Source organism: Callithrix jacchus, chromosome X, assembly GCF_049354715.1.
Source record: "Callithrix jacchus isolate 240 chromosome X, calJac240_pri, whole genome shotgun sequence".
Classification (NCBI taxonomy): Eukaryota; Metazoa; Chordata; class Mammalia; order Primates; family Cebidae; genus Callithrix; species Callithrix jacchus.
The window spans coordinates 112,752,759-112,824,847 of NC_133524.1; the positions used below are offsets into that span (position 1 = coordinate 112,752,759).

General features: G+C 37.4%; 1 protein-coding gene and 1 pseudogene across 1 annotated transcript; one reads left to right on the forward strand and one right to left on the reverse strand.

The window, feature by feature from the left end:
* The first annotated feature begins 12,002 nt into the window (after positions 1-12,002).
* Positions 12,003-40,768, forward strand: LOC100410201 (sodium- and chloride-dependent neutral and basic amino acid transporter B(0+)-like; annotated as a pseudogene).
* A 2,340-nt stretch (positions 40,769-43,108) lies between these two features.
* LOC100406216 (kita-kyushu lung cancer antigen 1 homolog) lies at positions 43,109-44,725 on the reverse strand. The gene is made up of 2 exons (XM_002763187.5): positions 44,523-44,725; positions 43,109-43,448 (listed from the first exon to the last, which is right to left on the reverse strand). Exons 1-2 carry the CDS (start codon positions 44,598-44,600, stop codon positions 43,164-43,166), a joined length of 363 nt encoding a protein of 120 aa, XP_002763233.1. The 5' UTR covers positions 44,601-44,725; the 3' UTR covers positions 43,109-43,163.
* Positions 44,726-72,089: the final 27,364 nt, after the last annotated feature.

Consider the following 72,089-nt stretch of genomic DNA (forward strand, 5'->3'; position numbering starts at 1 on the left):
TTACATACATATAATTTTTTCAGTGTGTTCTGAGGGCTATCCATTTGGCTCCATGACCTACACTACGTCTTTAATTTCTGGTCCCTTTTTGCACTATTCACTTGCCTTCTTTGTCCATCCACTGCATCATGCCATAAAAGCCATCAGCCAGTTGTAGAAATGTTACTTAGAGAGAAGTAGTATTTCCCCACAAACATTTTTCTGAAAACTTTCTAATGTTTTTCTGCCACATCTTTTATGCAATATGACCTTTGGCTCATTAATCAAAGTTTACATGCCTTCTTAGAGATTTATCTGCTGACTATTGGTCTCAAAAAATTAAAAATAAGATTATTTTGAGGGTAGATATTAAGAGAGCTGGGAGAAACTATCCGAGATCAGTTTATGGATTCTTCTTCTCAATAAGGAGAGAGTGAAAAATTTGATGGTTAATTATTCAAATTGACATGTGTGTGCAGGTGGGTGTAACTGTCTATACTTTTCTCAATTTATATTAAGTGTAGATGACAGTCACAAACACCTATTAACTGAATAATTAATCTTTACTTAATAATAAAAAAGTTCTTATCACAGTTCAGACAAGAATGAATCTGGGGTCACAATTCAATTGTTTAAAATAAAAATTTAATGCATACAGAAGTTTGTTGCAGAAATAAATTTCCCGTAATGTGGTGTTATTATGTAAAGGCTTCCTTCCTGTTCCCTCCAATTAACTGAAGGTGGCATCCTTTCTATAAACTAATTTTATGGAACCCTCACAGAAAGGTATGTCCATCTTGCCAACATACACATACATAATACTACAAAAGTTAAACCACCACTGAAAACCACTTCTCCTCACAGAATATATTAAGCAAGAGAATTCAAAATTATTTATGCTCATCTCAAAGATGACAACAAAAAGAAAAATAGGAATCAAGTCTCATCATACAGCTGCATAGCCAGACCTTTAACAAGAATCAGAAGAACATATAAATAAAAGAGATCATGTCTTAAATGTTAACTTTTGTACTTTATCAAAGAATGAACTAAAGTGCTTCAAAACTCCTGCATGCTAATAGCACCTGTGAACCAAAACAAGCTGCCAGATCATAAAGCATGTTGCTTCAAAATAGCTGCATCTAAAAGGAAGTTTTTAAGGAGAAATTATTCTGTAATTACTATTACAATCTCCTGTTTAAAATGACCCTTTTCAGAGGTTCCATATCTCCCATGACAGTTCTGGGCAAAGAATAACTTCCAGCATTTCAAAACTGTCTCAGAAATGCCAAGTAGCTGATGTGTTCCTGGCATTGCTCAAGTTAAGAATTTTATAATCCATTAAAAAAATCAAAACAAACTTAAACTTTATCTACCCTTGAAACCAACCCTAGACATTACATGTGTTTCGTCTACTTTGGCCCACACAGGAACAAAATGTCAGAGGTGAGGTTTTCGTGTAAAGAGTAGACATTATGAAGTTGTGCTTCATTGAGGCATACTTGAAAAGCAACCAAAATTGTGACTCAGAATACCAAAAGTTTGAAACTAAATTGTTTGATAATAACACAAAGTGATTTAAGAATGTTCAATGACAAGTCTTGTACAACTTAATCACAATAATTCCCCATTTATTGCAAGATAGTGCAGTTTTATATTCACCATTCCCGTGCATAATTTATAGGTCCTAGGAAACTGGGATTCACAGGCTCATTCTGATTTTGCCTGCCTTTATAGTGAGAAAAAAAATCCCCTATTTTGCTTCCATTTTATTTCCTGTATTCACAATTATGCATTTAGACCAGTGTTGAAAAATTATATCCCAGGGAAAAACCTGGCCCACCACCTGTTTATGTAAATAAAGTTTTATTGGAACATATCCACACTCATTCATTTATCCATTCTCTATAAGTGCTTTTGTACCACAACCACAGGGCTTGATATGTGTGACAGAGATCAGCTGGTCTATAAAGCTGAAAATATTTTCCTTTACACCAGAAGTTTGTTGACCCCACAATAGAATGTAATATCCATGCCACTCCAAGAAGATAAGTTTCATGGTAACATGCGCTATGTCTATCTTATTTGTCGCTGTATTCCCTTCCCCTTGAACAATGTCTGGAACATAATTGTGTGACATGGTAAAAGCCCCATAAAACTGCATACATCAACCATACCTCCGCTTTCTGTTGAAACTGCTCTCTATAACCCAAATGTGAATACGTAATTAAGGACTATAATTTCCACCCTACCCAGATAATGTGTAAACAAATGCTAACTTGACTTTTTTTTTCTTTTTTTTAATTGCATTTTAGGTTTTGGGGTACATGTGCAGAACATGCAAGATAGTTGCATAGGTACACACGTGGCAGTGTGATTTGCTGCCTTCCTCCCCTTCACCCGCATCTGGCATTTCTCCCCATGCTATCCCTCCCCAGCTCCCTCCCCCGGTCCCTCTCCTATTCCGCCCAATAGACCCCAGTGTGTAGTGCTCCCCTCCCTGTGTCCATGTGTTCTCATTGTTCATCACCCGCTATGAGTGAGAACATGCAGTATTTCACTTTCTGTTCTTGTGTCAGTTTGCTGAGAATGATGTTGACTTTGACTTTTGTGAACCACGTAAGTAACAATCAAAATGTCAAAAAGTCCCCTGGCCCTTGGAGAGTTCAGAGCCCCTTACCCTCATCTTCGCCCAGGAATCCACTGGAATGTATGGAGCCCCTCACCCACATCTTTGCCCAGGAGATGATTTACAGAATCCACTGGCTCTCAGAACGTCTGAAGCCCCTCACCCCCACCCCTGCCCCTCACCCTCACTCCTGAGGTGGTTTTATGGGTATAAAAGATCTTGACACCCTCCTTTAGGGGCCACAGGTTGGAGAGACATGAGTCCTCTGTGGCCGCTGGCAATAAAGACCCTGCAATTTGGCATACTTTTGTCTTGGTGTTGACTTTCTATGCTTGGGCTGGTACAACAATTGAAGCTCAGTAAAGATCAGTTGATTAACGATTGAATAAATATCACTTTGATCACATTCAAGCAGGCAGCCTTTCCATACTCAGACACAAAAAAGACTAGCCAAGGAGAATGGAAGGTAATCAGAGATGGAGAAGCAGCCAATGACTTAACATCTATATCACACTGTTTTCATTGACCATACAGAGGGAAAGCTCCTTAAAGTTTTGTTTTGTTTTGTTTTTCTACACAGTGCCTAGCATAGAAAAAGCAGAAGTCAGTAATACACATGCTGTTGTTGTTATGATAATCAAAACAGTGATAGCAATTATCTAATTTGGTCACTGCTCTGTAAAAATCCTTTTTGAACACAAACACCAACTTTACCCCCTTCTATTCTTGAGGTACACAACAAATAGGTGATATCTCCTAACTTAGTTCTTCAAAGGATAAATGCTGATGAAATAGAGGATTTTTAAAAGTCAGAAATTAATGATATTCAGAGATAGTGATAAAGAAGACATGAACATCAAATTTTCTAACTTTTGCTAGAATAGTTTCAACAGAAATGTGAACTTGTATACCTAACTGTAGAAGATTAAAAGAAAATGGATATAACCCAAACCAGAAAAACATTAAAAGAACTATACACCAATATATTTTATAAATATAGACATAAAATTCTAAACAAATGCCAGGAAAAAAAATCCAGCAATATGCAAAAAGAAATATGTAGCACAACCACATGGGATTTATCCCAAAAATACAAGGGTGATTCAACATACATAAGGAAATCAATGCGATATATCATATTAATAGCATTAAGGACAAAAGTCCCATTATCTTATCAATAGATGCAGAAAAAGCATCTGACAAATTTCAGCATCATTTTGCCATGAAACAATCAACAAATAAGTAATAGGTTAAAATGTCTTTAACCTAATAAAGAGCAAGTATGCGAACCTAGAACTAATGTCATACTTAATGGTAAAAACAATGAAAGCTTTCTCACTAAGGTCAGGAACAAGACTAAGCTGCTTGCTCTCTCCATTTCTCTTCAATATTGTAGTAAGGTTCTAGCCAGAATATGTAACGAAAAATATATGTCATCAAATTATAAAGAAGCAAAATAGATCTCCTCACAGATGACACAACCTTATGAACACAGAAACTCTTAAGGATTCCACAAAAACTATTATAAACAAATTGAGCACATTTTCATGATATAAGACTAATATACACAAATATATTTCTATACACTAGCAATGAACAATATAAAAATCAAGTTATGAAAACAATTCCATTTAATAATATAAAAATAATGAAATATGTCGAAAATAATTTAATCAAGGAGGTATAAGACTTAATACCCTGAAGATTACAAAAACATTTAAATATATTAAAGATGCATGCAAATATAAAAGCAACCCATGCTATGGACTAGAAAACCAATATCGTTAAAATGGCAATACTCTCAAAATTGATCTACATATTTACTACAAATTTTGTCAAAATCTCGGTTCCTTTTTTTGTAGAAATGAGAAGCTGATCTTAAAGTTCATATGGAAATAGAAGGTACCTAGACTACCCAAAACAATTTCAAAAAAAAAGAAGCAAGTTGGAGGACTAACACTTCCTAATATCAAAACATAAGCTCCTGTAATCAAGATTGTGTGGTAGTGACATACAGATAGCCAAATATGTTAAAGAAATATAATTGAAAGTGTAGAAATAAACCCACACATTTATGGACAATTGCTTTCTGATAAGAATGCCAAAAAATTCAATGAAAAAAGAATAGTCTTTTTGACTGTAAGTAAGAAAGTCAGTAGAGGAGAAAAGGGCACAGGACTCATGTTTCGCTTTGTTGATATCCAAATTGAAGCCTATGTAAGTCAAAATCAGACTCAAGGGTATTTCACTCATTCAAATCTGTGTTTTAAAATCAGTTCTATCTGAGGATGAAAACAGTTTTAAGAACACATATGCTTATTAGGAGCCAAGTTGGCTGACTATATGCAGCCAAGAAGAATTTCTGCCACCAAGAGACAAGACCATCAAGAGGACCAGCGAATTCTGAGAAGATCTTTGGAAGAAAGTCATTGAGAGTGAATGGAAGAAGGATGCAGACTCTGGGCTGAAGAAGCTGGGAACCATGGGGTTGCTGAACACAAGAACTCTTTCCTGGTCCTGAGTGGCTCTGGGGAAAAGGTGAGTTAAATAGGCATGGAGTGTCCTACTAGCATCATAAACCTACAACGTCCTAGCTGCAAGAGACCACATAACTACCCAACACATTCAAGCTGTCAGGGATTGCTGCTTGGAGAGTTGGAAGGGATGATACTAGAGCCTACACAGAGTCCACAGGGTTTGACACAGGAACAGCTTCAGTGGAACACAGCTAGGGACACCCACCACCCAAGGCTTGCCACGTTTCTCTATGTGGCTTTGGCCTTTATTGACTGCCAGACCTGGACAGACAGAAGAAGAGCCAGTCTGATCTCAGCACCTCCCTGTCTTCTAGTCTCTCCTGGACTTCCTGCCTGGCCCCAGCTGCTTGCAGTGCAACCTCAGAAGCGTCACTGGATAGCTTGCCAGCAATCACTGTCATAGCTCTTTCACTGGCAGACCCTGCCTACAGAGCAGAGAGTTTGTTCAGACGAGCCCCCACCAGTATGCACTTGCCCATAGCCTTTGCCTACCAGCTTGTAATATCAACTGGCCCACAGAAACCCCCAGTGGTTTGCCAGAACACGTGTGCGTACCATCTCCACCTCCACCTCGACAGCTGCAGGCATGCACAGCTCAGGGCACATCCCCTTATCCTCTCCTTTTCCAGCCCAGGTGGAAAAAAAAGTGGCTATTGCTGGGACCCCACAAGGCTGACAGGTGGGTGCTTCTCATGCACCATGCCAATGAAACTTTTTCCCCTGGCCATGGAATTCAACTCAGTCTGAACCAGAGGAGGAAGACAAGGATTAAAGGGACCCACTCACATTGAGAAAGGGGTTCTTTCCCTCAGACCTCCCCATATTGTTCCTTAAATTCTTTTTTCTTTTTTCCCCCTTTTCTGAGTGGGCTCCCCTTCCCCTGCACTCTGTTTTTGATAGGGAAGTTAATGGAGGAACGATTACTGCTAGCTGATAACTGCAAATTTGGCAGGGTCCATTTGAGACAAACAGCCCCAGAAATACCTTTTCAGTTCCAAACTTAACTCTAAGTTGCTGGCTGAGGCCCTGGAAAGGAAAACAAGGTCTGAGGGATCCAAAGATGAACAACAGGCACAATGTAAATGAGCAGGACCAATTCCTGCCCACTGAACCACCCCCACCCCATGGAAGGAGGCCATGCTCCATGGCATAAATGGGCCCAAGAAATTCGATGGTTGTTGACAGCAGAGGAAAATAGAGGGATAGGTGAGGGAGGTTAATTCCTATTCTCCAGGTGTTCCCTTCTACATGGGTGCATAGAACATTGATACCTATGGCCAGCATCTGCAAAGTTCACGGGGACTCAGGGATACAAAAATGGAAGAGAAAGGGAGGTCAATCACTTTCTCTCTCCATCACACCCTGAGTTTTTACTAAAAGAAGGGAAATGAAATACATCTCTATTTTCTCTTTCAGAATGGGCAACCAGCTCTCTTCACCACCCCCAGCTTATACACCACTGGATTGTATCCTGCTTTGAGACTCAGAATCTGGAGGAAAAATGCCTCCTAGCCCTCTGCACAAAAGTTTAGCAAAATTTTGAAAGACTGGGTTTGCTGTAGGAAGTGGTTATTCATTTTAAGACTGTCCATTATTTGGAACTTTTCTGTAGATGTGAGGACAGATGGTCTGAGGCACCATATTGCTGCAGAACTTTTCCTTAGTTCAACCAAAGATGGGGTCCTTGCCACAGGGCCATGAAAATTTAGGCTCACAGACAATTTGAAGGGTAAGGCAGGGTGTTATAGGGTGAAAAGGGGGAAAAAATGGATTATCTGCAAAGCCAGAGTCCCTGCTTGTGCACTTCCTGCCTTGCAGTTTGAACCCTAGGTTTTACACAGAAAGAGGAGGGACCGGGATCCTCCATGCTGCAAACTGCACAACCTTCTGTGGCTCCACGCCAGTGAGCCCTCCTCTCAGTTGCAGGTCTGCTGGAGTTTTGCCAGGCAGCCCTTCTCACCTGTCTCATTTCCCCCTCTAAATAAGTACATCTAACTGACATTAGAATAAAAAAAAATATGGATATGGTTGAAGACCAGTCTTAACTGCTTCCTGCTGATGGGGGCACTGTTTTGGGAGAAGCAGCAGTCAGAGCTCCCTCAGAGGTATATCTAAGGGTTCCTGGCAGAAATGGTCATCATCCAATACTCTGATTGTTTTGACCCTTTGGAATTTGATGGCCTGAAGTCAAGAAGAGACAAACTAGATTACTAGAAAACATGCATCTAAATGAAACAAGGGGAAGGGTAAGGGCAGCTGAGAAATCCTAAGGCCTTTTTCCAGTTCACACAGGGAGAGGGAGGCCAAAAGTCCTACTGGTAAGAAAAACTTTATCCTTTTGCCAGCATGTTGGACTTCTGGGTTCCCTTCCCCTGAGCTCAATCCTAAGCCAACCAGTTTAAGGATTGGAAAATTCACTCCAGTTTAAAAGATGCATGGGTAGTGTACCATAGTAAAGAGACACAATTATCTATCTGTGAAGAGAGAATCAGGGAGAAAAAATAATAATAATGCTGCTTTTTTTCGAAGGAGTCCTAGAGGTTCAGAATGTATTCAAAAGGTGTACAAACTGAAGATTAATGATTACCCCTCTAGAAAGAGGGGAGCAGGCATCTCTGGTTCTCTTTTCTTCTGAGCAGATACACTAGGTATGTGAGAGAAAGAAGAAAGAGCATCTTCTTTCCCTCTTTCATCCTTGCATCCCTGAGTCCTGGTAACCTTGGCAGGTGCTGCCATGAATGCCAAAGTGGCTTGCACACATGGAGCAAGGGAGCCTAGGGGGTGGGAATCATCCACTCTTACCAATGTATGCCCTATTGAGGGACTGTGTTAAGGGGAAAACCTGTCTTCCTGAGTCCACAAGGGGCATGGTTTCAAAGGCAAGAACTTCCCAGTGCCATGCCTCCATCCACCTCCCCATCTGGGAACCTAGAGTTCTTTCTCTAACTTTCCTGTGTGTGGGGTAGGTAGAAATTCCAGGGAAGCTTCCTTTATTCAGAATGCCCACCGAAAGCCCTGAAAGGAGGGGCTCCATTGTGGGCCCAAGCAACCAATCTAGAATCAGTCAAAGATCAATGAATCTAGAGGAAGTTTAAAATAACTCCTCTCATTGGACAAGAACATGAATGGGGTGGGAATAACTTCAAAGTTAAAACCCCACTGCACATTACCTGTGCAGATTTCTTTCTCTGGGATCCCCTCCCACAACAACTTGGAAGCTGTCTTTCTCTCTCTACCTGTGTGGATATCCCCTGTGGATTCCCCTCTTACGGCAGTGTAGGAACTTTCTCGTTTTCTCTCTTTCACTCTCTCTCCGCCTAATAAATAGCTTTCTGCTAAACTCTTTGGGTCTGATATTTACTTAAATAATAAGCTCATCATGCCGCCAGGGCCCTTTCCCCCATTATTGGAGCAAAGAGAGGCCAAGAAACTCTGACACATCAAATTGGGGAGGAGCTGAGCCCCGTCCCATCCTGCGACCCTGTTACACTATCTCCCCTGCTATCAGTAGCCTTGAATTCCCTAAAACTCACTATGCCATGGATATTAGCATGGCCTTTATCCATGACATGGGAAGCTTGAGCTTGGCTTGATCAGCAGGATTTAGCCATGTTAACCTGCACTGTGCCTTTTTACCTCTGTTATCATCTGCCTCTGAATCCCTTAAAGGTTTCTTTGCTAGGGATTTGACTCAAAACTTGAAATTGAGTTTGGGAAAAAAATGTGTCTGGGGGGAGTTTGCATAGACTCCTTATCATAAGCCAAATACTCAGGTAAAGCTGTGGAACTGAGTCCTCCTCCAGCAAGAAAAAGAAAAGGATGTCTTGTGACACACCCAGATAGCTAGTAGGTATAGTTATGCTTACTAGGATTTGGGTGCATGGTGCCTGGCTTTGAATGGCTCCCAGGTTTGGTTGGCTCCCTTGGTCTTACCTTCCCAAAACAAAACCTCTGAGTGATGGGCATCCTATCACCTGGCAGGTTTTGCAGGATTAAATTGCTCAGAACTAGAATATTGACCCAGAGTTTTGTATTACCCATCCCTTTCATTATTTATGAGTTGAGCTGGATATTGCCAATTGTTTCTCAGGAACAAGCAGGGTTAGTCTAAAAATGTAGGCAAAAACTTAAAAACAACTAATAAGCTTAGAATTTAATGACAAATGTATGATAAGTTTTAAAACATAATTTCTCTCTCCAGTTCTCATTAAAAAAAAATCATTGTAGACTGAACAATTTGCAAAGTAGACTTTAGTTTTATACTTGGCCTAATTATTTGCATAAAGTACAGCAAGAATAACTCTTTCTACAAAGACCTTTTGCATTGGCTTCGATGGGAGTCTGTTCCACAAGGAACCTCAGATAAGGCTTTTAAAAGCCAGTCATGGGTTTGTATCCTCAAATACCTGTGAGTTAGGTGATCCTCTCTTCTTAATGTCCAAAGATATACTTGGAGCTCTTGGGCCTGTTAGAAAGTGACATTCTTTACTGATCACAGGTCAGGAAACCTTTATAGGAACTGTGTAAATGAGGGTATAAGACCAGTCTCTCATGGAGCTTTTACTGGCTCTGCAAGTTGAGATTTACTCCTTAAAGAGAAGCATACACTTCCAGTCAAAGCCTTGGTGAAATACCCAATTTTTCTTATTGCATCCTGTTGCAAAACAAAAAGTGATTCTTATTTTGCTGATGCAAACGACTATATGGCCATAAGAATACTTACAGATAGTTTCAAGTTCTAGAGGAACCAGGCAGAAAGAAAAAAACATGATCTAACTTTTGATGACAGGAGTATACTCAATTATTAAGGGTTGTAAATAGTTCAAAATAAGTTTTCTTGACTCTGAAAAGCAAAACATGTATCAGCAATATTCTAAGCAAAAGTCAAAAAGTCTGTTTCAGCTTTCTCAGTTCAGTTTACTTAGTTAACTCTTGTTTTACATGATATTCATGAACATATCAGCTCTTCATGGGTCCTGTACAATTTCCTTTATTCCAATGTCATAATCTCAAAAGTTATCAGAAGCTTATATTTGAAAGCACCTGATAAAGTTTTATAGCTTATTTTCAAGCACCTTTTGAAAAGGATTAGAACAAGACAACAATTGCCCGTGAATAGCAAAATGTCCAGGATAGTTACAGTTGCTATCACAATTGACAAAGTTTGGTTATTTCAGTGGTTTACAATGACCTAATATAACAACCTTATTATGATTGATGGTATATACTTAGACATTAGAATTTTAGAAATCCCATACAATTTTGGAACATATGATAGCATTACTCACAAAAATACAACCTGAAGAAGATTGAACATCATTTTGGCCACCCCATGTACCTATGTCAAATAATCCTGTTTATTTTGTTTTTCTGGAAACTCCAGGGGCCCTCTAAAGTATCCAAAAAGTCAGGCATCAGGAAAGACCATTTTGAAACTGAAGTTTGATTTTGGGAAACCTATTAAATATTTTTAAAGCACTTGATATTATAAAATAGAATTCCAGATTACCATACATTATTTATTTTGCCAAACTATGACTCAGAAATTTTAAGAAGCAAAAATCTTTTGTAACCCTTTACACATTTTGCCAGATCCGCACCTTAAGAATACCTGCTTGTGGTTCTATTTCAATGCTCAATTTACAGAAAAATCATATAATATCTTTTTGAATTTAGTCAGTATGTTCACATAGAGAACCCCTTTGTGAGATTAATTTCCACAATCCTTTCACCACTTGTTTGAGCCTTCAGATTTTCCTAACTGAAAACAATTCTTTAACCCTAGTCAAAAATTTACATATCCATGACTTCCTATAACCTTTTACTAAAACACACATTTTATTGTTCTTACACACCTTGCATATATATTTATTTTCACTAGTTTCGATTACATGCTATAATGGTAACTCTTTTAACTTTTTAAGTAATTTTTAACTTTAAGGTAAAATCTGGTAAGTTGCTTTAATTGTGTGCTAAGTGCAGGCAAGGTGTTGCTTTCCAGTATAATTAAGGGTGTGGTTAGTTCCATATGTCCTCAGGCCTTACCCATTGTGAAGCAGGCAAGTCAAATATTTCTTAAAACCCATAAATCAGTTTGTAACCTGAAAACAGTTAGCAAACTTTGCATCTGACTTGAATAATTTAGTTTAACTATTTACATTTTAATGACACCTGCTGTTTACCAATAATCTTCAAGGCTGTTTTTACTTCTCAAAGATTAAAGAGACCTGAACTAAAAGATAGCACAGCTTTTAGCTTCCCTTAAAGAAATATTTGATCCAAGTGCTTGTCTTTCTTTAGGCCAAATTAATTAGATCTCTTTTTACAGACACTACAAACAACACACATACCAACAGGCAGAAGAAAAACCAGTCCCCAAAAGATCCTTTTTCACAACCAAAACTTGACAGAGATATAAACAGTGATAGCTGGGGGGCCTGACCTAGTAAAATGTCTTCTAAAAAGAAAACAAACAAAAAAACCCTAGCTTAAAACTTAACTGCTGATGGAGTGGAAAAGGAGAGGGAAAAATAAACAGTTTTAAAACGCCAAGGAAAGAACCTCTTACTCTTGTGCATCTGGTTCTTCCACCTGGAGAAAGCTTAATTACTGTCTGATGGAGGTAAGCCCTTTGGCTAGGGAAGGGGAAGGTGCCTGGCAGGAATGGCAGTGGAGGGCCCTTGGGCCATGTGTTCCAGCCCTGGCAGGGGTGGGGGAGTGGCAAGGGGAGAAAAGTGCTGCAGTTCGCTGGTCCATCCAGAAAAAGGAAAGAAAAGACCATGAAGACCAAGGCTGACATTCCCAATCCCCAGGAGCAATGGGGATGCTCAGAAGTCCCAGGATGAGAAGGCTTAGAAATGACAGTGAAAGGTTTTGAGTCCTCATTTCACTCACCGCTTCTTGAGCCCCTACGGAGAGCCAGCTCTGCTGTAGAGACCCCTACCCAGGCAGCGCTGAAGGCAGACACCCAGAGAAAACAGCAAACTGGGTCTATGGCGGGGAGCTGGGTGGGGGCGGGCAACAAACAGCCTTCGGAGCTGACAGTATTCCGGGCTGAAGGGTCCCGAGTAGACGCTGACCCATGCATTTATTCTCTCTGAACAGGTGATCATTATTAACAAACAGATGTTCGGTATGTTCTCATAACACAAACTATGCCAAGTAGGCAGCTGGTGCCTGCTTACCACTGATCCCAGACAAACCAAAAAGTATTCTCCACGAGGGAGCCACGGGGGCAGGGTTTGATATCTTAAAAATTGTTTTGACTGGTGTATGGTGTATGATGTTTATTCATTGTCCTGCCACTTTGGCATGCCCCAAGTAGTTTTCTATGGGGGGCGGGGTGGCATGGCTAGGTTTTCCTAGCCATCGTTCTTCCTAGAAAACAATATATTTTATCATACACTCAGCATTTCTCAATATTCATAAACTTAACATTTCTCAACGTCAGTATTCATAAACTTAACATTTCCTCAACAAGTCCCCATGTTTCGTGCCAAAAATGTTGCAAGACTATTTCTTAGATCAGCTTACGACATGTTCACTGCCACACAGCTGCAAATGGTGCAATCTTCTGTGGCTTTACCCCAGTGTGCACTCCTCCTATTGCAAAGGCCAGATGGAGTTTTTACCAGGAAGCCCTTCCTACCTGTCTTTCTATATCTTCCAAGGCAATCCACACCTTTGCTGACAGTGTAGGTTTGATCCAGCCCTCCTGTTTGCCATCTCAGAGAAGGCTGCAAGGGGCAAGCCCAGGGAATTAAAGATAAGAGTCCCAGATTCACCCCCAGCAGAGGCACCAGCTCCTTCCAACCCTGCTCCTCTGAGTCCATCCTGACCTCCCTATCCAGCTTCAGCCTCTCATTTTTCCCCTCCAAGAAATCCTCATTCTAAACCAGCCCCAGTCTCACTCTTGCCCTTGCAACAGGTGCCCCGTGAATTTGGGCCAAGTAAAGTCCAGGTCCCCTTCTCCCTATAAGACTTAAAGGGGATTTTGGAAAATTTTCAGATGACCCTGATAGATATATAGAGGCTTTCCAGAATTTTACCAAAATATTTGAATCAGACCCTGACAGACACTGAGTAGCAGGCCACTCTGCAAGCAGCAGAGTGATTTGGGGATGAGCTTTGTATCCCATATAGCGTCAGGAAAAGGAGTGAACATTATCCAACTGGAAGAGAGGAAGTACCAGCAAATGACCCCAAATTGAATCCCAGTGATGAAATGAGAAACTGGAAGAGGAGACACTTTCAGGTGTGCATAATGGAGGGCTTATGTAGAACTAGGATGAGCCTCTCAATTATACTGAGTTGTCCATGATTGACCAAGGATTTAATAAAAATCCCACTGCCTTTCTGGAAAGGCTAAGAGAGGCCTTGGTAAACACACCTCTCTGTCTCCTGACTCAATGGAGAGACAGCTAATGCCAAAGGATAAATTTATTACTCAGGCATCTCCTGACACCAGGAGAAAGCTAAAACACCCTAGGACCAGATAATACTTCAGAGAGCCTCCTGAAAGTAGCCACCTCATTTTTTCTTATAATAGAAATAAGGAGGCCAAGAAGAGAGAGAGGAAAGACAGGAAAGAGATAGAGGCCTTAATGGCCACCAGGAATGCCCACAAAACCCAGAATTCCCAGGTTACATCTGCCAACTGCTAAAGATATGGCAAGAAAAGTTCTCTCACTTCTTAAGTTTAGCCACTCCTATACAAGGTCTAATTTCTTTCACCAGGGTGAAACAGCTCAAGGTATAAGGTGGTTGTTAGTGTATTTTACTTCTTGTCTGTAATCACTGGTACTAAATTCTTTTCTTGTATAATATGCATATTTAACCCATACATATTTAACCTTATGAAACTTCTTTTTTTTTCTTTCTCACCTAGAAGCCATCTAACTCCAGTCAGGCAACTGGAGCCTGAGACAATGGTTCCCCTTTGCCAGTAACACTTACATAGACCTCTGGAAAGAATATGACTGCTGTTCTCCCAAAAACAATGTGCACTGGCAGCAGTAAGTAGCTGATAGCGGTTCTCATCCATATTCTAAGGGCAGTTAGATGTACCTCTTCACAAGGTGAAAATGATATGGGAGAGTGGCAGGGAAGTACTGGTAGAGAAGGGCAGGGTCCTTGGTGAGGACTCCACCCCGGAGACTGTCTAAAGACCTAAGTGAAGATAGCACTTCTGTTTTCATGCTCAAATGTTGCATTTTCAAAGACCACTTTGGCCCACCACATTCCCCTCCAACCTGTGTGCATATAATTCTGAGACCCTAGCTGGCACATACACAAGTGGCTGGACATTGAGAGGATCAGGGGAACAGAAGAGCACACTGACAAACATCAGCAGATGCCAGCAGGCCAGCAATGGTGGGACAATGTTGAATTCAGTTGGGGGCAGTTGGAGGTTGACTCCAGAGGAAAACCACCTTCCCACTCCATCCCCCTTCTTGCTCCGCATCCAAGAGGTACTTCCTCCACTCAAAACTTTGCACTCATTCTCAGGGCCCACATATAATATGGTTTTTCTAGCACATTAGGGCAAGAACACAGAATACTGAAAGTCCTCAGTACTTACAGTAAGGCAGAGGGTCTAATTAAGCTAATTAACACAAGCTGCCTGCGGATGGCAAAATTGCAAGAGCACACTATAATACATACTCACTGAGGCTTCAGATGCTGTAAACACCAAACCCTAGACACTGCTATGGGGTTGGATCTCAAAAATGATCCCCATGACCTGCTCATCTGTATGCTCCCCTTAGGGTTTCAGCAGTGGGGCACCAAAGAAGTGAGCCATACCCGTCACATGCCCTGTGAGGGTAGTAAGAAAATTTTTCCTGTTATACAATGACTAGAAAATTGTAAAGCCACAGGTGAAACCCAAGTCTATCTGGCACCATAGCTAGAGCTTTTTCTTCCTTACCACCTGAAATTCTACAAAGTTAAGTTGAAATAGGTTGGTTCTTTTTTTTTTTTGTTGAGACAAGGTCTCACTAGGTCACCAATAACCGACTGCAGTGACATGATCTTGGATCACTAAAACTTCTGCCTCCCTGGAGGCACCCTCCCACCTCTGCCTCTTAAGATGCTGGGACTACAGGCATGCACCACCATGCCTGGCTGATATTTGTATTTTTAGTAGAGACAGGGTTTCACCATGTTGGCCAGGCTGGTCTCAAACTCCTGACCTCAAGTGATCTGGCTCTCTTGGCCTCCCAAAGGGCTGAGATTACAGGCATGAGCCTTAGCATGCAGCCCAGAGGTATTATTTCTTATGATTAATCATTTTCATTTTCCCTCTAATGTCTTATATTGTGTTTGATTCTATATCTAGCTATTAATCTTCTGCCAAAAACCATTAGTACCCCAGGAATATTCTGAAAATAAACCAATAAGTAATTGCAGAGCACATTAGCAGTCTAGATACAGCCAAAAAATGACCCTACACACCTATAGAATATATATGATGCTAAAGCTTCTATTATAAGGCAAATCAACTTACACCCAGTTTTTCCAACATGGATGGAGCTGGAGTTTGTTATCCTTCATGTATAAACAAAGGAGTAGAAAACCAAATACCACATGTTCTCACATAAAAGAGGGAGCCAAACAGTGGTACACATGGACACAAAGAAGGAAACAGTAGACACCGGGGCCTACTTGAGGGTGGAGTTTGGGAGGAGGGTGTAAGGGTAGCAGAGAGAAAGGAGAAAAGTCCCAAAGTCAGGCAAGCATGTTTTATTAACCTGCCGGGCTGCCCTAAAATAGTCAGAAGAGGCATCCCCGAACTTATGAAATGAGGGGTTTTTACGGGGTGAGAGGTGCATAAGGGAGGTTCAGGACTGAGACAATCTATCAGTTTCTAATAGGCACAGAGATAGTTTGTTAATGTGTGACAGACTTACAATACATCATCCTGTGACTTATATGGTAGCAGTTTTTTTTTTTAAGCTGGGATTTTACAGGTATGTGTCAAACAGAAATTTACAAGTATGGATAACAAACATTTGTTTTTCCTGTCCTCCCCCAAGCTGCCCGGATGGCTGTAATCAGGCCTTGCTTAATTGTAGCACGTCTGACAGCCTTGATGTGGTGCCTAGGTGGGAGTTCAGAAATGCAGCTACAGAGCAATCAGAGTGAGGGGAAGGGGTCAGCTTGGGTGGAGGGGGATTTCTGAAGCAGCTTGTCCCTAACAGAGGGTGAGGATTGAAAAACTACCTATTGGGTACTGTGTTCATTATCTGAGTGATGAAATAATCTGTATACCAAATTCCAATGACACACAATTTACCCATGTAACAAACTTGCACATGTAACCCCCTGAAACTTAAATAAATGTTGGAAGAAAAAAAATAAAGAATTTGGAAAGGCAAAAAAATGGTTATATAAGTGAGAGTATAAATTAATAAACTGATAGAACTCTATTGAGCCCTTTCTATGTCCAAATAGCAGTTTCTGGTATTTCCGGTACTGGGTGAGGTAGAATTTGAAAAGCATTTTAAAATTATAAATTTACTGAAATTTTAAACTCAAAATGCTTACACTCAAGTTGTTGAGATAGTAACTCTTCAATGCTATAACTTTTAGAGGAGGGGCTATGCTTATGCTAATTACCTTCCTCAATTGTTTTCTCTTCCTATCAACACATTACTTATTCTAACCAACTTATTTATTCTAAACAGCATCTAATATGTGTAAGGCTGGTTGCCTCGCCGGGAGTCAAATGGACACATCCATCCCTCTCCGTGCCTGACAACTATGTCATCACTCAAGCTCCTTATCTGGCCTTGCAGCATGGCTTCCCCGCACTCGCCTCTGCATATCATACCTAAGGCCACACTCAACATTAAACTATGCATCCCCCAGCCCACTGTTGAAAAACCTACAAAAGAATTTTTTAAAAGAAGCCCCAACCAAAACCTTGCCTGGTAGCAGTCTGCCCTGTACACCCCCAGAAAGCCCACTTACCCAAGGTCCCGCCCGCCTACCGATGACAGTTAGCTGCAGGCACTCCTGCCTCTCAATAGCCAATGAAATTGCCTTCACTGTTTCCCCTATAGCCAATCAAGGCCCACTTACCCAAAGTCCCGCCCACCTACCAATGACAGCTAGTTCCAGGCACTACCTGCCTCTCAACAGCCAATGAAATTGCCTTCACTGGTTCCCCTATAGCCAATCAAGGCCCACTTACCCGAAGTTCTGCCCACCTACCAGTGACAGCTAGCTTTAGGCACTTCCTGCCTCTCAACAGCCAATGAAATTGCCTTCACCTTGTTGCCCCTATAGCCAATCAAGGCCCACTTACCCAAAGTCCCGCCCACCTACCAATGACAGCTAGTTCCAGGCACTTCCTGCCTCTCAACAGCCAATGAAATTGCCTTCACTGGTTCCCCTATAGCCAATCAAGGCCCACTTACCCGAAGTTCTGCCCACCTACCAGTGACAGCTAGCTTTAGGCACTTCCTGCCTCTCAACAGCCAATGAAATTGCCTTCACCTTGTTTCCCCTATAGCCAATCAAGGCCCACTTACCCAAAGTCCCGCCCACCTACCAATGACAGCTAGTTCCAGGCACTTCCTGCCTCTCAACAGCCAATGAAATTGCCTTCACTGGTTCCCCTATAGCCAATCAAGGCCCACTTACCCAAAGTTCTGCCCACCTACCAGTGACAGCTAGCTTTAGGCACTTCCTGCCTCTCAACAGCCAATGAAATTGCCTTCACCTTGTTGCCCCTATAGCCAATCAAGGCCCACTTACCCAAAGTCCCGCCCACCTACCAATGACAGCTAGTTCCAGGCACTTCCTGCCTCTCAACAGCCAATGAAATTGCCTTCACTGGTTCCCCTATAGCCAATCAAGGCCCACTTACCCGAAGTTCTGCCCACCTACCAGTGACAGCTAGCTTTAGGCACTTCCTGCCTCTCAACAGCCAATGAAATTGCCTTCACCTTGTTTCCCCTATAGCCAATCAAGGCCCACTTACCCAAAGTCCCGCCCACCTACCAATGACAGCTAGTTCCAGGCACTTCCTGCCTCTCAACAGCCAATGAAATTGCCTTCACTGGTTCCCCTATAGCCAATCAAGGCCCACTTACCCAAAGTTCTGCCCACCTACCAGTGACAGCTAGCTTTAGGCACTTCCTGCCTCTCAACAGCCAATGAAATTGCCTTCACCTTGTTGCCCCTATAGCCCATCAAGGCCCACTTACCCAAAGTCCCACCCACCTACCAATGACAGCTAGCTCCAGGCACTTCCTGCCTCTCAAGAGCCAATGAAACTGCCTTCCCTTTGTTTCCGCAATAGCCAATCAATTGCCTTCCCTCCCCATAAAACCCCACACCCTAAACAGCGGGGTGACTTCTTTGGCCCCTTCCTGGACCACAGAACCTCCCCAGGAGCTGAATAAATTAGCTTCTCATTTTCTTATACTTATCTCAGTTTCCTCATTTTACCTTGGCAATAAACCTTACAATATGAAGAATAAATTCAGCCTTGAACTATGGCAAGAGAAAATTACATCTTTTTCTGTGCCAGTTGTTACACATTTGTCCTATTATTTTATACTTATCTACTTAATTATCCCCAAATCTGTAAAGACTACGAAGGCATAAACTCAGTGTTAGTGTCATCATTGGATACTTACACAATGCAAAAAAGCAGCTGATCAGTAACTAAGTGCTAAATAAATATATGAATATAATTTTAATCACTTTCTTATTTTAATTATATTTTTTGTGTGCATATGCTAATGAGAAAATAATTTTGTATTATTCTTAAAGGAGAAGCCTATGTTTTACATATCTCTGTACCCCTTACATGCTTTTACAGTAATTTTCACATAGTAGATTCTTAACGTATTTTTCCCAATCTTTAAAATATATTTTTAAAATTGATTTATTTTACTTTAGGTGCATACTATAATACTATATCTGGCATTTCTCCCCATGTTATCCCTCCCCACCCTCCTATCCCTCCCTATCCCCCATCATCTCTTCCCTACCCCCGACAACTGTCCCCTCTGTGTGATGCTCTTCTCCCTGAGTCCATGTTCTCTCGTTCAACACCCACCTATGAGTGAGAACATATGGTGCTTGGCTTTCTGTTCTTGGGTCAGTTTGCTGAGAATGATGGTTTCCAGATTCATCCAAGTCCCTGCAAAGGACACAAACTCATTTCTAATGGCTGCATAGTATTCCATGGTGTATATGTAGCACATTTTCTTTGTCCAGTCTATCATTGATGGGCATTTGGGTTGGTTCTAACTCTTTGCTATTGTACACAGGGCTGCAATGAACATACATGTGCATGTGTCTTTATAGTAGAACAATTTATAGTTCTTTGGATATATACCCAATAGTGGGATTGCTGGGTCAAATGGAATTTCTATTTCCAGATCCTTGAGAAATCATCACACTGTTTTCCACAATGGTTGAACTAATTTACATTCCCACCAACTGTGTGAGAGTGTTCCTATTTCTCCACATTCTCTCCAGCATCTGTTATCTCCCGATTTTTTTTTTTTTTTTTTGAGACAGAGTTTCGCTCTTGTTACCCAGGCTGGAGTGCAATGACACAATCGCAGCTCACCGCAACCTCCACCTCCTGGGTTTAGGCAATTCTCCTGCCTCAGCCTCCCGAGTAGCTGGGATTACAGGCTCGCGTCACCATGCCCAGCTAATTTTTTGTATTTTTAGTAGAGATGGAGTTTCACCATTTGACCGGGATGATCTTGATCTCTTTACCTCGGAATCCAGCCGCCTCAGCCTCCCAAAGTGCTGGGATTACAGGTGGGAGCCACCGCGCCCGGCCTTTTTTTTTTCTTTTTCTTTTTCTTTTTTGTTTATTGAGACAGAGTTTCGCTCTTGTTACCCAGGCTGGAGTGCAATGGTGCGATCTCAGCTCACTGCAACCTCCGCCTCCTGGGTTCAGGCAATTCTCCTGCCTCAGCCTCCTGAGTAGCTGGGATTACAGGCATGTGCCAACATACCCAGCTACTTTTTTGTATTTTTAGTAGAGACGGGGTTTCACCCTGTTGACCAGGATGGTCTCGATCTCTTGACCTTGTGGTCCACCTGCCTCGGCCTCCCAAAGTGCTGGGATTACAGGTGTGAGCCACCATGCCTGGCCCCCGATTTTTTAATGATCACCATTCTAACTGGCGTGAGATGATATCTCAGTGTGGTTTTGATTTGCATTTGTCTAATGACCAGTGATGGTGAGCATTTTTTCATATGTTTGTTGGCCTCATATATGTTCTCTTTTGAAAAGTGTCTGTTCATATTCTTTGCCCACTTTTGAATGGGGTTGTTTGTTTTTCTCTTGTATATCTGTTTTAGTTCTTTGTAGATTCTGGATATTAGCCCTTTTTCAGATGGGTGGATTGCAAAAATTTTTTCCCATTCTGTTGGTTGCCGATTCACTCTAATGATGGTTTCTTTTGCTGTACAGAAGCTCTGGAGTTTAATTAGATCCCATTTGTCTATCCTGGCTTTTATTGCCATTGATTTTGGTGTTTTAGTCATGAAGTCCTTGCCTATGCCTATGTCCTGGATGGTTTTGCCTACATTTTATTCTAGTGTTTTTATGGTGTTAGGTTTTATGTTTAAATCTTTGATCCATCTGGAGTTAATTTTAGGGTAAGGTGACAGATAGGGGTCCAGTTTCTGTATTCTGCACATTGCTAGCCAGTTTTCCCAACACTGTTTATTAAACATGGAATCCTTTCCCTATTGCTTGTTTTTGCTTGGTTTGTCAAAGATCAGATGGTTGTAAATGTGTGGTGTTTCTTTTGGGGTCTCTATTCTGTTCCAGTGGTCTATGTCTCTGTTTTGGTACCAGTGCCATGCTGTTTTGATTACTGTAGCCTTCTAGTATAGTTTGAAGTCTGGCAGTGTGATGCCTCCAGCTTTGTTCTTTTTGCTTAGCTATGCAGGGTCCCTTGTGATTGCATATGAAGTTTAAAGTGATTTTTTCCAGTTCTGTGAAGAAGGTCATTGGTAGCTTGATGGGGATAGCACTGAATCTATAGATTACTTTGGGCAGTATGGCCATTTTCACGATATTGATTCTGACCCTACCCATGAGCATGGAATGTTTCTCCATCTGTTTGTGTCCTCTCTTATTTCATTGAGCAATGATTTGTAGTTCTCCTTGAAGAGGTCCTTTACATCCTTTGTTAGTTGTATTCCTAGGTATTTTATTCTCTTTGTAGAAATTGTGACTAGGTGTTCGCTCTTGACTGGCTCTCTGTTTGTCTGTTATAAGTATATAGGGATGCTTGTGATTTTTGCACATTGATTTTGTATCCTGAGACTTTGCTGAAGTTGCTTATCAGTTTGAGAAGATTTTGGGCTGAGACATTGGGGTCTTCTAGATATAGAATCATGTCATCTGCAAATAGAGACAGTTTCACTTCCTCCTTTCCTAATTGAATACCCTTTATTTGTTTTTCTTGCCTGCTTGCTCTGGCTAGAACTTCCAATACTATGTTGAACAGGAGTGGTGAGAGAGGGCATCCTTGTCTAGTGCAATTTTTTTTTTATAATGAGGGATACTTGCACAGTGAATTTAGATAGGACTCTTTCTAAATTAGAAAAATAATAAAATAAAAAGCATAGGCATTTGCTGACACATACCTGCCTTCTCAATTAACAACATTTCTTTTGGAGTTTACAATAATATTTCCAAACTAATACAGTTTTAACATAATGAAGTGACCCAGTTTCTAACATTCAGTGCCTAAGGTAATGTTATAGTCCATTTTATGCTACTATAGTGGAATACCATGGACTGGTTAATTGATAATAAACAGAAATTTATTTGACTCACAAAAAAGTATTGTCTTTTCAACAAATGGTTTCTGGACAACTGTATACTCACATACAGAAAATGAGTTCTAAATCTACTACACAATATATAAAATTTAATTCAAACAGGAGCAAATATTCACATGTAAGAGTTAAACTACAAAACTGTTTAAAAGACAGGCACAAATCTTCATGATCCTGGATTTGGCAATGCTTTTCAAAATATAATGCCAAAAGCATAAGTAACCAGGAAAAAAATAAATAAATTTTATTTCATCAAAATTAAAATATATTGTGTTTCAAAGGGCATTATCAAAAGTAAAAAGACAACCTACTGAATGGGTAAAGATGTTTACTTATGATATATAAGAGTCTAGTATTCAGAGCATATAAAAAACTTTTGGAATTCAATAATGAAAAGACAAAGGATTCAGCATAGAATTTTAAAAGACATTTCTTGAGTTAATTTTTGTATATGGTATAAGGAAGGGGTCCAATTTCTCAAGATTAATTAAAAACTTTAAATGTAAAACCTAAAATTATAAATGCCATATAGCTTTTCCTCATATGATTGTTGGCCACATTTATGTCTTCTTTATAAAGACATATGGAAGTGTATGTTTACTGCAGCACTATTCATAATAGTAAAGACATGAAATCAACCTAAATGCCCATCAATGATAGACTGGATAAAGAAAATGTAGTACACATACACCATGGAATACTATGCAGCCATAGAAATGAACAAAATCATGTCCTTTGCAGGGATGTGGGTGGAGCTGGAGGCCATTAGCCTTAGCAAACTTACAGAGAAACAGAAAACCAAATACTGTATGTTCTTACTCATAAGTGGGAGCTAAATGATGAGAACACATGGACACATAGAGGGGAACGATGCACATTAGAAGGGAGGAAGGAGAGGATCAGAAAAAAATAACTAATGGACACTTGGCTTAATATCTGGATAATTAAATAATTTGTACTCCAATAACACAAGTTTACCTATATAACAACCTCTACTTGTACCCTTAAATTTAAAATAAAAGTTAAAAAAATACATTTCTCTAAAGCAGATACACAAATGGCCAATATACACATGAAAGAATGCTCATTAGTCATCAGATGTATGCAAATTAAATGCACAGTGGGATACCACTTCACACACAGTAGGATTGTCTGTCAAAAAACCTGACAATAACAAATGTTGGCAAGAATGTGGAGAAATTAAAACCACATCCTTTTTTAACAAAAAAATTATTATTACACTTTAAGTTCTGAGATATATAGGCAGATGTGCAGGTTTGTTACATAGGGATACATGTGCCATGGTGGTTTGCTGCACCCATCAGCCCATCATCTCCATTATGTATTTCTCCTAATGCTATCCTTCCCCTAGCCCACCACCCCTTGACACACCCTGGCATATAATCTTCCCTTCCCTGTCTCCCTGTGTTCTCATTGTTTGACTCCCACTTATGAGTAAGAACATGTCGTGTTTGGTTTTCTGTTCCTATGTTAGTTTGCTGATAATGATGGTTTCCAGCTTCATCTATGTCCCTGCAAAGGACATGAACTCATCCTTTTTTATGGCTACATGGTATTCCATGGTTTATATGTGCCCCGTTTTCTTTATCCAGTCTATCATTAATGGGCATTCAGCTTGGTTCCAATTCTTTGCTATTGTGAGCAGTGCTGCAATAAACATACATGTGCATGTTTATTTATAATAGAATGATTTATAATCCTTTGGGTATATATCCAGTAATGAGATTGCTGGATCAAATGGTATTTCTGGTTCTAGATACCTGAGGAATTGCCACACTGTCTTCCACAATGGTTGAACTAATTTACACTCCTACCAACAGTGTAAAAACATTCCTGTTTATCCACATCTTGTTGTCTCCTGACTTTTTAATGATTGCCATTCTAACTGGTATGAGATGGTATCTGACTGTGGTTTTGATTTGCATTTCTCTAATGACCAGTGATGATGAGCTTTTTTTTCATATGTTTGTTGGCCACATAAATGTCTTCTTTTGAGAAGTGTCTGTTCATATCCTTCACCTACTTTTTGATGGGGTTGTTTGTTCTTTCCTTGTAAATTAGTTTAAGTTCCTGATAGATTCTGGATATTAGCCTTTTGTTAGATGGATAGTTTGTAAAAATTTTCTCCTATTTTGTAGGTTGTCTGTTCACTCTAATGATACACTTACATTTTCAATTATCTTGGGTATATACCTAGGAGAGAAATTGCTGGGTTACATGGTAACTCTGTTTAAAGTTTGAGGAGCTGCCAGACTGTTTTTCAAAGTATCTAAACGTTTTTACATTTACACAAGAAACCCATACTCCGCTTCTGTAAATGTAAAAAGGTGTAGATACTTTGAAATAGAGCCTGGCAGGTCCTCAAATTTTAAACAGAGTTACCTTGTGACTCAGCAATTTCTTTCCTAGTTATATATCCAAGAAAATTAAAAAAGAAAGTCTACACAAAAAGGCATACACAAATGTCCCTAGCAGCAATATTCATAAAGGTCAAAAGGTAGAATCAAGCCAAATGTCATCATCCGATAAATGTATAAGCAAAATATATCTACATAATTAACTATTATTCAGCCATAAAGAGGAATGAAGTCCTGATTTGTGCTAAAACATAGATGAACCTTTAAAACATTACACTATGTGAAAGAAGCCAATGATAAAAAGCCAAATGTTGTATGATTACTTTTTTATGACATTACCAGAAAGGGCAAATTTAACAGAGACAGAAAGTGGATTTGTGGTTATCAGGGCTGACAAAAAGGAAGATTGGGTAGTAACACTGGGAATAGGGTTCCTTTTGGGGTGGTAAAAATATTTTGAGATTTGAAAGTGGTCATGGTTGTGAACATGCTAAAAACCATTAAACTGTATACTTTAAGATGAATTTTACAGTATGTAAATAAGATCTCAATTTATAGAAGGATTAGACTGGAGAAAATAGGGAATATGCACATGTTCAGTAAGTTTGATCATTCTGGGACTGACGTAGCAAAGATCTAGAGTAATTCCTAGATAGGAGGTTACAGTCAGCTACAAAAATGTAAAAATGAAGGAATCAGTGGATAAACAGAAATTGGGAAAAAGCTGTATAAAATCAAGGAATTGACATCTAACTGCACACCCACTAACTAAAGTAGAGAGTACTAGGGTTTTGAAACTTTGGATTGACTGAAGTTTTGATTACTCTGAAGTTCAGAGGAATCTAGACTTTCCAAAGTTCAGAGCTTAGGCCTTTTAATGAAATGTTCTTGCCCCTTCATGTTGATATTATCTATCAAAAAAGGCTCATCAGAAATTGATATATTAATAAGATACAATATTCATGAAGCTTCCCCCTGGATAAATTATGTGACAAAATTCAATGTATTTTCTTTAACACAAGTGATTCTGTGATCAGAAAATGGCTTATGACTTTCAGTAAAGTGGTGCTCCTCCAACAGTCAAATCGAATGGATGAGGCTGCAGTAATTGTGTGGTATTTAGCACTGTGTTGTCTTCTGGTTTGACTCATAGTTGGAGCAGCGCTATTTAAAGGAATCAAGTCTCCTCTCAAGGTAATTTGAAAAACACATGAAATAGTGATATACCAGCTTTCCAATTTCATTGTAGTTCAGTGTCAAGCATTATCAAAGCAATTTTCTTTCTATAATGGAAGCATTCAAATGTATGAAAAGCTTTCTCAGTAGTCATCTTAAGCTGTAAGTAAATATATAGGATTTCCATTTTGCTAAATACAACACAAACAAAATAATAACTACTACTAGAGTTGTGCAATTACTCAAAAATAGGACTTTTTTAGCTGATACAGCATTCTGAGGCTTGAGAGAATATTATAAAATTTTCTATCCTACTATATAAAGAAGTATTTTGAATGGAATTATATATTGCAATGTTTGGTTTGAAAAGTTTAGATCCTTGTTCTATAGAGTAATAGTATCAGGAATCCCCTAGTTGGAGAGAGAGAAAGAGAGAGAGGGAGAGAGAACTGTGTGTGTGTGTGTATTATATATATATACATATATTATGTATTCATTGTCTTAAACATTGCCAAAATGGACACAGAACTTTTTCTCTCAGGGAAAGGGCTTCTTTTGAAAAACATACTGTTATATTTTTCCACTTACTTGTTCACTTTTATAAACTTTCAGGGAGAATAATGGTAAATTAAGAACAACATAAAATTTTTTCTGTGAACAATTGTACAATACCTAGAAAAAACATGTCAATGGAAATGTCCTTAAAGGTGGAAGACAGGAATAACTGGGGATCTTGTCTTTGTATTCTCAGTACATTATCCAGAACATTCGTTAATGTTAAGTTGTAATGAGACATGCTGTTACATAACAAAAATACTGTGATATCATAAATCCAGTTAAACTTCCTAAAATGTTTTAGTTGCACATTTTTTTAAACCCTTGGTTTCCTTTTGATGTTAATATTGAAAGAGTTCATCAAAGGCCATTTACCCAGGCAGTTAATTTTTATTGGTCTCTGAATGACTTTTTAACATTGTCTCCTTGGGTGTATCATAAAACATAGGACATCCATGGATCAAAGAAAACATCCATATTAAGGCAAAGCTGATCTCAAAGGCAATCAGCTCATCAAAAACGAGGTATTATCTAGTACAGAAGCAGTGCACTTGTATGTGTGCTATCAAACTCTGTTATTGGTAGCTGTAAAGATAACAGTAACAATTGTCCAGTGTTGACTTCAATATGCTTTTCTGGGATTTGGATATCTTCTAGAAAATATTTTCCTTCATCTTGAAGGCTGAATATATATTAACCATTGCAGAGTTTATAATCATTTGCCTCCTCACCTCAATGTAATAATTTACTGAGAAAAGACATTCAGTCTTCTCAGACACGTATAAGGATATATTAAGGAAAGTATTCAATTTAAATCCCATGTTATCACTGCTGATGTATTATTTATTTACAACCTAAACCTGGGAAATGCTGATTAACACATCAAAGTGCTTTTTAAATGGATCATTTGAGAGTGGTGAGAACACAACTAAGAAATTATATTAACTTTGGTATATCATCAGACCCTATGAAATCCCAGTACTTTATTTAAATTATCTCAACTCCCTGATAATTTTACTTGCATACAATTACATATCATGATTTTAATAATAACTTTCTAATTTTTGGTTACTTTTCTTGGTAGGTGATATATTTTAAAACTCTTTTTCCTTATGTGGTTCTACTCATCCTGTTAGCAAATCTGGAGGAGGGTGCTTCAATAAGCATTTCATGCTATATTGGAGCACCGTCAAACTTTACAAAACTTACAGAAGCTGAGGTAAGTCTTAATTTGATTTTCAAGTTATTTGAGTAGGTAAATCTTAAAAGCAAATGCGAAAAATCTTTGGTTCCTTATGAGTATCATAATGTAGTAATTTGCATTAAAAATACAGCTAAACTTATTAGTTTTGATCCACTAGGATGTCTGATTTAGCTAATATTTAACATTAATGCTCTTATTGATAGTGAGATAATTTTTAGAAATAGAATTTTTTTTTTGAGACAAGGTCTCTCTCTGTTGCCTAGGGTGGAGTGCAGTGGCACGATCTCAGTTCACTGCAGCCTCTGCCTCCCAGATTCAAGCTATTCTCCCACCTCAGCCTCCCACGTAGCTGGAATTACAGGCTCACCACCATGCCTGGATAATTTTTGTATTTTTAGTAGAGACAGGGTTTCATCATGTTGGCCAAGCTGGTCCCGAACTCCTGACCTCAGGTTATCCACCCTCCTTGGTCTCTCAAAGTGCTGGGATTACAGGCCGAGCTACTGTGCCAGGCCAGAATTAGAATTTTAAAAGTCATTTTTTATTCATGTAAATGAATTCTACTTGACCAACAAATTTTTGGACTTATTAATCTGAAAAATAATATTTCATTCAAAAATACCTGCAAGTTTTAGTTGATGACTAGGACTATGTGATTTATGGGATAAACTCATAGTAGCTATAGAGATTACTGTTGAAAGGTTAGTGGTCTAGTATACATTTTAATTTTCTTCAAAATTAAATATCCTCAAAATTTGTCATATTTTCTCTAGTGAACTGTTAAGTTAAAACATAAATATGACATGGATTAAGCATTCCATAACCAAAATCATTTTAGATCTACAGAATTTTATAATTATAGTCTTGTAGCTTAATATACTTTGATGTGTCCATAGGCCATCTTAATTTGTTTCTTCGTTTATCTTGACCCTCAGTCTTTTTATCCCTGTTGGTTAATCTCTTCCCCATTTGAAGACTATTTTGGATGGTGAATAAAAAATAAAATGAAAGTTGGGATTCATCACCTTCTCTATGTTAGGTTATTGAACAAGATAAAATATGTTAATGCACTTGGAAATAGTAAACTTTTTAATAAATATGAACTAATGTACAATTGTTTCAATTATTTCTGTTATATTAAACTATCTTATTATAGTTGCAACATTTTCCCTAAGAAGCAGATTCACCGTTTTCTTTAAAACTCATGATTTTGAGCATAGTTGGAAAGCATGTTTGATATTCCGTTAGTAGATTTTAAAAGCCAAGATATCTGGGCTTTTTACTTCCTTGAAATCATTCTGAAAAATTTATATGATGTTTTTATATTGGACTGTTTCAGTGTCTCTAATACCTTTAAAAAATCAGAGTGAAACCTAAAGCTCCTTGTGAAACATACAATTTAATCTTCTCACCCCTCTACTCTCCAAAACAGCACAATGGAACTCCTTCTTTTTTGGCTTTGTTGGCATTGAGAATTGTTTCTTTTAGAATTTTTTTATTCCTCACCATCTGTATTCTAAACCGCTTCTCTGATGCCATGGTATTTTTTTTTTTTTTTTTTTTTTTTTTACAAACTTTCTCACTAGTGTGTTTGTTGGATTTGCTACTTTTTCTATATTGGGCCAAATGGCTCATATATCTGGAAAGGAATTTTCTCAAGTTGTAAAGTCAGGTATATCATACAATGTATTATCAACTTTCATTAATTCAATGTATCTCACTTATGAAACTCTAATATAGTTTGTAGAAATTTACTTAAAACAGTTATAATTTAGAGTATTACATTTTTTTTTCATTTTGTCTTTGCATTAGGGTTCTCCAGAGGGACAGAACTAATAGTGTGTGTGTGTGTGTGTGTGCGCGCGTGTGTGTGTATGTGTATACAGTATAAAAAAGTATATATTGTATAAAATATATATATACACACACACGTGTGTGTGTGTGTGTGCGCGTGTGTGTGTATGTGTATAAAGTATAAAAAAGTATATATTGTATAAAATATATATATACACACACACGTGTGTGTGTGTGTGTGTGTGTCTGTGTCTGTGTATACGTATATACAGGGGAGTTTCTTAAGAATTAACTTACATGATCACAAGGTCCCACAGTAGACCGTCTGCAAGTTTGGGGAGCAAGGAGAGCCAGTCCAAGTTTCAAAACTAAAAACTTGGAGTCCGATGTTTGAGGGCAGGAAACATCCAACACAAGGGAAAGATGTAGGCTGGGAGGCTAGGCCAGTCTCACCTTTTCACATTTTTCTGTCCGCTTTACATTCACTGGCAGCTGATTAGATTGTGCCCATCAGATGAAGGGTGGGTCTGCCTTCCCAAGCCCACTGACTCAAATGTTAATATCCTTTGGCAACACCCTCAGACATACCCAGGATCAATACTTCACATCCTTCAAATCAGTCAAGTTGACACCCAGTATTAAACATCATAGTTTTATAGAATTTGGTTGCTTTAATAATATAATAATTCTTAGATTATCCATGTAAACAGGAGTATATTAGGAAAACATTGCTTAAGAAAATAGAATGTTTTCCCCGATTTTGTTTAGTCCTTAATATAAACCACTTACTGTACAACTACAAAGTTCAGGCATCATGCTAGGCACTTCCCATGCATTATAAAAGAAAGACAATGTATATGCAAATCTTTATGTACAGTTACAGTATTAAGTCTGAATATTTAAAACACATGAACCTCATAAAGGTAAGAGAGTCAAGTGGCTTTGAGTGTCCAGCTTTAAAGAAATCTTAGTGAACTCCCTAACTTTAAAGAACAAATTAACCAAATCAAATGTTTTTAAAAAGGAAAGTGAAATAGTTGGTAAAGAATTTGTGTCATGGATTGTGTTGCCAAATAATATGACATTTTTCTAATATCTTATTTTTTAAATCTTTAAATATGTGGACATTCTTGGTAACTAATTTAAAATATCATACATTTTTTGTATGTTTTGATTGGGCATTCATTGCCTATCCGGAAGCTCTAGGCAAACTACCAGGTGCTCCATTTTGGATTTTTTTTTCAAGCTTTTATTTGGGTCTCGTTTCTCAGTTGGTAGGTAATATTGCCAGTGTTACCATTTTCGTCTTATATTTCATTTGTGTTTCCTCTACTTGAACACAGGCTTTTATTACCCATATTGTCCTCCTAGCTGTTAATTTTGGAATGACCTTTCTGAAAGATGTTTTAATTAAATTTAAATACAGAAATGTACTTGACACTCAAAAGGAATGCACATTAATATTTTATCATATTTGTTTCAGATATTTTAAAAAATAAACTGTTACAGGTGAATTTGAAGTCCTCTGTCTTATCTCCCTTATACTGTTCACATTTTTCTCTAGAAGCAACTGTTATCATGGATCGTGTATGTTATTCTGTCCAAGTTTATATACATTTACATGTATTCACAAATAACATAAACATTTTTAAGATTTCACATAAATGTGAAGTTTCATAGCATATATATTACTCTGAAAGTTGTTTTTCCATTAACTATGAATCCAGCTGATACACAGGCATATAGATCTAATTAAATCACAGTCTCTTTGTTACCATAATAATGGGCATTAGAATTATTTAATTTAAAAAAACAAATTACACACATTGCTGCAATGATCAAACTTGCACATAGTTCTGTCCACAGATAGGTATTTACCTAGGTTACATGACTAGAGAAATTCTGAAAAAAAAATTTCACCCTACCCCTCTCTCACGTAAAACATTTTCATAGTTTACTCTGTTTATAGGATAAAACCCAGAGTTTTCTGATTGACTTTTAAAGTCCTTGAAAATCACAAACATCTTTTCTGATATTTTCATTCACACATCTTTCTACTCTTGGCCAGTTCCCTATTTCATGGACATATTTATTTCTAAACCTAAAATTCTTTCTGTCTCCATACTGCTGATTCAAATATTTACCTTATTTAAAAGCCCTATTCAAATCCTTCCTTTTTGACTAATTCAGCTCACAGGGGACTGCTACCTTATGATTGCTATCAGTGAAAAATCATATAAAGCAGACTAAAAACAACAAATAGAACTGCATTTGATTTTCATCAGAACAAGTGGTGACTGCCAAAAGAAATAACCCTATGGGTTTTTAAAATCAAGGAGCAGGGCTCAGAGTCTCTTCTCAACATACATTTGTAAATTTGATTAACAGACATGGAATTATGTAATTAACAGTAATGACAGATAAGTTGATATATAACATGTCATTTTTCCCTCTCTAAAGAAATGATCACAACAACGATTCAAGACTTATTTCCCAAAGTGATGAAGAAAATGAGGGTTCCCATAACTTTGGGCTGCTGCTTTGTTTCTCCTTGGTCTCATCTGTGTAACTCCGGTATATTACAACATTTTTTTTCATAGTCAAATTGTTAGTTGGAACATACTTTATAACCTAACAAAAGAAATGAAGGCTTAAGGGGATGCTTACTTATAAGTCCAAGTCTAATCTGGATCAAGATTTTTCTGTGTGTTTTAGCCCATTGTTCTACATTATTACTTTTATAGTACGTCTACTTTGCAGATGAGGAGGCCCAATAATGAACAGTTATCTCAGTTACAAAAAGATTACAGACTTTAAACACATGCTACATTTCTTAGCAACCACTACAGAGCATACAGACGTAGCATATCATTCTGATAATCAACTATTCTAAGTGCTTTTTTTTTCCAGTGACTCAGTATAGATGAAAGATTTTTGATACATTTAAAGCCACATTTGGGTTTACTTCTGAAACATTCCTTTACACATTTTAGCAGAAGTGAAACTAAGGAGTGTATGTCAAGATCAAATTAATAGCTTCAATCTGAATACCTCATCAATCAAAAAAATCAAATTATACTTACAAGTAATCAATATATTTTTGGTAGGCTAGAATTTACTGGGTTCATCTGATTGACCACTGCTGTGCTGGATGGGCCATTTCAATTGCAGCTATTCTGGAGCTAGTAGGAATCATGGTAAATAGTAACTATAAAATTATGGTAAATAGTAACTAAAAATTATTTTCAAGTTTTATTAAAATAGTTTGACTCATATTCATTATATTTACATAATTATACTATTATTTTTTACACTATTATAGTAAAGTACAATATACTGGAAAAAATACATTATGAAGAAAATGAAGTTACAGGTGTATGCTTCATTGTTGTCCTGCGGAAAAATGTTTAGACACAGAAAGATCATTGATGTCACATTAGTTATTGGAAGAAAATATTAGCAAACATTCAATGTACTGTTTGTTTTCTTTAGCAGGGAGCAGATTCATTGAGAATCTAGAAATGATGATGGGAGCAAAGAGGTGGATATTCTGGCTATGGTGAACAGCTTGCTGGTTTGTCACTACACCTATCCCTTTGATTGTAAGTGATAATATACGGTGAACTTGGTATCAATAATATATACATTCTAAAATAAACAATAATTCACATTGAAGGCAAAGTAACTTTTTAAATGAATGATTTTCAAATTTTGTAGTATTTATGGCTGGTGCCTCCAAGTTGCCTAAATCAAAATGCCTTTGCAGTATTATTTTGAGACCATCAGTTTAAACATTTACCATTTGAGAAAATAAACACGTCCATACAGACTTAAAAGTTATCAATAATTTCAAACTTATCCATAGAATAATTGAAAATAAATCGTGAATTTTCTCATTCCCTAAAAAATATGTTGTGCCATCAATAATGTTCCTAACCTGACACAAAGATGCATAAGGCCCAGATCCTACCTTCAAGGAATTTAGTTTCAATATACTGAATGCTGAGAAACAACAGTCATATTTTTAATTATTTTACTTCTTAATGAGGAAGGTATTTGGCATCTGAAAGTAGTAAAAGAAACTTACCTGTGTCAATAGGGACAATGATTTATGTTAATAAATTCAATAACTAGTACTATTTAGGAGCTGAGGTAAAGCAAAAGTTGTCTTACTTGAGAGACATAACATATAGACTTAAAATCTTCAAATAATATTTTAGGACAGTAGATGGCTGAGCACAAACATAAACACTACATTGGATGGAGAATGATTATGGACTAGAAATAATGGTTGTGGGGTGGGGTAATGTCAAAGCTTCATACATGTGTTTTGGTTCTCATTGCCTTCATGCTTCAAAGGCTTTCCTACAAAAGGCCATTAAGTAATTCTATACAGGATTTGCCTCAAATCTAAAGTGTCACGTTTGTAAAGAAGATTACATTTTTTATTATGAGATCAATTTCAAAAAGTGAGCAGTTTGAAACTAGATATGCTGGAATAAAATATCTGGATACTCCATAATTTTGCTAAATGACTTTGAAAATGCTGTTAAATATTTTTATTTGACAAGTCTCCATAATAAAATTATTCCCCTTTGTCAACTTAGAGGGTCTAGCTGGACCTCTTAACAAGCTAATACTCAATGATTATATAGGTTTGACACCTGAATTTAATTTAAATGCAAAAGTGTTACATTAAAATTATTTACATTGCCATCTATTTTCTATAAAGTCATGTATATGACTCCACTATCCCTTATCCATTTTCTTGTAGTTATGTACATTTATAGTAATTATAAAATACATTTAAATTTCTGTAATTAAATTAATGGAGGTAAGCCATTTAACTTTTTATATGGTTTGGCTCTCTGTCCACTCCCAAATCTCATCTTAAACTGTACTCCCGGAATTCCCATGAGTTGTGGGAGAGACCTGGTAGGAAATAATTTGAATCGTGGGGGCGGTTTCCCCCATACCATTATTATGGTAGTGAATAAGTCTCATGCGATCTTATGATTTTACCATCTTCCTCCTTTTCTCTTGCTGCTGTCATGTAAGAAGTGCCTCTCACCTCCCGCCATGATTCTGAGGCCTCCACATCCATGTGGAACTGTAAGTCCAATTAAACCTCATTTTCATATTAGTCTCATGTATGTCTTTATCCACAGTGTGAAAATGAACTAATATACTAAATTGATACCAGTAGACCCACTCTGGTATCAATTTCAGCATTGCTGAAAGGATACCTGAAAATGTGGATGTGACTTTAGATCTGGTTATCAGGCAGTGATTGTAACAGTTTGGAAGGCTCAGAAGAAGACAGGAAAATGTGGGAAAGTTTGGAACCTCCTAGAGACTTGTTGAATGGTTTTGATCAAAATGCTGATAGTGCTATGGACAATAAGGTCCAGGCTGAGGTAGTCTCAGATGTAGATGAGGACCTTGTTGGGAACTGGAGCAAAGGTGACTCTTGTTATGTTTTAGCAAAGAGACTGGTAGCATTTTGCCTCTGCCCTAGAGATTTGTTGAACTTTGAACTTGAGAGAGATGATTTAGGGTACCTGGCAGAAGAAACTTCTAAGCAGCAAAGCATTCAAAAGGTGATTTTGATACTGTTAAAAAGCATAAAATTCAGAAAATTTGCAGCCTGACGACGCAGTAGAAAATAAAAACCCATTTCAACCTGGCTGCAGAAATTTGCATGAGTAACAAAGATCCTAATGTTAATCCACAAGAAAATGAAGAAAATGTTTACAGGGCATGTCATAGGTCTTCATGGTAGTCCTCCCACCGCAGACCTGGAAGCCTAAGGCAAAGCAAAAACTGGTTTCATGGGCCGGGCCCAGGCTCCCCGTGTTGTGTGCAGCTTGGGACTTGGTGCCCTGTGTCCCACCTGCTCCAGCCATTGCTAAAAGGGGCCAACATATACCTCAGCCCAGGGTTTCAGAGGTCCAAGCCCCAAACCTTGGCGGCTTCCACATGGTGTTGAGCCCACAGGTGCAGAGAAGTCAACAATTGACGTTTGAGGACCTCCACCTACATTTCAGAAGAAGTATGGAAATGCCTGCATGCCTAGGCAAAAGTTTGCTGCAAGGTCAGGGCCCTCATGGAGAACCTCTGCTAGGGCAAAATGGAAGGGGAATGTGGTGTTGGAGCCTCCACACGGAGTCCTTACTGGGACACCACCTAGTGGAGCTGTGAGAAGATGGCCACAGAGCTCCAGACCCCAGAATGGTAGCTCCACCGACAACTTGCAGCGTGCCTGAAAAAGCCACAGACTCTCAACACCAGCCAGTGAAAGCAGCCAGGAAGGGGGCTATACACTGCAAAGCCACAGGGGCAGAGCTGCCCAAGAATATGGGAACCTACCTCTTGCATCACCATGACCTGGAGGTGAGGGAACCTACGTCTTGCATCACCATGACCTGGAGGTGAGACATGGGGTCACAGGAGATCATTTTGAAGCTTTAGAATTTGACTGCCCCATTGGATTTTGGACTTGCATGGGCCCTGTATCCCTGTTTGGCCAATTTCTCCCATTTGGAATGGCTGTGTTTACCCAGTATCTGTACCTCCATTGTATCTAGGAAGTAATTAGCTTGCTTTTGATTTTACAGGCTCATGGGTGAAAGGGACTTGCCTTGTCACAGATGAGGCTTTGGGCTGTGGTCATTTGAGTTAATGCTCAAATGAGTTAAGACTTTGGGGGCCTGTTGGGAAGGCATGATTAGTTTTGAGATGTAAGGACATGAGATTTGGAGGGGACATGGGAGGAATGATATTGTTTGGCTCTTTGACCCCACCCAAATTGCATATTGAATTGTACTCCTGTAATTCCCACATGTTGTGGGAGGGACCCAGTAAGAGACAGTTTGAATCATGGGTGCAGTTTCCCACATACTGTTCTTATGGTAGTGGGTAAGTCTCACGAGATCTGATAGTTTTATCAGGGGTTTCTGCATTTGCATGTTCCTCATTTTCTCTTGCCACTGCCATGTAAGAAGTGCCTTTCATTTTCTGCCATGATTCTGAGGCCTCCACAGCCTTATGGAACTGTAAGTCCAATTAAACCTCTTTACTTCCCAGTCTCAGATATGTCTTTATCAGAAGCATGAAAATGGATTAAAATAATTTTAAAATTAAACTTGTAGATCTATATATAAAGATTCTTACAATGTATTGTTTTCTCATTGATTTTAGTAAAACAAAGACAACTAAATTTAAGGAAATTCCTAGATAATTTTTGGGTTTTATTTTGCTTTGCTTTACCGAATTCTAAATAATTAGTTTTAATATTTCAACATTTCTAGTAGGTCTATTTTAACTTGGCCTTAAAGTGTTTTAAACTTTAAAATTCAGATTTTACTGTATTACCTAAACATATATTGAGGTTTTTTCTTTTTTCCTCTGTAAGAGGCTGAAAGTGAAATGTGCTGTGGTAAATACACACCGATAGTGTGTGAAAATGCATGTGAGTATTTGATGTGCTAAAAGGGGAGCTTCAGGCAGTGGGAAAGAATAGAAGCAGTTCCTAAGCAAGGAGAAAGGCATGGCCATTAAAACATACTTCACATTCTCATTGTATTAATCTATATGCTGGTTAGCTCATGGCATAGAATAAAGTCATGCTATCATAAATCAAAGAGAAAAGCTCAATAACAGGATATTTCAGATATTATTTTACTTTCAATCTGATATATGGTCTAGTATTTTATTGAAATATATGTTGAACAATTATTTGGATTTATAAATATATGATGGTATTAATTTTGGAAAAAATATATTCAGTGTAAAAATAAAATTTATTTATTTAAGTTCTTTTCATATTGTTTATCTTCTGGCTTGTTACCTGATTATCTCAATTGCTTGAATGTGTTTTCATTTTAATTATTTCTGATAAATCACATCTAAGAAACAGAATCAAATTGATAATCATTAGTGCAATAAAGTTGAATTTTTAGCTTTGTCTTTGTATATTTTACTTTCACAGGTAATATTTGTCTGGTAACTAATGAAATTTCATAGACTTGATTATGGCACAATTCCATACCCTGACTGGGGAGTTGCTCTAGGCTGGTGCATAATTATTTTCTGCATTATGTGGATACCATTTATGACTATCATAAAAATAATTCAGGCTAAAGAAACATCTTTCAAGTGAGTGCATTAAAATTTTTTACACTTTATACCAAGTACTTATGATTAAAGTGAAGACTAATTTACTCACATGATATCATATGAGAATATATAAGATGAAATTAATTACTCCTTCTTGGCTTCTTCTATACCTGACAACCATCTGTTACTAGTGCATAACATGGTATACATGGCATTATATTCTTTTCATGTTTATGGTCAGGCTGTTTTTTAAGGAGGCAACTACATATACAAGTTAGGCTATAGAAATGTTTGCAAATCAAACATCATGTGATCTAAAAGGACCGTAATTTAAAAAATGGACACCTGTGCATTCAATAAAAAGTTAATTTAAACAGGCCATGGGCTGTGGCTCATGCCTGTAATCCCAGCACTTCGGGAGGCCACAGCGGGCGGATCAAGAGGTCAAGAGATAGAGACCATCCTGGCCAGCATGGTGAAACTCTGTATCTACTAAAAATACAGAAATTAGCTGGGCATGGTGGTGTGTACCTGTAGTCCCAGCTACTTGGTAGGCTGAGGCAGGAGAATTGCTTGAATCCAGGAGGCGGAGGATGCAGTGAGCCGAGATCTCACCACTGAACTCCAGCCTGGCACCTGGCAACGAAATTAGACACTCTCAAAAAATAAAAATGTTAATTTAAACATACATAGCCTAGATCATTCTAGAGGGATACAAACATCTGGGGCCATATATGTATCTAATTTTCTTTCAAAAAACTTTTTTTTATAAAAGTGATGTATTGAGATAATTTTTTAAAATACCTGACAATTACGAATGGTCCCAGTTTTACAAAATGTGATTTCCAGGATAAGAAACTGAAAAACAGACAACTCTTCAGACAGTGTTTTATAGTATACAAACAAGTTTTATAGAAAGATGATCTAGTAAATGCTTTAGTTAAGAATATTTATATTTTTCCAATTCTTTATACTTTTATTCACACACAAAAAATAACATTCAAACACTGAGAAAATTAAATAACTTAGGAAGCAGAGCTCATTGTTTTCTGCTTACATATAAGTGACAATTCTGGGCTGTTGGCACAAAATAATCGACATTCATAAAACCCTTACTACTGTATATCAAACATAAGTTAAAACCATAGGCACTAGTTTATCAAATCCACGTTTCATCTGTAAGACTAACCACAGTAAATCCTTAGATTTTCCCAAACAGAAAAGTTGCGATACACAAAGACTTTCTAGTAAAAAGGGAATTTTTTCTCTTTAGGAAACTAGAAGTCAATGGTGTGTGGTAGTACAACAGCAGGTAAAATAGTTCTTTACCAAATTCAGATCCAAAATATATTTTAACAAGTGATGAAACATTTTAATTTAAAAAAGACATTCTTTTCTGAAGCAGCTATTTAAAAACAAAGTTAAATAACCTGAATAGTCTTTTTGAAACTGATTATCTAACTTAAGAAATGTAATGTGTTTCATAATAGAGTTAAAATTCCTCTTAATTATTAGAATGCAGCGTATATATTTTTTGAATGTTGCACTGAAAACTAAGACTTGTTTTGTTTTGTATGTATTTTTTAAAAGAGACAGTAGCTCTTTCTTTTACTTACTTAGGACAGGAGATAACTCCCTCTCAAAAGAAGAGTCTGTATCTTCCTCTGAAAAGCAACATTTTTTAGTTCATTATCATGTAGAAATCTGGAGCCAGACTTTCCTGAGCCACCCCATCACTCTCAAATTCAAGAATAAAGTTTCTTCCTTGTATTATATACCAAATATATAGTACTGGCAGTTTAAATCTCCAGCCGCTTGTACTAAATGAATGACTCCCCTCTGGTCAAGCTGATAGACTACCATGGAGGTCATAACAGAATGGAGGCCCTGGTTTTAAGTTTTTATCATTCTCTCAACCTATCAACCTTAATAATGTCCTGAATATCAAGCCTTCCCCTTGTCTCTCCCAATCTCTTTTGCCAACTTACGGACTGTCTTTATCAAGAAATGAATTTAGGTTCAAATCTCTAAAAGCTTTTATATGAACTAACTGCCAATATGTTAGAGCTGTTCAAATTAAGTATTTAAAAACAGACCTCATCATAAATAATGAGAGGCCTGCTACAGAAGGAAGTTTTGCTCTAGTAAGAGTCTGATAAAAACTGAAATAGGCAATTTCAAGGGTGTATTAAGAGCCATTAGAGAGCAACTATTTATCAGGTTAGAGTCATATGTAGCAGGTTTGTTACCAAAAATGCAAAAGCTGATTCAAGGCAGAATCTGACTCAAAAGGGAAAGAATTTTCAATAGACATTTTATACAGTTACTCGGTTTAAAGTGGATCAACTTAAGTAGGATTTAGCAGACTATGTTTTCCTACCACATAATAGACCATTATGCCATGCAATAGCAACGATATAACTGTCATCACTAGAGATTTTGTAGGTTAAGTGTATAGATTTCTTCCCCCCACCTCATTGTATGGTTTTGTTCCAGGTTATAAGCACTGAGGTGGTGTTATATCAAGAATAAAGACACATACTACTTGTTCTTTCCTATCATATTCTTTATATATTTTCTGTGTTTCTCTATACTAGACTCCAAGCTCCTTGTGGGAGAACTCTGGTCTTACTTGTTGCTGTATCCTCAGGCCTTACTACAGTGCTTAGCATATGACAGCTATGACATCTATACCTGTGCTGGGTTATCCCTGAAGATGTCACAAAGCAAATGACCTGTTTGCTTTATAGCCATAGTCACTACTTTTGAAACCTTATCTGGTTATAATATACATCCTACTAGTGTTTTTATGCTGGAATAAGCCTGGTAAATATCTGGAACCCACTCTAGACCCTGAGTCATCTTTCTTCCATGGAGGTCTAGGAGGAATTATTATGATATCTCAGTATGAAAATGAGAAAGTAGGTTCAGGAGTCTTCGATTTAAATAAATTAGCAAGTCCATACAACAATGGATCCAAATCAATGGTTTCATCCTGGAACTTTCTTTCCTTTGTTCTTGAAACATATCCCAGGTACGCACTGATTTAGATCGTTACCTCACACTCATCCTAAGGCCACCATGGAAATGTCTGAGAAGTCAGTGAAGGTACAGGGTAGTCACGCTGTTACTCTAATGGGTTCACATATCTTGTTTTGAATTCATTTACATACTCAGTTATTTTGCTTTAGTAGTTAATATACTTCTATTAACAACTAGTTACATTTGATTATATTTTTTTCTTGGTAAACTGTACATTATTAAGAATTCAGATGAGTACTTTTTACCTTTCTATGGTTCTTATTGTTTGTTAGTAAAAAAAAAAAATTTAAAGTACAGTTCAATATTTACTTGTTTATAGATCATAGCACTTAAATTCTAACACAAGACGTTTTCTCTTTTTTTTGACATTTCAGTGCCTTGTAAGTTGCTGCAGAGCAGCTTCTAACTGGGGTCCATATCTGGAACAACATTGTGGGGAGAGATATAAAGGCATGACAGATCCCAAAAAGAGTCTGACAGTGAAATACCTACTGTTAGTGGCAGCAGAAAACCAGAATGAGATCTCATTGAAAAAAAATGTGATATTTTTACCAATGGGGGAAACTTTTTATTTGTATGTTAACTGAGTAGGGAAATGTACATACTATATCCATGATAGTATGATTCTTTTCACATTTAAGCAGGAATGCAATATATAGTGCTCAGTCATGTGCTTAGTGTATTTCTTTTTGGATTATCTATCTGTAAAACAGACACATACAAATAACAGTCTCTATATCATAATTATATTTTTATAAAAATTATCATGTCTAATACGTTGAAAGCTTTTTTGAGCTAATTACTTAGAAAAGTTACATTTTCCATTACACAAGTTTTCAGAATATTATTTACTTGTATTTTCTTAATCTACAATCTTTCTTTTCCACAAATGTGTGGGGAATATAAATCAGTACACTTAAAAGAAAGCATTAAAACTTAAGGCCTCACTTAATTAGAAATGTGATAAATATATGGACAAATGTATTATGAATACTATAAGAGGATTGTAGCTTAATATTTTTATCCAAATATATTGAAAAACATCATGCATTTGTTATAGTTCATGTTTTCTGTGTGAACTTAGCAGCTAATGTTCTTTATGAAGAGTGACTTAAGAGAAAAATAAGGATCCTATGGCCAGTAAGAAATTTAGAAAATGAAATTTTTAGTACTTCTTCTCCCATATACAATCTTTCTTCTGTGGGTTATTTGGAACGAAACTATGACCTATTTAATTTCTATTGTGTTTCACGCAATTAAGAGTTGTTCATTACACCCTCTGAAATACACGTTTTATTTCAAACAGCATATGGACTGAAATATTAATGAGAAAATAGCTTTAATCAAATCTAGCATTTCATGATTGTGATACCTGACAGAGTGATTCTGTCTTAGATGAATAAGTTATTACTTACAGGTGATAACTTGCTTACATACTATTAGAAGATAAACTTGTCAAACTTGTCAAGAATGAGAATAGTCAAATTAGAAAGTCCTATGCCCTAGTTTCCTTACAAAAGATAATTAAATATATTACTAACAGCTTTATATATTTTTATATATTATATACTGACGACAACTGGTTTAAGTATCACAACCTATGATGATAAACACTGCCTACATATATAGAGAACTTTCATCAATTCTTAAGTTTCTTAAAAAAGGGTTCAGGGAACTTATAAAACTGAAATTATCTGGAATATTTTCTATGTGTACTTCTACATGCATTTTTCTAGGGATAGAGTCCATGGTTTTCTTCAGAATATCAAAGAAACCTGTGACCTAAAGAAGTTTAAGTACCGTATACACTACTGCTGATATTTTGTGCTTGGAAAGTGAGTGACGATAGAAGGAATAATTTTTCTTACGTATTTTCAATTGTTTTCTCTTTCTTGTAATCGAAGATGAAAGGAGTAACAAATTAAGGGGTTTATTTAATTTATACTGGTAATTTATCTAGGGGGAGGGGACATGAAACTAGGTTAATAGGTAGGCCTCTAATTGAATTACTTCAGTATGTACATATGTATAAGATGAAATTGCTCATTCTGAATGTTTCCTTTGAAGGCAGATCAAATGCTGCTTAGTAAACTTTAAGAGATTGTTAATTCCTTAGTTATACCTGATTTTATAAAATAATATTTTAAATAGATGGCTAACTAGAGGTTAGAAATAGTTTTCCTTAACTTTAATCTACATTATCTTTCATGCATTCCACAACCACAATTTGGTACTATTTAAGGTGTGCAATTTTCCATAGGTGACTTTTGCAATTCAGGGAAGATTTTGGCATTTTAAATGAAAGAATATCTAATTGGGAAAAGTATTAAGGAAAGAAATATCTTTCAAAATCTGACCACAAAGAATACTTAAAGGTTTTTGTCGCTATCTTCATAAATGTGTAAAGCACAGATATTAACAGAGTGTTTGGTGCATATTGTAGGGTGCTCAGTGATAGTTTTTATTATTATACCCAGATTCAACAATGGCAAGAAACACCATTCTACATAATGGAAAACATTTCCATCAAATCCCACTTACTTTCATGCAAACTTGGAGGCAATTTATGATACTGTATTGTAAACGGTTAATGACAACTGTTTTTCACAGTTGAGCGAAGGTAAAATCACTTATCTCAACTAGAGTCTGTTTACTGTAGCTTATTTATTAAGAAACTTTTGAACTGCTTTTGTTTCTCTATTGTGCTTTAATTCCTTCCCCAATAAATATATTTTAGCCATATGTAATCAATTACTTAAAGTATACGGTAAGAAACTTGGTATCTGGAATTTTTGTATTTGACATGGCATCCCCTCTCTCTTAAAAAATAAGACATTTAGTAAAAACACACAATCAAATGAGTCTGCTCAGTGTCTTTAATGATTTCCACCACATGCATTACATGCTGTATGCTTTTAGGTGGATTTCCGGTGATGTGATGCACCTCTTCTTACACGCTGGGAAACTAGAATACGTTCCACTTCAGCCAGTTTGTATTCTACCATATTGAGGCAAAACAATATTTGTTTTTGCATGGCCATGGAGTGTGGGGAAGTATTTAAAACATCCCGAGAGAGGCTGTTGACTGAAAGACGGTTTTCTGTGTTGCTGTTAATTAACCTAGTAGAAGGGGGTCTTACTAGTGCAAGAGCAGTTGAATTTGATGACATTTCGCCAGTTGATATTCTGTTGGTGTTTCTCTGTAAAGGAAGGAAATTATACACATGTAGTTTATCGAATTAAGCGATTTCCAAACTATCGAACAACTTGGCTAATTTTGGTAACCAAAATAAACTGATTTCCCCTAAGAGGTAGAAATTAAAAATGTATTTAATTACTACATTAATTCAAAAATATATTCTTCCAAAACCAGACTGAGAAAAAATATATATGAAAGTAGCCTTTGGTGTTAATGTTCCATATCTTTCTTTACATTTCCTGAGCAGTCCAGTAGGTAAATATATAAACCCCGTCTTTGACTCTTACCTAAAAGCACTTCACTTGTGACTTTAACATCAAGAAATCCACATTCACACTTGAATTATTCGTGAATGCCCAGAAAGTGTGCATAAAATGAAGACGGTGAGATTAGCAAGCAGACATATGGGGGAGGAGAAGCAAGAGAAGAGAGAAGGTACAGATTCTTTTTTTTTTTTTTTTTTGAGGCGGAGTTTCGCTCTTGTTACCCAGGCTGGAGTGTAATGGCGCGATCTCGGCTCACAGCAACCTCCGCCTCCTGGGTTCAGGCAATTCTCCTGCCTCCGCCTCCTGAGTAGCGGAGATTACAGGCACGCGCCACCGTGCCCAACTAATTTTTTTGTATTTTTAGTAGAGACGGGGTTTCACCATGTTGACCAGGATGGTCTCGATCTCTTGGCCTCGTGATCCACCCGCCTCAGCCTCCCAAAGTGCTGGGATTACAGGCTTGAACCACCGCGCCCGGCCGAAGGAACAGATTCTTAAAGTGGGAGATGGTGGTTGGGAATGGGCACTTACAGCTGCACATTACTCTCCAATGAGTGAAAAGCTGTCCATATAACTTAGGGACTTGAGGATTTTTCTAAGAGACCACAATTGTCAAATCACTGGTCAGAATACAGGAATTGTGGGAGTAAGGGGTAAAAGTCTGGGGCTCCTTCCAGCGGAATAGAGGAAAGAGGTACTCTCCCTTTACCTCTCATTTTACTATATTTTACTCTCTTACATACACACTCCCCAGTCCATATATTAATCTATCTTCATCTAATTCAAATCTCTCTTACATTCACCATTACCTGAAAGCGATTTTTCCAGAAGACGAACATTAAGGCACACACAACAATGCCGCTCCCCAGAAGTAAAAAGACGTACATGGCTCCTCTTTGGCCTCTTCTCTGTTCTCCTCAGCTGGTAGTTGGGATGCAGTGAGCCACTAGCTGCCCGAATTTGGGAAACTTCGGGCCAGGATACTAGGTGTGGTGGACTGCCTGGTGCAACTGGGATGGTCTGTGTTGTCCTGCCTCACATACTGAAGAAGGTTCGAAACGTCATAGTTGGGCACACACGTGGTGGTGCTGCATCACAATAAGATGACGTAACATCCGCCCCTGCAGGAAACCAGGCAGTACTTAGCAACTGCCCACCTGGTTAGTGTGATTACAGAGCAGAGTGAAAGACAATGAGGAAGTTTGGGATTTCCGGGAAGCTGAAATGTGGTAGAAGTACAAGCTCCATATATATTGGTTAAATAGAGTATCTAAAAAACTGACCAGGCGCAGTGACTCACGCCTGTAATCCAAGCACATTGTGAGGCCAAGGCGGGTGGATCACGAGGTCAGGTGTTTGAGATCAGCCTGGCCAATATGGTGAAACCCTGTCTCTACTAAAAAAATACAAAAAATTAGCCAGGCGTGGTGGCACACACCTCTAGTCCCAGCTACTCGGGAGGCTGAGGCAGGAAAATCGCTTGAACCCGGGAGGCGGAGGTTGCGGTGAGCCGAGATCACGCCATTGCACTCCAGCCTGGGTGACAAGAACGTAACTCCCTCTCAAAAAAAAAAAAAAAAAAAAAAAAAAAAACACTGATGCTGCGCCTAAAAATATGTCTTTGTTGCAAACAGTCCTTTATTCACTTCAAAAACAAGACAGAAATGCACTGTAAAAAGTAGTTACCCACAAATTATCTTTGCCGGAAACTACTTACTCCACACTCACACTGCTATTTTAGAATTTACTCTAGCCCTAGTCACACTGGCATAATTATGTACGTTTGCATCATTTAACAGTTTAAGAAATAATTTTGGAGACATTTTCACACATAAGCCTCACAACAAATTTATATTAAAGGTATTATTTTTTTAATTTCACATTTATACCGTGACATTTTGTTTTATTATTTATCAACTTGCATTTTAACTTCTGGGATATACGGGCAGGATGTGCTGGTTTGTTATACAGGTAATCATGCGCCATGATGGTTTCCTGCACATATCAACCCATCACCCAGGTATTAACTGCAGCACCCATTAGCAGCTCTTCCTGATGTTCTCCCCTCACTCATTCCTGCCCACCCCTCACAGGTCATGGTGTGTTTTGTTACCCCCTACCATGTGTCCATGTGTTCTCATCATTCATCTCACACTTACAAGTGAGAACATGTGGTATTTGGTTCTCCAGAGCCAAGGTATTTTTACTACTGTGTCTATTTTTGCAAATGTGGAAGCAGATCCAGGTGTTAAACTCATTTAAAACTATTAGCAAAAGCAGGACTTGAATCTGTGGAGGTTGGACCCTGAGATAAACTCCACCATGCTATCCTTATCCACATGATCTTCACCTCCACTCTGATTTGTGACCATCGGGCATTTAACATTATCCAGCGAAGGAACTGAACAGTGTAGTTGGATTTGTATTAATGGGAGGTAGCAGGTACAGGAATCATTGCACTAGGCAAGTTAGAAATGTTCAAGAAATTTAGTTAAATGTAGACTATAGATACAGGAAGCAGGCAGAGAAATGCTGGGAAGGGAAGGGTGTGTTCCCTGGCTAGAGCTCCACCCACCCCCCAGGTCTGTGCCCATGGATGCAGGTTCTCACAGGCATGTCTGTTTTCTTGTCAAACGGTTCATTTCCCAAGACAAACCTGGCCTTCCATGTCCCCATGCTGTGCCTATAAAAAAAAAGCTGGACACCCTAGCAGGCACAGACACAAGTGGCTGGATGTCCAGAGGAGCACACCAGCAGAATCCACAAGACACTGCATGTTGAGAGGATGTTGATGGGTGAGAGCATACTGACAGTCACTGATAGGAAAACTGGCAGACCACTGACTGGTTGAACAATGCAGAATTTGTTTGGGGTGCTTGGAGGGGAGCCAAGATGCTGAGTGGCCCAACTTTAGGTGAAAACCACCTTTCCACTCCATCTCTCTTTGCCTCCCCGATCTGCTGAGAACTACTTCCACTCAATAAAACCCTTCGCTCCTTCTCCAAGCCCATGTGTGATCCAGTTTTTCTGGTACACAAAGGCAAGAACTCTGGATACAGGAAATTCTCTGTCCTTGCAATAACGCAACCCACCTATAGATACCAAAACTGAACGAGCATATAGTAACACGAGCTCTCTGGGGCCTCAGGAGCTGTAAACATTCACCCCTAGTTGCTGCCATGAGGTTGAGCCCCCCAACTTGCCCATCTGCTTGCTCTGCCTAGGGGTGTTGTGCAACAAGGCACCAGAGAAGTGAGCCAAACCCCCATCACAGACACCCTGTGATGGGGACAAGGGAACCTTTCTCCATTCACCGTGACACTGACCTAAGACCCAGAACTTAAAAACAATAGCCACCGTAATCTCAAGGTGATCATCCAACTACAACCCGGTAACTCTGCTAGGTAAACAACCCTCATCTTCATATATATGAGAAGGGGAGTAATTATATTTTTATTTTTCTTATATCACACCATTTCCTAGTCATGAGTACAAAGCTTAACATTTTATTGATTCAAATAATATTTATTAAACCCATATTAGACATTGTGTTGTATTTTAAGAATTTGATTATGAGCAAAAATAAAGTCTTTCTCCACCTGGAATGTGCATGCTAGTGTAAGAGACAGATATTAATCAAATACAGAAATGCATGTGAAAGTGCTGAGATAAATAGTACCAAGGAGTATGTAGTGGTGTGGGAGCTCATAATAGGATATGGGACCTAAAGGGGAGTGAAGTAACTGGCTTTATGGCTTATTCAATGGGATGGATAGAAAATGACCAAGTATGGAGTTGCTGATCATTAATTTAGTCTTGGACACATCAAATTTGAGGTGACTTTGAGATAGGAAATGTATGGAGATAAGTGAAGACATAAATTTGTGAGTCATCTGCATATAAATGATAATTGAAATTCTAGATATAAAAGAAATTTCTTCATGTCAGTGTATGGAGTACAAATGATGAGAAGTTTGAATAGAGCTTTGAAAGATGTTAATATTTAATGGCTGGGCAATGATATTTCTATTAGTTTGTGAGTTCTGATATCTAAATTTCCTGTTTCATTGAATAAAAGTCAGTGTAGCCCATTAAGCTTATCTCTAACAATAGGATTTTGAATTTTGATCCTACTGGTATTTAAGTAAAAACTACAGAGATCTTGGAAAATATTGTCATCAAACACATTAGAGTACTGTTGCTAATCATTGATTTCTTAATTTTATTTTTAATTGTAATACATATGTAACATAGAATTTAACATTTTAATCAATTTAAAGTGTACAGTTTTGTGGCAAGAGCTACATTCACCTAGTTGTGCAACCAACACAACAATCCATTGCCAGAGCTTTTCCATCTTCTCAAACTGAAACTATGTATTTATGAAACATGAACTTCCCATTTTCCTCTTTCCCTAGTTCTTAACAACCACCATTCTATTTTCTGTCTCTATTAATTAGATACCTCAAACAAGTAGAATTATGCAATATTTGTCCTATTCTGAATGGCTTATTTCAATGAGCATAATATACTCAAGGTTCATCCATGTTGTAGCATGTGTCAGAATTTTCTTTCTTTCATGGAGGGCTGAATAACATTCCACTGTATGTATATACCATATTTGGCTTAGCCATTCTTCAGTTGATAAACTCTTGTGTTGTTTTCATGTTTTAGTATTATAATTAATGCTGCTTTTAACAGGAATGTACAAATATATCTTCAAGACCCTACTTTTTAAAATTTGGGTATATACCCAGATGTGAAATTGCTGGATAATACAGTAATTCTATTTTTAATTTTCTCAGGAACTTCATAGTGTTTTCCACGGCAGGTACACTATTTTATATTTTCACTAACAGTGCACAAGATTTCTAGTATCTCCATATCCTTCTCAACACATGTTATTTTCTTTTTTCTTCCTTTTGTGTATATAGTAGACATCCTAATGGTTATTAAGGGGTTTTATTGTGACTTTGATTTACATTTATGATTAGTGATGTTGAGTGTCTTATCATGTGCTTATATCTTTGGAGAAACCTCTACTCAAGTTGTTTGCCTGGTTTTTAATTTGTTTGTTTCTTGTTGTTGAGTTGTAGTCGTTCTTTATATATTCTGGATACCAATCTCTTATTAGATATATGATTTGGGAATATTTTCTTTGTTCCTGTGTGTTGCTTTTTCACTCTTTTAATGGTGTTCCTTAATGCCCAAAAGTTTTTAATTTAAATGAAGTCCACTTTACCTATTTTTTTCTTTGTTACCTGTAATTTTGTTGTCATATCTGGGAAATCACTGCCAAATCTAACATGAAGGTTTTCTCAAATGTTTTCTCGAAGAATATTATAGACTTACCCCTTAAGTTTTGTTTCTTGCTTTTGAGTTAATTTTTTATATAGTGTAAAGGGTCCAACTTTATTAACATCTGTAGATCCAGTTTTCCCAGCACCATTTATGGAAAAGACTAATTATTCCTCATTGAATAGTCTGGGCATCCTTGTTAAAAATTAATTGACCATATATTCAAGGGTTTATTTCTATGCTCACTGTTCTGTTCAGTTACTGCATGTGTGTCTTTATGTCAGTAGCAAATTGTTTTGACTACCATAGCTTTGTGGTAAGTTTTTACATCAACGAATGTGAGTTCTCTAACTTTATTCTTACTTCTCAAAACAGTTTTGGCTATTCGATGTCTCTTGTGTTTCCAAATAAATTTTAGGATGGATTTTGATATTTCTGCAAAAAACATATTGGGATGTTTCCATAGAATTTGCATTGACTCTGTAGATCCCTTTTGGTAAAATTGACATTTTGAGATTGTTAAGTATTTAACTCCAATATTACAGCCTATATTTTTATTTATTTCTAGCTTCACTAAATTATTTCAGCAGCATTTTATCATTTTTAGTGTACAAATGTTTTGCCTACTTCATTAAGTGAATTTCTGTGTTTTATTCTTTATTGAAACTATAGAAAATAGACCTGTTTTCTGATTTTTTTTTCTCAGATTTTATTGTTAGTGGACTGAAATTTAAGTGAGTTTTGAGTGTTTGGATTTTACATTCTACAACTTTGCTAAATCTTTTTATTAGTTCTAATTGCGAGTGTGTTTGTGTGTGTGTGTGTGTGTGTGTGTGTGTGTGTTTAATGTTTTGGGCTCACTAAATATAAGACTATGTTTTTTGCAAACAAAGATAATTTTACTTCTTCCTTTTCTATTTGGAGACCTTTTGTTTTTTCTTTTTTAATTGATCTGGCTAGGGCTTTTAGTACCATGTTTAGCAGAGGTAGCAAAAGAGGGCATCCTTGCCCTGTTCCATGACTTAGAAGAAAAGCTGTCAGCCTTTTACCATTGAGGAATTTCATTTTCTAGTTTTTGAGTGTTTTCATCTTGAAAGCTGTTGAATTTCGTCAAATACTGTTCTGCATCAATTGAGATAATCATGTGCTTATTTCCTTTTTACTCTATTAATGTGATGTATTATGCTGATTGATTTTTATATATTGCATTATCCTTGCTTTCCAGGAATAAATCCTACTTGGTTAGGATGTATAATTCAGTCTACATGTATCTTTATATGTAAAGTGTGCTTCCTGTAGGCAGCAGATAATTGGTTCCTGTTTTGCCATCCATTCAGCCACTCTGTGTCTTTTGATTAGAGTGTTTAGTCCATTTACATTCAATGATATTATTAAGTAAGAACTTACTCTTCCCTTTTTTACTATTTGTTTTCTGAATGTTTCATGGTCTTCTCTTCCTTTTTTCCTTATTTCCTGTCTTGATTTTAGTGAACATAATTTTCTCTAGTGGTATACTTTAATTTTTTAATTTCTTTCTTTTTAATTTTTTGTGTATCTCTTGTATTTTTTTATTTAAAGTAATCATGATTCTTGCACATACTATCTTATAATCTGTTGTGTTAAACTGATGACAACACTGATTGCATAAACAAAAACATAAAATAAAAAATAATAAATTTTTATGTTTTAGCTTTGTACCCCCACTTTTTAACATTTTGTTGTTAATCCTTATGTCTTAATTTACTGTGTATGCTTTGAAAAGTTGTCATAGTTATTAACGTTGATTGTTTTATTGTAGTCTTCCTACTTAAGACAAGAGTAGTTTACACACCACCATTATAGTGTTATACTATTGTGTTTTTCTGTGTGCTTACTATTACTAGTAATTTTTGCACCTTTGGATGATTTTTTCTGCCTCATTACCATCATTTTCTTTCAAATTGAATAACTCACTTTAGTATTTCTTGTAGGATAGCTCTGCTGTTGATGAAATCCTTCCTTTAGTTTTTCTCTTCCTGGGATGGTCTTCATTTGTGTTAATGCTTGAAGGATATTTCTGCTGGCTACAGTATTCTCGGGCAAAAGTGTTTTGTCCTTTTTTTTCCCCTTCAGCACTTTAATTATGTCATGTCTTTTTTACCTGACCTGTAAGGTCTCTACTGAAAAGACTTCTTTCAGACATATTGGGGCTGCATTGTAAGTTCTTTGTTTCTTTTTACTTGCTGCTTCTAGGATCCTTTATCTTTGACCTTTGGAAATTTGGATATTCAATGCCTTAAGATATTTTTCTTTTAATTAAATCTGCTTGGTGTTCTATAACCTTGTTATATTTTAATATTGATATCATTCTATAGATTTACAGTTTTCTGTGTTTGTATCTTCTTGAATAAACTCTCTATCCCTATCACTTTCTCCACCTCTTCTTTAAGGCCAATAACTCTTAGCTTTGCTCTTTTGAGGCTATTTTCTAGATCCTGTAGGCATGCTTAATATGAATTTTTTCTCTTCTGACCATGTATTTTCAAATAGCCTGTCTTCAAGCCTACTCTTTCTTTTGCTTCAAAATTTCTGCTGTTAAAAATTCTGATTCATTCTTCCATATGTCAATTGGCTCATTCATCTCCAAATTCTGCATGATTCTTTTTAATAATTGCAATCCCTTTGTTAAATTTATCTGATAAAATTCTAAACTCCTTCTCTGTGTTATCGTGAATTTCTTTGAGTTTCCTCAAAACAGCTATTTTAGGCTCTTTGTCTACAAGGTAATATATCTCCTTTTTTTTTTTTTTTTTTTAGAATTTGTTTCTGGGGCCTTATTTAGTGCATTTGGTGAGGTCATGTTTTCCTGTATTGTGTTGATGCTTGTAGATGTTCATCAGTGTCTGGACATTGAAGAGTTAGGCATTTATTATAATATTCACTCAGAAGTAACTTATGCCTGTCTTTCTCAGGAAGGCTTTCCAAGTATTTAAAGGCACTTTGTCTCCAACCCAATAATACTGTGGTTTCTTTAGAGTCATAGAGGTACCACTTGGGTGGTCTTGGATAAGATTCAGAAGAATTCTCTGGATTACCAGGAAAAACTCTTGCTTTTTAAAATGTTTTCCAAACAAATAAAATCTCTTTTTCTGTGCTAAGACACCTGGAAGTGGGGGTGTGGTGATGCAAACACCTCTGTGGCCACCATTGCTGACCTATACTGAGCCAGACCTGAAGCCAGCAATGCACTGGTTCTTGACCAAGGCCCTTCCTTTCAGGGCTACTAGTTCTCCCAGGACCCTGGCATGTCTCGTGATGCTGTCTGTGAGTGAAGGATTGGGTTCAAAATACTTAACAGTTTTCCTAATGTTCTATTCTACTGTGACTAAGCTGACTCTCAAACTACAACACAAAGTTTTTCTTTTCCTTTCCTCCTCTTTACACAGGGTTAGAAACCTCTGTCTGTGTCCACCATCACCACTGTTCCATGAGAGATTCAGCTAGGCACCTGCTCATATTCACTTAAAGCCCAAGAGCTCTTCTGTCTACTTGTGGTGAATGCATCTTAGATACAAGCTCAAACACAGTTGAGCTATGGAGTGAAGGGACTCACCCTTCCAGGCAGTGTACTCCTGTCTGGCCTAGAGCAGGTCTAGAAATGCTTTCCCAGAACCTAGGTTAGGGTCTGGGGACCCCAAGAGCCTGCTTATTGCTCTACCCCACTGTGGCTGAGCTGCATGACCAGTCCCCTTTACTTTTTCCTCTGCTTTTGTCTAACAGAAGGAGACTTTCCTCACAGCCACCACAGCTTGGAATATGCTGAGTCACCCTAAAGCCAGTAAGTCTGAGTCTCACCCAAGGCGCACAATGTACTACCTAGGAATCACTGCTGGTTATTCATTCATGGCCCAAGTGTTCTTTAATCACGAGGTGATAAATCCTGCCAGGGCCGAGTGCTTCTCTTCAAGGTAGTGGGTTCTCTTGAACCAGGGTGTGTCTAGAAATATCATCTGTGAGCTAAATCCTAAAATGAGTTCCTTGTGACTCTGGATGATGCCCTATCCTACTGTGGTTGAGCTGGAATCTAAGAGGCAAGACAAAGTGCCTTTTACTATTTGCTGTCTTCTCTTCCTAAGCAGAAAAAAGAAGCCACTTTCATTGCTGTGAGCTGCACTACCTGGGGTTGGGGGAGGGGGAGCACAAGCACTTCCTTAGTCTTGACGGCTGGTGTCTCCCTAGGTCATATGCCACCCTAGTCCACTGACTCTCAGTCCAACTTAGCACTAGAAGGAATTGCTAGGCATTTATTATAATATTCAATCAGGACTATTGCTAGGCATTTAGTATAGTATTCAATCAGGACTGCAATTGCTACGAATTGCAGTCTTTGTGTCTTAGACTGCCTTTCAAGTTTACCTAGGACCCGAGATCATTTCATCCCATGGTGGTGAGGCTTGTTAACAAACTCAGTACCAACCCGCTGGGATCGGCCATTCCCCTCTGGCTAGAGCTGATCCAAATACTCCCTCCATGCATGAGTGCTGGCATGACTTTCTTCTCTGCTGTAACGGGGCAGCACCGAATTCCATGTAAAGTCACCCAGTCACTGTGCTCTCTCCCCAGTGTGCACAGATTTTCTCTCTGTGCTACTCAGCTGCTTTTGGGGGATATGGGGGAGGGGTGACATACACAATTTAAGACTGGCTTTCCTGCCCTCCTCATTGTCTCTTTTAGCGATATGATGTTAAAACCAGATACTGTGTTTGTTGATCTGATTTCTTGTTTTTGTGGTGATACTTTTCTGTGTGCAGATACTTTTTAACATTTGATGTCCCAATGGGTGGAGGTAGGGATGAACAGTGTAGAGTTTTGTTTTATCATCTTACTTTACCCCCTTTCAGTGAACTTTCTGATAATATACTTTAGAATTGCAGCTTGACTTATTTATACTGTTTTGGCAGTGTGTCACTTTGTGTAGTTTTCTTACTGGTTTTTGTGGTTATTAAAATACACATGTAACCTACAGTTTACTGAAATAAACAATTTTGCATTCAACAGAAGTTTAGAAACCTTACTTCATTTTAGATGTCTTTATCCTCCTCATTTAAAACATTATTGTTCTATATTTCAGACCTTGTATTTTTTTAATTACCCCATATGATTTAGAAAACTCATATGGAGAAGTCACTGTGTTTACTTGTATATTTGCTCTTGCTGTTTTTCAGTGAACTGAATGTTTCAGTTTTCTTCCTTTGTTATATTATTCCTACTTGAAGATCCTTCTTTGCTGTTCTTTAAAGGCAGGTCTGCTAGTGACAAATTATTCCAGTTTTTCTTTGCCTGAGAATGCCTTTATTTCCCCCTCACTTGTGAATGATATTTTTGCCAGATAGAAATTTTAATATTTCAGTTGACAGTCCCTTTCTTCTAGCAGTCAAATAATTTTGTGCCATTTCCTTCTTCTGTGGCTGCAGAAGTGAAGTCTGCTGTCATTGTAATTGCTATTATTCTACAAGTAATATATCACTTCTGTCTGCTTACAGGATTTTTCCTTTCTCCATTCTGAGTTTTAATGTGCCTTTGTGTGGCTTTCTTTACACTTATCTTTTTTGGAATTTGCTCAGCTTCTAGAATCTGTAAGTTAATGGCTTTTGCCATATTTGGAAATTTTTAAATTATTATTTCTTCAAATATATTCTTTCAGTTCCATACTCTTATTTTTTTCTGGGACACTAGTGTTATAAATAATGGGTTTCTTTGTCATTGTCTCAAAGGTTATTGAGACACTTATTTCTGTCTACTTCTCTCTGGTTTTCAGATTAAGTGAATTTCATTGATCTGTGCTCTGGTAACTTATTTAATCCTTTGTTATATCCACTGTAATACTGCGTTTACTCCCAGAATTTTTTTTGTTATTGTGTTATTCTGTTTTAAAAGTTTGATTTTATTTTTTATAACACCCAGGTCTTTACTGAGATTTTCTTTTTCAAGAATGTTAATAATTTCTCATCGAAGTGTTGTTATGATGGCTTTTTAAAAATTATTTTCAGAAATTTATGACATTTAATTTATCTTGGTTCTGGTGTCTGTTCATTGTCTTTTCTCATTCGTAATGTGATTTTACTGGCTCTTGGTATTATATGTGACTAATTATGTCCTGAATATTTTACATATTATATTATGAGATTCTGAATTTTAGTTTATCTTCTGTTATTGTGGGCAGTTACTTTGTTGAGGTGTAGCAGAAGGACCAGGTTTGTTTGCATATTGCGCTTCCCACTTGGCTCTGTGAAGACCACCCTGTCAAAAGTGGACTACTGACTTATAATTCTAGATTGCAAATGATTAAGGTGAAAATTCAGCTACTCATTCAACCACATTTGACATTTCCCTAGCAAAGTGAAACATCAACTTGTGCAGTATTACTGCCTTAGAGTATGAGTGTAATCTTAGCTCTCCAGTGGGCTCTGGTGAAATCAGAGGTGGTATAGGGTGGGGTTTCAACTGACCTGCCTGACATCATTTCATTCTGCCTGGTTGATGCCTGGCGGATATAGAGGTGCAGATTTCCATTGGGCCTATCTGACATGGAAAAAAGGGTTAAGATAAATTCAAATCCCTTGTAGCCCCTGATCAAACAGTTTTGTTCACTTATTAATTCCATGTGTGGGTAGAGACTCAGATTGCCTCTGGGCTCTGGTGATGTGAGAGAGAAGAGGAAGTGGAGCATAGTGGTAACTGCCCCACTTCACATTCCCTTATTGAGTCTCTTTGTTGCCTAGTGGGAGTAAAAGTTTTGTTTGCTTCTGAATCCCATTTACATTACTCTGGTCTGGGAATTAGAGAACTGCTGTCTTCCGCCAGGTGGGAGTTGTAAGTTTACCTCCCTACTTGGTCCTGCAGACACCACTGGTTGGAAAGTTAGAAAGTTGCTACCTACTTATGCTGGAGTTAGGGATAGAAGGGAAAATCAACTACTGCCCATTCAGCACTGCAGAAACCACAGGAAAGTAGCATATGGGTTTTTTGTTGGTGTTTGACTGGAGTAGTGTGAGAATTCCCAGAACTTTTCTGTTATTTGGTTATGTTTTCTTCCCGTTTCTTTTGTAGGAGAAATAGATTTTTCTTGTAGCTTTTTTTTTTCTTTTGTCTATGCCAAATAGTAATTCCAGACTGGAAAATTTCAGAGGACTTTGTCCTTGGTATTTGGGAGGCAATAAGGAAAGCCAAGGAACTGACAACCATATCATTTCTCAAGACCAGTGTCTCCAGGCAGCACATCCTTTTCCCACAGAGTCTTCCTATACTTTACTATTGTGCTTTGTCCAGGACTTTTTAGTAGCAAAAGAAAAGAAATGAGAATAATGGAGGAAGTCTTGTTTTTATGATAAATAGAAACCCCACTATATATTATTTTATTTTAATTTAGAAATTACATTTACTGAATGACTGGTACTGCAGTGTATCATGCTTGATGATATAAAGAAATACAAGAATGTTATTCTGTCCAATATCTGCAAAAGTTTTCAATATATTTAGCTAGACAGAACGTGTGGCATAAAATGGAATACAAGGTTTATGCAATAAGTATAAATATATGGCATAAAGCGTTAGCACTGTCGAAATAGGAAGAGTTCAACATGGACTGAAGAAGACAGTAGGGAAACTGCAAGTTAAGCAGAGAATCACTATATCAAAAGTAATTCCGCAGCAAAATGTTACTGATTTTTTTTTAATTGTGGTTCACCATGATCCATTCATTGCATTATTTAATTTCTTTTTGCTTGTTTGTTGACAGGCAAATGGGGCAGAAGTAGAAGACAAAAGAAGTTTAAGGAAAAAAAAGATGCATCTTCAGTTAATTCTTTTAGGTGGAGGACAACGACATTATGTTTCTATTATTATCTCCATGTAGGTATAGCTGTCAATTCCTTTTATAACCTCCCTATCTCCTTTGCTCCTTTCCTTTCTTCCTCCCTTCTTCCATCTTTTCTTTCCTCATTTAACAGACATTTGTGAAGCTTCTTTTATGTTTATGTGCCAGATAATATTGTAGGTAGAGTGTATAAATTCTTCTTTTTATACACTTGTATTTTACAGTCTAGTAAGAGATTAGCCAAATATGCAATTAGCAACAATACCAAACAATATATGTTTTTAAATACCGTATGTAAGTGGTACATTAAATGCATGCAGTAGGAATTCTTGAGACGATTGCTAATTTCTATTGTGCTTTCTGAAAGATCATATTATACCCAGCATATATTCCATTCTTTTTTCTTTCCTAGCATCCTTCCCAACCTCCTGGCCCCAGCTACCATATCAAACTTAAATTTACATTTCAAATTAAGATTAATAATCAAGCAAAGCTCATACATTTAAACCCACATTTCAGTAGTCAAGTTAAACATTTTTGGAACACAGCAGAAGGAGGACCATGGAATTGTGAAGGCAAAGATGATCAAAGTTATTTACCAGAAAAAGATGTGAGGAATTAAGTGATACATGTTAGCTTTATCCCAAATTAATTTAGAATTTCTCATTTTATAGCATAATCATTCTAATATTTAAAAATCCTTCTATAAAAAATTGTTATGAAATGTTTCATGCAGCCCAGGAGTAAAATTTTTCCTGTATTCAAGAAAAAGTGAAAAGAAAAACAACAGATGTTGAATTATAGGAATAAAAGTTTCAGATGGTTTATTTTCTTTGGAATTCATGTAATTTTAGGACAGATCCATTTATTTAAATTACATTTTGCAGACGGGTTATCTGAGAAGAGATTATTCTTAGGAGAGGAGAAAAATACAATGAAAAAAGAAAATCTGACTTCTCTTCTGCTGACTCTTCATGTTTTGGGGTAAAATCTTTCTTATGAATACATTTGTTTTCTTTAGCTACCCTTGTACCAAACATGTCAAGGCCTCATTTCCACTCAAAAAGCACACATCCTGCCTCTCTGACAGTCAGTGGAATCAAATCCTTTCTACTTTTGACAATCAAATTTCCTTTTATGCAGGTTTGTGCACTGCCATTCTCTGTATGAGCCGCTTCTTTCATGACAGTAAAGTTCAACTTAAGAAGAAAAAAATTCTGCAAGCCTTTTGTGCCAAACAAACCTTATTTTCTTACCTGTTTGTTAAACTAAACAAACAAAAACAAAAACCAAACATAAGAACTTTGTGAATAATTTTGCTTTCAAAAGGGAATTAGCTGGAAACAATTATATAAATTGTACAAAGTCCAATCATACTTCCTTATGACTGTTCTCTCCTACTCTTACTTTTTTTGGGTGCTCTGGTATTTTTATTTGTCTTTTTTGGCATCTCAGTCTCTCCGGTCCTCTTTTTCTTTTTTTTTTTTTAGACGGAGTTTCGCTCTTGTTACCCAGGCTGGAGTGCAATGGCGCGATCTCGGCTCACCGCAACCTCCGCCTCCTGGGTTCAGGCAATTCTCCTGCCTCAGCCTCCTGAGTAGCTGGGATTACAGGCACGCGCCACCATGCCCAGCTAATTTTTTGTATATTTTTTAGTGGAGATGGGGTTTCACCATGTTGACCGGGATGGTCTCGATCTCCTGACCTCGTGATCCACCCGCCTCGGCCTCCCAAATTGCTGGGATTACAGGTTTGAGTCACCGCGCCTGGCCTCTCCGGTCCTCTTCATCTCTCTGCCTTTTACCCCCATTTCAATTCCACCTTCCTATTCTCAGTTGTATCTACTAATATATTTATCTCTGTGGTAATTAAACTTAGGCATGATATGTGCTTTCTCTCAACAACAGATTTTCAGATTCAAAATCTAAAGGTTGTGTTGGTGTTTTACTGCAATTTGAAAGGAATAGAAAGCCATTTTCAAAAATTTCTGACCTTAGCAACGAAATTGCATTTTAAACAAGCTATATCTATCTACCTATACTAATTTGCTTTTAAATATATTTTTAAACTTCAATAGCTCTTGGGATTACAAATGGTTTTCCATTACATGGATAAATTATGTAGTGGAAAGTCTGTAATTTTAGTGCACCCAAGTATTGTATATTGTACCCAATATGCAGTTGTATTTTATTCCTCACCCTTCCTCTACCATGCCATCTCTGAGTTTTCATAGTCCATTATATCACTCTGTATGCCTTTGTATTCCCATAGCTTAGCTTCCACTTCTGGGAATAGCATATATAGTATTTGGTTTTTCATTTCTGAGTTACTTCGTTTAGAATATCAGCTTCCAGCTCCATCCAAGTTGCTATAAAGACATTGGTTAACTCTTTCTTACAGTTGAGTAATATTCTATGGTGTACATATAGCATTATTTTTTAAATTTTCTCATTGGTCGATGGGCATTTAGATTGATTCTATATTTTTGCAGTTGTGAATTGCTCTGCAATAGACATACACATGCAGTTGTCTTTTTGACATCATTATGTCAAAAAAATTTATGTTCCTTTGAGTAGATAGTACTGAGATTAATGGATTGAATGGTACATGTACTTTTAGTTTATTAAAGAATCTCCATACTATTTTCATAGAAGATGTGCTAATTTACATTCTGACCAGCAATGTAAAATCATTCTTTTTAGCATATCCATGACAACATTTATTATTTTTGACTATTTAATAGTGGCCATTCTTGCAAGAGTAAGGTGGCATCTCATTGTGATTTTAATTTTCATTTCCCTGATAATTAGTGATGTTGAGCAATTTTTTTTCATATGTCTGTGGGCCATTTGTATATCTTCTTTTGATAAATGTTTAATCAGATTATTTGTCAAATTTTGATAAAATTACTATTTTTTCTGCTGATTTTTGTTTCTTGAGATTCTGGATATTAGTCCTTTGTCAGATACATAGTTTGCAAGTATATGCTCCCATCTTGTGGGTTGTCTGTTTACTCTGGCTATTTATTTACTTATTTATTTTTGTATAGAAGCTTTGTAGTTCAATTAGATCCCATTTCTTTTTATTTTTATTTCTGTTGTATTTGCTTATGGAGTCTTAGTCATAAATTATTTGCCCAGGCCAGTGTCCAGAAATTTTTTCCCTGGTATCTCCTGGAGTTTTTATGGTTTTGGGCCTTAGATTTAAGGCTTTTGATTCATTTTATGCTTACTTTTGTACCCGGTGAGAGATAGAAGTCCAGCTTCATTTTTCTACATGTGGCTGTTCCGTTTTTCCAGCAACATTTATGACATAGGTTATTCTTTACCCAATTTATGTTGCTATGTGATTTGTCAAAGATCAGTTAGTTGTAAATATTTGGCTTTATTTCTGAGTTCTCCATTCTGTTTCATTGGTCTATGTATTTACTTTTAGGTCAGTACCATGCTATTTCATTAACTATAACCTTGTAGTATAATTTGAAGTCTGGTAATGTAATACATCCAGATTGGTTCTTTTTGCTGAGGATTGCTTTAGCAATTTGGGCTTTTTTGTTTTTGGGGGTCCCATGTAAATTTTAGGATTTTTTTTCTAATTTTGTGAAAAATGATGTTTCCACGTTGTTAGGAATTGCATTGAATCTATAGATTGCTTCGGGCAATAATTATTTTCATAATACTGATTCCTCCAATCCATGAGCATGGGGTGTGTTTTCATTTGTTTGTTTCACCTATGATTTCTTTCAGCAATCTTTGGCAGTTTTTCTGGTAGACTTTTTTTGGTTTGTTTGTTTCCTTGGTTAAGTATATTTCTAGGTATTTTATTTATTTTGCAGCTGATGTAAAAGGGATTAAGATCTTGATTTGGTTCTTGGCTTGGTTATTGTTGGTATATAATAGTGCTGCTGATTTGTGCACAATGATATTTAACCTGAGACTTCTCTGAATTTGTTTATCAAATCTAGGAGTCTTTAGAAGAGTTTTTAGGGTTTTCTAGGTATATGATTATATCATCAGTGACCCAGTGAGAGTGACGCAGAAGGCGAGTGATCTCCACATTTCCAACTGAGGTACCAGGTTCATCTCAATGGGACTGGTTGGAAAGTGGGTGTAGTCCAAAGAGGGCAAACTGAGGTACGGTGGGGCATTGCCTCAGCCAGGAACAGCAAGGGGCCAGAGGACCCCCTCCTACACAATGCAGGGCTTCAGGGACATTTCTGGCCACTTCAGCATTCCAGTTTAGATATGCACTTCTCCCATGTCTTTACAGCCCACAGAGCAGAAGATACCCACCAGGCCGACAAGTGCTGCGGGTTTCCAGCACAAATCTGTGTGGCCGTTTCAGCCGGCACCACAGGTTTCTAGCACTAATCTAGGTAGATGTTTTGGCTGGCACCTGGAACGCGTGCAAGACAGAGCTGCCCATTACCCTGAGAAAAGGGGAGCTGAAGGCTGGGAGCCAACTGAGCTGGCTCAGTGGATCCCACACCAACAAAGACCAGCAAACTGAAACCCTATGGCTGGAGATTTTCGCAGCCAGCACAGCAGTTTGAGCTCAACCTGGGATAGTTAAGCTCTGTGAGGGGAAGGGTGTCCACCATTGCCGAGGCAGTTCTAACCTTACCTGTGTAAACAAAACCGCAAGGAAGTTTACACAGCAGCTGGACAAAGTCCACTGCTTGTAAACTAAAAACTACAAAATGTTTATAAAATAAAATTTAAAAAACTTTCATAAAATGAAAATTTATCTCATTTTCATGGATAAAAAGGCTTAAAATTGTTAAGATGTCAATACTACCCAAAATAATCTACACATTCAACACAATCCCAATAAAATTCCAGTAGCTTCTTTTCAGAAATGAAAAGAGTGGACTTGGCACAGTGGCTCATGCCTGTAATTTCAGCACTTTAGGAGACCAAGGTGGGAATATTGATGGAAATGTAAAATTACACAACTGCTGTGGAAATTAGTTTAGTAGTTCAGCAGATAAAAAACAAACACAAAATTATCATATGACTTGGTAATATATCTCCTAGGACTTGAAAAGTTGAAATTGAATTTGAAAATTAAAACTGAGTTAAATTGAAAAAAAAAGCCAAAAAAAATGAAAACAGAAAGTTAAACAGATACTTGGGCACCAATCTTCCGTATATTGCTACTCACAATAGTTAAAAGGTAGAAACAACACAAGTGTCCATCAAAAGTCAAATGGATAATCAAAATATGGCGTACTTCAATAGAATATTAAAATGTAGTTCCAGTATGTACTATGGCACATATAATTTTTAAATATTATATGCTAAATGAAATGAACCAGGCAAAATGATAAATGATGAACTATTTAACACAAAATGTATAGAATGCACAATTAATGGAGAGACAGGGTTAGTTTAGAGGATGCTAGTGGCAATGAGAAAGGGAAAATTTGGAATTACTGACTAATGGTTAAAAAATTTCTGCTTCAAGTGATAAAAAATTTTGGAAACAGCTAGTGGTGATTGTTACACAACATTGTTAATGTCATTAATGTCACACAATGACACATTGAAAAGTGATTACAATGACATATTTTATGTTATACATATTGCAATAAAAATGTAAATGTATGTATAAAGATATATATGTATTTAATGTATATTGCAAGATGTATTAATATATAATAAATGACGTTATGTATATATTAATTATATATAATTATTTATTGCATTATATAGGTATGTAATCTATAATTATGTATATCATATTATATGGATTACATATATTACAGATAATCTATAATTATGTATAACTATATGCAGTTATATGTATATATAATCGCATACATAATTACAGGTTATAGAGTATATGTATATACATTATATTGTAGATATTGCATAATTATATACATGAAGGCTCTACCAAAGAGAGTTTAGCACAGAGTAGATGGGCAGCAAATAATAGTTATTCTCCATATTGCTTCCATTAACTCTTGCCTGGAGTATGCTTGCAGTAAACATCACTTTTTTCCAAGTACCACTGGTAGTTTCACCTAATTAGTGTATGATACTCCTTTGAACCTGTCTTAGGTCAATTGGAAGCTAGGTTTAATTAAGAACAACTCTTGGGATTGGCTTTATAAAGTAACTCAGTGTTTTCAGGTTTTCACAGTGACTTCTACAAGGTCATTTTGGCTTCTATAAACTTTGAAAATGTATTTGAATAACAAAAAGACAGGTAATTTTGGTCATTGTGTTTTTTAGACAGCGGGTATCACACTGTATCTCTGTAATTTGCTTTTCTCACTCAGTAACTACATGCATATTTAAAATTTGATAGCTCATTTTTATCTTAAGTTTCAATATTTAGAAATTAATTTTTAAAAACAATTTTAGGTTGGGCATGGTGGTTCATCTGTCATCCCAGCACTTTGGGAGGCCAAGGCTGATGGATGATGAAGTCAACAGTTCAAGACCATCCTGGTAAACATGATGGTAAACTTTCAAGGAACAGATATTATATGGCATAAAGAGGATTGTTTTATACTAATTAAAGTACAGTCTATTAAAAAACATGATGAAACCCCATCTCTACTAAAAATACAAAAATTAGCCAGGCATGGTGACACACACCTGTAGTCACAGCTACTCGGGAGGCTAAGGCAGGGGAATTGCTTGAACCCAGGAGGTGGAGGTTACAGTGAGCCGAGGTTGCACCCAGACCACTGCACTCCAGCCTGAGCAGTGGAGCAAGACTCTGTCTAAAAAAAAAAAATAAAAATTTGAGGGGCTTCAGAATGCTGATAATATTGTATTTACTTTTTGTTTACAAGACAGGTAATTTTGGTCATTGTGTTTTTTAGACAGCGGGTATCACACTGTATCTCTGTAATTTGCTTTTCTCACTCAATAAAATGTCTTATAGATATACCAATATTGTGCATAGAAACTTACTTATTTTTAACTGCTGCATACTATTTCACAATATTGATAGTCTGTATTTTTATTCATTACAAAGACGGGTTCCATTTTTTCCAGTTCAATAAATGCTGCCCTAAACATATTTGTCAATTTTTCTTAGGCATACATTTTTTCCTGTAGGATAGGTATAGAGAAACAAAATATTTTTTTCTTTTAATTTCAACTTTAATTTTAGATAAAGGCGGTACAGTAGTTTGCTTTTACACCATTATAAAGAACTACCTGAGACTGGGTAATTTATAAAGAAAAAAGGTTTAATTGAGTCATAGTTCTGTGTGGCTAGGAAGGCCTCAGGAAACGTATAATCATGATGGAAGCAAGGACCTTCTTTACAAGGGGGTTGTGTGGAGGACTGCCAAACACTTTTAAACCATGAGATCTTGTGAGAACTCACTCATTATCACAGGGACAGAATGGGAGAAACTGCTCCCATGATCCAATCACCTCCCAACAGGTACCTCCCTCAAAACATGGGGATTACAATTTGAGATGAGACTGGAGTGCAAACACAGAGCAAAACCATATTACTCCACTCCTGGCACCTCCTAAATCTCATGTCATTCTCACAATCATGCCTTTCCAACTGTCTCCCAAAACCTTAACTCATACCAGCATTAACTGAAAAGTCCAGGTCCAAAATCTCATCTGAGACAAGTTCCTTCCACCTATGAGCTTATAAAATAAAAAACAAGTTAGTTATTTCCAACATACTATGTGGGTACAGGCATTGGGTAAATGTTCCCATTCCAAATTGGAAAAATTGGTCAAAACAAAAAGGTTACAGGCCCCATGCAATTCTGAAACCCACTAGGAGAGTCATCAAATCTTAAATCTCTGTGAACCCAGAAAATCTGAGACAGGTCTCAGTTAATTTAGTAAGTTTGTTTTGCCAAGTTTGAGGACGTGCCTGTGACACAACCTCAGGAAGTCCTGATGACATGTCCTCAAGGTTGTCAGGGCACAGCTTGGTTTTATACATTTTAGGGAAACATAAGACATTAATGAATAAGGGTAACAAATACATTGGTTCAGTCTGGAAAGGCAGGACAACTTGAAGCAAAGGCAGGAAGACTTGAAGTGCGCTGGGAGCTTACAGGTCACAGACAGGTGAGAAACAATTGGTTGCATTCTTAAAAATTTCTGATTAGCCTGCACAAAGGAGGCAATAAGATATCATTCTCTCTCAGTGAGCAGAGGAATAACTTTGCTTTTTTAAAAAAAACTATTTACTTTAATTTCTGCGATATATGTGCAGAACGTGCAGGTTTGTTACATAGGTATACATGTCCCATGGTGGGTGGCTGCTCCTGTCAACCCATCACCTAGATTTTAAGCTCTGCATGCATTAGGTATTTGTCCTAATGCTCTCCCTCCTCTTGTCCCCCAACCCCCAACAGGCCCCGGTGTGTGATGTTCACCTTTCTGTGTCCATGTATTCTCATTTTTCAACTCCCACTTACAAGTGAGAACATGCAGTGTTTGTTTTTCTGTTCCCATGTTAGTTTGCTGAGAATGATGGCTTCCAGCTTCATCCATGTCCCTGCGAAGGACATGAACTTGTTCTTTTTTATGGCTGCATAGGATTCCATGGTGTGTATGTGCCAGTTTATTTATCCAGTCTATCATTGATGGGCATTTCGGTTGGTTACAAGTTTTGCTGTTGTAAATAGTGCTACAATAAACATACGTATGCATGTGTCTTTATAGTAGAATAATTTATATTCCTTTGGGTACAAACTCAGTAATGGGATTGCTGGGTTAAATGGTATTTCTGGTTCTAGATCCTTAAGTAATCACCATCTTGTTTTGCACAATGGTTGATCTAATAGACATTTCCACCAACAGTGTAAAAGCGTTCCTATTTCTCCACATCCTCTCCAGCATCTCTTGTTTTCTGACTATTTAATGATCACCATTCTAACTGGTGTGTGATCTCATTGTGGTTTTGATTTGCATTTATCTAATGACTAGTGATTATGAGTTTTTTTTCAATGGTTGTTGGTCACATAAATGTCTTCTTTGGAGATGTGTCTGTTCATATCCTTTGTCCAATTTTTGAAGGGTTGTTTGTTGTTTTCTTGTAAATTTCAGTTTCTTGTAGATTCTGGATGTCAGCTCTCTTTCAGATGGATAGATTGCAAAATTTTTCTCCCATTATGTAAGTTGCCTATTCACTCTGATGAGAGTTTTTTTTTGCTGGGCAGAAGCTCTTTAGTTTTATTTGATCTCATTTGTCAATTTTGGCTTTTGTTGCAATTGCTTTTGGTATTTTAGCCATGAAGTCTTTGTCCATGCCTATGCTTTGAATGGTATTGCCTAGGTTTTCTTCTAGGTTTTTTATGGTTTTAGGTTTTACATTAAAATCTTAATTCATCTTGAGTTAATTTTTGTATAAGGTGTGAGGTAGTTGTCCAGTTTCAGTTTTCTGCACATCAGTAACCAGTTTACTGCACCATTTATTGAATAGGAGACCCTTTCCCCATTGCTTGTTTTTGTCAGGTTTGTTGAAGACAAGATGGTTGTCGATTTGTGGTAGTATTTCTTAGGCTTCCATGTTGTTTCATTGGTCCATATACCTGTTTTGGTACCAGTACCATACTGGTTTGGTTGTAATCTATGACATAAACAGAACCAACAACAAATTATTATCTCAATAGATGCAGAAAAGGTCTTCAATAAAATTCAAGACCCCTTCATGCTAAAAGCTCTCAATAAACTAGGTATTGATGAAACATATCTCACCATAATAAGAGCTATTTTTGGCAAACCCATAGCCAATATGATACAGAATGGACAAAAACTGGAAGCGTTCCCTTTGGAAACCAACACAAGATAAGGATGATTTCTTTTACCACTCCTACTCAACATAGTATTGTAAGTTCTAACCAGGGCAATCAGGCAAGAAAAAGTAATAGAGGGAATTGAAATAGGAAGAGAGAGAGTCAAATTGTCTCTCGTTGCAGATGACATTATTTTATATTTAGAAAACTCCATCTTCACAGCCCAAAAACTCCTGAAGCCGGTAAGCAACTTCAGCAAAGTCTTAGGTTACAAAATCAGTGTCCAAATATCACAAGCATTTTTACACACCAACAATAGACAAGCAGAAAGCCAAATCATGAGTAAACTTTCATTCACAATTGCTAAAAAAAGAATAAAGTAGCTAGGAATACAACTTACAAAGGACATGAAGAACCTCTTCAAGGAGAACTACAAATGACTACTCAAGAAAATAAGAGAAACAAACAAATGGAAAAAAATTTCATACTCAGGCATAGGAAGAATCAATATCGTGAAAATGGCCATACTGCACAAAACAATTTATATATTCAATGCTATCCATCAAGCTACCATTGACTTTCTTTGCAGAATTATAACAATTTACTTTAAATTTCATATGGAACCAAAATAGAGCTCATATAGTCAAGACTATCCTAAGGAAAAAGAACAAAGCTGGGGGCATCATGCTACCTGACTTCAAACTATACTGCAAGGCAGAGGGATAATTTTGAAGAGAATGGCAGGCTGGTTTGCCATAAGCAGTTTTCAGCTTGAAATGTCTTAGTGATTTTGGAGGCCCAAGATATTTTTCTTTCATGGCTCCAAAATGATCTTATTTTACTTCATGTCTCATATCCAGGGCATGTTGATGCAAGGAGTATGCTCCCAAGAACTTGGGCAACTCTGCCCCTGTGGCTCTGCAGGGTACGGCCCCTGCAGCTGCTTTCACCAACTGGTATTGAGTGACTGCATCTTCTTCAAGTACATGGTGCAAGTTGTCAGTGGATCTATGATTTTGGTGTCATCTCTTCCCAAAGCTCCACTAAGAAGTGCCTCACTGGGGACTCCATGTACAGGCTTCATTTCCACATTTCCCCTCTGCATTGCCCTAATAGAGGTTCTCCAAGGAGGGTTCCATTCCTGCAGCAGAATTGTGCTTAAATTCCCAGGCATTTTCATACATCATCTGAAGTTTAGTTGGAGGATCTCAAAACTCAACTCTTCTGTGCACTGGCAGGCCGAATACCATGTGGAAGTCTCCAAGGTTTGGAGTTTGCACCCTATAAAGCCATAGCCTGAGCTGTATGTTGCTCTTTTTTCAGCCATGGCTGAAGCAAGATTGGTTGGGATACAGGGCACTATGTCCCAAGGTTCCACAGAGGCTTTTTTCCTCCAGGGTTTCTGGGCCTGTGACAGGAGAGGGTGCCATAAAGATCTCTGAAATATGCTAGAAACATTTTCTCCATTATCTTGGATACAAACATTTGACTTATCTTTACTTATGCAAATTTCTGCAGCCAACAGCTTAAATTTCTCTCCAGAAAATGGATTTTTCTTTTCTATCTCATTTTCAGACTGCACATTTTTCAAACTTTTATGCTCTACTTCTCTTTCAAACATAGTTCCAATTTCAAACCATATCTTTTTGGACACAGTAAACTGAATGCTTTCAGAATAATGCAGGTCACATCTTGTATGGTTTGTTGCTTAGAAATTTCTTCTACAAGATAACCTAAATAATCTCTCTCAAGGTCAGAGTTTCACACATTTCTGGGGCAGGGACAAAATGCCACCAGTCTCATTGCTAATACATAATAGAAGTAACCTTCGCTTCAGTTCCCAATAACTTTCTCATATCATCTGAGACCACCTCAGACTGCACTTTACTGTCAGTATCACTCTCAGCATTGTAGTCAAAACTATTTAGCAAGTCTCTAGGAAGTTTCAGACATTTCCATATCTCCCTGTCTTCTTCTGAGCCCTCAAAGCTGTTTCAACCTCTTCCCAGTACCAGTTCCAAATCTGCTTCCACATTTTCAGGTTATATTTATAGCAGTACCCCACTGATGGTACCAATTTTTAGTATTAGTTTATTATCACATTGTTATAAAGAACTACCTGAGATTGGGTAATTAATTAAGTAAAAAGATTTAATTGACTCACAGTTTCTCAAGACTGGGGAGAACTCAGGGAATTTACAATTATTGAATAAAGTGAAGGGAAAGCAAGTCCCTTCTTCACATGGTGACAGGAGGTAGGGAGACTGCCAAACAATTTGAAAACATCAGATCTTGTGAGAACTCATGCATTATCAGGATAACTGCATGGGGAAAACTGCTTTATGATCTAATTACCTCCTACCAGGTTCCTCACTCAACACAGGGGCTTGCAATTCTAGATGAGATTTGGGTGAGGACACACAGCCACACCATATCAGGGGTACTTGTGGTGGTTTTCTATATGCATACATTGTGTGATGCTAAGGGTTTGGGTATAATTTAACACATCATCCAGGTAGTGAGTATGGTACCCAATGAGTAGCTTTGCAAACCTTGCCCCTTCCTTTCTTCCCTTTCTGGTAGATCACAGTGTCTATTTTTCCCATGTTGATGTTGATGTGTATCCAATATTTAGCTCTCACTTATAAGTTAGACCATATGGCACTTATCTTTCTGTTTCTCTGTTATTTTGCTTTGGAAAATGTCCTTCAGCTGCATCTATTTTGCTGTAAAATAAGTGTTTTCATTTTTATGGCTGTTTATATCCACCACATTTTTAAAATTCAATCCACCATTGAGGAATAGCTAGGTTGACTACATTTCTTTGCTATTTTGAATAGTGCTGTGATGAAGATGTGAGTGCAACTGTTTTTTTTTTTTGGAAGAATAATTTATTTTACTTTGAGTGTATGCCAAGTAAAGGCATTGTTGGTTCAAGTAGTAGTTTTATCTTCAGTTATTTGAAAAATCTCCAGACTGCTTTTCTCAGTGACTGAAATAATTTTCATTTGCACAAACAGTGTATAAGTCTTCCTTTTTTTCTACAGCATCAACAGCATCTGTTATTTGTTTGACTTTTTAGTAACAGTCATTCTGACTGGTGGGAGATAAAGTCTCATTGTGATTTTGACTTGCATTTATCTGATCATTAGTGAGGTTGAGCATTTTTTCATGTTAGCTGGCCACTTCAATTTATTATTTTAAGAAGCATATGTTCATATGTTTTGCCCACTTTTTAATGTGGATAACTGTTTTTGGCTTGTTGTTTTGATTAGATTTCTTATAGATTTGCCTGTTAAACCTTTATCTACTAAATAGTTTGCAAATATTTTCTTTGATTTTGTGTGTTATCTGTTCTATTGATAATTTCTCCTTCGTGCAGGAGCTCTTTATTAGATCTCACTTGTCAATTACTGTTTTTGTTGCAATTGCTTGAGTATTTAGTAATAAGTTTTTTGTAAAAGCCAGTCTCCAGAAGGTTAAGTTTTTTGTAAAAGCCAGTCTCCAAAAGGTTATTGCTTAAATTTTCCACTAGGATTTTAGTAGTTTTAGCTCTTATATTTAAATATTTAATTCATTTTGATTAAACATGATTACATGTATGGACCAAATTTCTTTCTTCTGCCTGTTGTTAGCCAGTTATCATTGCACCACCTATTGAATATAGTCTTTTACCCATTGCCTATTTTTGCTGAATTTGTTGATGATCAGTTACTTGTATGTGTGCAGCCTTTGTTTCAGGGTTATTTATTTTGTTCCATTGGTCTATGTATCTGTTTTTATACCAGTACCATGCTGTTTTGGTTACTGTAGCCTCGTAGTATAGTTTGAAATCATGTAATGTGATGCCTTCAGCTTTCAAATTTTGCATAGCATTGCTTTGGCTACTCGTTTTTTTTTTGTTGTTGTTGTTTGTTTGTTTTGTTTTTTGTTCCATGTTAATTTAAAAATCTTTTTTTTTTCTAATTCTGTGAAGAACAACATTGGCAGTTTGATAGAAATACTGGTCAATCTGTAGATTGCTTTGGCTATTATAGGCTTTTTGATGATACCGATTCTTCCAATCCATGAGCATGAAATATCTATTTTTGTGTGTGTGTCATCTGTAATTTCTTTCCACCATGTTTTATAGTTCTCCCTGTAGAGATCTTTTACCTCTTTGATCACACCTATCTCTAGCTATTTTATTCCTTTTGTGGCTATTGTAAATGGAATTGCATTATTTATTTGCCTCTCAGTTTAAATGTTATATGTTTATAGAAATTCTACTGATTTTCATATATTGATTTTTGTATTCTAAATGTTTACTCAGTCATTTATCAGTTTCAGAAGACTTTTGGCAGGATCATTAGGTATAGAACAATATGGTCAGTGAAGATAAATAATTATGCTTCTCTTTCTACTGTGATTCCTTTTATTTCTTTATTTTGCCTGATTGCACGGGCTAGGATTGCCAGTACTATGTTGAGTAAGAGTGCTGTGAGTGAGAATTATTGTATCTTCCTCCAGTTTTTAAGAAGAATGCTTCCAGTTTTGCCTGTTCAGTATGATATTGGCTGTGGGTTGTCATCATAGCTTTTATTATTCTGAAGTATGCTCCTTTGGTGTCTAGATTGTTGAAGATTTTTATAATGAAGACATATTAGATTCTATTGAAAGATTCCCTGGTTCCTCAAGGTTTGGCGTCCCCTCCCCTGCGTGGGCTGGGGTGCAGCAGCTACAGAATAGTGCTAATGGATGCAGGAGTGCCTGCCTCCCTGCAGGTTTTCCCCACAGTAGCAGAAACGAAACTGCTGTAGGAAATTGGGGAGGCCCCTGCTGGTGACTGTGTGCACTTCTGCACCATAGGTGGTGTTGTCTTGGGTTTGGGGTACAGGTGTAATGCAGACCTGGGTGGTAATGGTCTTTCAGGAGTGATTGCTCAGGAATGATTGCTCAGGGTGTGGGAGAATCCGCTGTTCTTTGTTCAGTGTTGGCACAGGGGCATGGCACTGGCTTGCTGGTTCTGTGCTCTGCATTGGTGGTCCATAGGGTGAGGGGGCAGACTGCACTCCCACATGCTGGAGGAGCAGGTAAAGCAGACATGCACCCACTAAGTGATGTAAAGAGTTGTTCTGGGCTCAAGGAAAAGCTGTAGTGTGGGGAGGAAGTATGTGGACTTGTACATGGCTATAGGGACTGCCTCGCTGGAATATTCCACCATTCAGGCATGGTACTCCAGTGCAGAATCTTTGTCGTGAGCCCCTAGGGCACTTGAGACTGACCTGTAAGCAGGCATGGCCAGGATGGGGTCATGGAAGAGGCCAGCAGGGTTAAGGTGTGCTAAAGTTGGACCAGTCACCTCTGATGTATCTAGGGCTAAAGTCTCATGGCAGCAAGTCATGCCTAGGAGGGTGGCCAGTCCTGGTCATGATCCACTACAGATACTCCTGCACCAAACTTTCTGGGCTCTACATCAGCTGGCTTGCTGCCTCCACCATTTTTCTA

What these genes read in the sequence shown, in the direction of transcription:
- LOC100406216 (XM_002763187.5), bottom strand. Translation starts at nt 44,600, where the DNA reads ATGTACGTCTTTTTACTTCTGGGGAGCGGCATTGTTGTGTGTGCCTTA. An exon ending in TCTGGAAAAATCGCTTTCAG is followed by an intron (nt 43,449 to 44,522) that starts GTAATGGTGAAT and finishes CTTCCTTTACAG; the next exon opens with AGAAACACCAACAGAATATC.